This window comes from Lotus japonicus, chromosome 4, assembly GCF_012489685.1.
Source record: "Lotus japonicus ecotype B-129 chromosome 4, LjGifu_v1.2".
NCBI lineage: Eukaryota > Viridiplantae > Streptophyta > Magnoliopsida > Fabales > Fabaceae > Lotus > Lotus japonicus.
Window position 1 is genome coordinate 23,076,153 of NC_080044.1, and position 72,089 is coordinate 23,148,241.

Genomic DNA, 72,089 nt, shown 5'->3' on the forward strand with positions numbered 1-72,089 from the left:
CGGGCGGGAAGCTCGACTATGATTCGTTTAGGCGGGGAGCCTGTTATGAATTATTTGTCCAGGCGGGGAGCCTGCAATTGACTCTTCAGGCGGGGAGCCTTCTATGGATAATTTCAGGCGGGGAGTTTGCTATTGATTCTTTTAGGCGGGGAGCCTATGTCGACATGGTTAAAGATTCTGTTTACAAGTAGAGAGTTTGTTTTTGTTCTTTTATTTGAGTAATAGCTTTACTTAGATATGTATAATATGATTTGTATGCAATGATTTGGATGAGACCAAGAATATCATTCCTCCTAATATTCATTTAATTTTGGCTAAAAAGCATTTTTGGCCCCTGATGTTTCAAGTTTGTGCAAATTCCGCCCCTATCTATTTTTGTCGATGTTTCTACCCCTCATGTTTTCAAACAGTGCACCGTCTACCCCTCACGGAGGGGTAGACGGTGCACTGTTTGAAAACATGAGGGGTAGACGGTGCACTGTTTGAAAACATGAGGGGTAGAAACATCGACAAAAATAGAGTAGGGGCAGAATTTGCACAAACTTAAAACATCAGGGGCCAAAAGTGTTTTTTAGCCTTTAATTTTGCTTGTTTATTTTGTTCTCTAGTATTTACTCACTAAGTATGAGGTGACTTACCTTGTTTGTTGTTTTCTTTTATTAATTCAGGTAATCAGGCTCATGTTGAACCAACCACATCCTCTAAACAGCCGACTTAGGATCCTTCATGAGGTCCTTCTGCTAAAGGGCTACTAGTGTTGTTGTGTCTGACCCATGCTGTTTGAGTTGAAACTTGTTTTGTTATTGTTACTTTAACTTGTACGTTGTATCTACGTAGTGGCTCTAATATGTGGTCTACTAGAACCTTTATTATATAGCCTTGGTCCTGTATAGCTTTGGGAGGCTTTGTTTTGAACTTGCTGCTATTGTTTTGTTATTACAGACTCTTATAATATTTTGGATAGTTCATATTTTAGGGGAGACTCTCCCGAATTTTCTATAGAAAATTCTTTGAAGCATAAATATGTCATATATAGATATTATAAAGTCTTTCCATCTCTATGCGCAATTAGTTAAGGCTTGCTAGGTTAGGATGATTAACCTATGCGCCGGTCACCATCCAGGTTGGGTCGTTACAATAAGTTGCAATTGCGCATGAACCGCTCCATGTGTGCATGAGGATCTTCAAGAGAACCTCCACCATACTGATTTTGGCTCACCAAATTGATAAATGTCGGCCTCAGCTCAAAGTTTATCATGCCATCGGGGAAAACAATGTTGTCGGGATAGTCGTAACTCATGGAAGCCATGGTGAGGTCTCTCAAAAAGCGGTTGGCATTCTCTACCTCTTGCTCTATAAGTCTTTGAGCGAGGGCCCCTTGCATCCTCGTGTTTATGAGCGCTTGCATCTCCTCTTTCGTCATTTGGCATCTATGGCCTCAAACCTTTGCTAGGCTCGAAGGCGGTGGAGAGTACGTTCAGGCTTCGGATTGAACACCAATGACTCCGTGCCTAGCCTACCTTGCATAAACTGAAATCACAAAGCCAAAGAAAAGGTTAGTAGCACCTATTCAATGCAATGTTTAAGAAAACTACAAACTCTTAACTTAAACCGAAAACTACAAATAGTCCCCAGCAACGGCGCCAAAAACTTGTTGGTCAATCTGCAAGTGTACAGATATCTTCGGGTTTTAATATCGAATCCACATGGACCGTGAGTGATATTTATGGTTTAAGCTTGAAGCTTGTAAGTTTTAAAAGCAAGAAAATTCCAGAATTTGGTTTGATTGATTGTGACAAAAGGGTTTGCAAAATAAGCAAAAGTAAAAGAGTTGAAAATATCATTTGATGGAAATGCCTTGGGTTATTGATCATCCAATCCACTCTAATCCACCTATCCTATGCATATGAAACCTTGATTCATTCCTTGTTGTTCTAGCCTAGTTAATCACTTATTGATTCCTCACAAAAGCAATTCTCTAATACTAAAAGCTAAGCCCAATTCCTTGTGTACTTAGTCATTTATATGAGGTTTTAGAACATGCTAATTCAGGCCAACAAAACCCAACCCTTACTCTATTCCTAGTAGCAAGCATAGAAGGATCAATTTCAATTCAAGCCCCTAAATCACAACAATCTTCCGATATGATTATAGTCTAGCCTATAGCAAGTGTGCACTCAAGCTAATCATGCAATATAGAATTGAAAGACAAGACTAGATCAAGAACAAAAGCACAAGGATTCCCAAAGCAAAAAGTAAACTAGCCACTCATGGCTAGGACATCCATACAATGAAATGTAAATAAACCTGAGAAATTACAAGGTGGAAGCTTCCCACAAGCCCCAAAGCTCTTCCTCAGCTTCTAAACTTAGTAAAATTCTCAGGAAATGATCAAAAGTTCTGAATAAAATAACAAAAGCCTTATCTATAGGCAAAATGATCGAGCTAGGGCGCCTGGCGCTCAGGCGCCCTGGCCAAATCAGCAGCTCCAAAGCTATTGGAGTGCTGGCGCTTGAGCGCCAGTCATGGGTGCTTGAGCGCCAGCTGCTCGCTGAAATGGCTCCAAATCTTATTGTAACCCCCCTTTGAATGCTTCCATCAATTCTCCATGCTTTTTGGCCTTCCCTCTTCATGAGTTATCAATTGAAACACTTAAGGACCAAGCCAAGGAAAAATATCAAGAAATTCAAAGGGTTAAAAAGCACAATAGTCCTCACAATTAAGTAGAAGACACATGCAAGTCCTAAACTTTATAAATATGTAAGAAAGACACTTATAAAACCACATAATTACCAAAACTAAACAAAGACTCAAATAAAGATAAAAATGCATGAGAATGCATGAAACACTACATGAGACAAAGAGAAAAGACTCAAAACTCACAAAGAAATGACCCTAAAAACACTACTAAAATAGGGTCTGGTCTTCAATCACGCGGTTTTTCCACGGACGGTCTTTGCTCCTACAACCGCTGGCATAGAGGATAGACTCAAGGGACTTCTCGAAGTAAAGCCCACCGGCTCGACGAGCGACGTCAACGACGGATTCGTCAGTAGTATGTTCAGAGGGCTGGCGGATGGCCTGTTGAGTAGGGCTCTCGGAAACAGACTAGGGAAGGGTGGCGAATACTTTGAACCAGAAGGCCTTGGCCACCTCCTCGTCAAGGGGATGCCTCAGGGGGGGAGGGGGTCAACCAGAGACGCTGGTGTCGGGGTGGCGCTCCGGGAGGAGTTTCTAGCGTGACGCTTGGGAGACATTTTCGGAAAAGTGAATGGAAGAATGGGAATTTGAGTAGGGGAACTAACTGGAGGACAAACGCGAGCAGGGAAAATCCGAGGGAATGAAAATCAGTGGCGCTGGAGCGGCGGTTTTCTGAGAAGTTCTTGGGAGCAAAATAAGTATACAAAGAGTGGAGGTTTCGAAAGTGGCATATGGTAGAGGAACAGAGTTTTTATAGGAAGGGGGTGACTGTTGGAAGGAGACGCGTGTGAATTTCCTGTGGATGGTTGGTTGAGATCGTGGGGAAGTAGTGGAGAATCGTGCCCCATGATGACGAAAAGAAATGATTACTTTGGGGAAAGGCGCGGATTTTTGGGAAGAGCGAACGACGCATTAAATGGAAAGCTACAACGGTCGATTGGCTTAAATCTAGAGGGAGATGCTTTCTCATAATTTGAGGGGACGTTTCGAGAGCAGCGGTTGAGATTTTGGAGATTCGCTGACCTTTGCAATTCAACCAACACATCACGTGTGACCCCCACGTGCCAGGACACCAAACTAACGGGCGCTCGCCAACGCCACAAGGCGAGCGGGTTTATCTTCGTCACCACAAGTGCACCTGTGGACATGTGGACTTGAAGAAATTTGTAAAGGAAATTTGTATTCACTTCACGCCATGTTGGCGACCTACTATATTCCCCAGTAGACTTATCTTAGGCTAGCTTATGTTAATGTTTGTACCATCATTCTTAAAGAAACACTTAGCTCTCATGCTTCGAGCTCGGTGTCTTGTGGACTTTTGGAATGGGCGAGCCCCCAGAGGGCCTCGCTCAGGGTAGCCTGCCTTGTGGCAGTCACACAGGCTCAGAGTTGGGCCTCTTCCGCGAGGCCCAACTGGCCCAATAGGAGTAGTTAAACTCACAAGGCCCAGCCCCTAGCCCATAAATAGGGAGCGGTTACCACATGTAAGGGACTCTTAGCTCATTTTATCAATAACAAACTCTAAATTCAGTTATTTTCTCTCTCTAAGCGGTTACACACACACTCTCTCTCTAGGCAGTTACGCATTTCCCTCTTTAGATTCTCTCTCTTTTTGCAATCCATTCACTCTAGGTACTATACCCTATCTCTATGTTCTTGGCAGGAACATATTTTTTCTTTCAATCATCATATATACCTTCCATGCGTTCCATACTCACCGCCGGTGCGCTCGGATTTTTACCGAGTCGTCGTAGATATGAAAATCTAACTCAAAAACCCTTTTAACACCGAGTTTACTTTTTGGACCAAAAAGTCTCGACCTAACTTAGTCCCTTTAGGATTAGTTTCTAGAAAATGCATTGTTTACAACTCTATTGGTTTAATTGGAAAAAAAATTCGGAGGCTTAGGCCATTGTTAAACCTTGAGACTTATGTCTCGGTTTTCTGAGGCTTCGGCCATTGGTTATTGTTGAGGCTTCGGCCGTTGATATGATTTGTGTTGAGCTGAGTTATATGCTATTTTTCATGTTGAGTTTTATGATGTTTTGCATATGTTTTGTTGGATTGTGCTGACTTGATGACAGGGTTTTGAGAGGAATTCTAGGCAGACTCTAACAAGAGGTCTGAGCCACTGTCGTGTTAAGGTTCAAGACTTTTCCCTGGGATTACACTTGGTGGGATTTTGGGAATCTTTGAGTAGTTAGAATTTTAAAACTAGGAGATAAGTGGAACTCGGATTTTGACAATAAAATTCATAATGAACTAATCCAACTTATAACACTTTTAATAATCAATGAGACCCCTTTATGGAAACTTAGGAGTTACAAAGGATTTGAAAAAAGCGAAAAGTCGATGTTCCAAGAGTTGAGTAAACTTAAGTGCGGGTAGCACTTTCTTTTGCTCGTTGAGATATTTGTTTGGCCATTAAGAGGATTAGCCAATAAGACTAGAAAAGTCATTTAGTGCGGGTAGTACTCTCTTTCGCTCTTGAGTAGCTTGTGTGGACATCACGAAGATGAGCCATAGCTCCGCTCTTTGAGTAACTTGTTTGGACATCACGAGGATGAGCAATAGTGACGAGAAAAGTCACTGAGTGCGATCAGTACTCTTGCTTGTTGATGCTTCAGCCGTAGAGTCGACATTAACCTTCGGGTTTTCTTGGAGTCAATATTCTTAGCTAGACACTTTGCGTTGTGAGGACGATACGTTGTTTGACTAACCATAATGCATCATTCATACATTCGGGGTTGAGACGATCGGAGGATCGGGCCTCGGTTGTAAGGCCCAAGTTTTAAAACTTTGGATAAGTGAATAAAATAAAAGAGTTTATTTGATTAAGATAAATTTGTGAAGGAAAAAGGTTCAGGAAAAGTCCAAGAATTTATCGAAAAACCGATAAGAGTTATAGCACGACTAACATACGCATAATCCTAGGTCAAAGGTATTAGTGAATAGTTAATTTACGCTTTAGGACACGATGGAAACTAATTCCAAAAATCCTCAGAGAAATGTTAGAACTTCTCTTTTCCGTCCTTAAACAATTATTTCGATGCGAAATCCTGGAAAGTACGAACGTCAAATTCCAATTCTCGGAAGTTTGCCGAAACGGAATCCCTGATAGTTCGAGAAACCTAAGATCGACAGACGATGAAGACTTTTTCTATTCGGAGCTGCAAATGAAGATTCCACCCGCGTTCTCCTATTTCTCTCATCATTCCTAATCTTTCTTCAGAAGGAAGTTTTCTCATCCGACGATCACTGCAAAAAGTAGTTTTTCGGGATAATCCGACTTACACCGACTTATGCCGATTTTGGATCTTTTGGTTTAATTCCAAGAATCCTGTTTTGAGTTCTGGAATTCTGTCGCCAGAACCTATCTTAGAATGCGCAGAGGAACGCGCAGGAAAAATCGGAATCGCAAAAAAATCTTTTTTCCGCTTTTTCCAAAACCTATAAATAGCTTGAAAATTAGATTTTTTGCAAAAAAATACCCATTTCCCCTCCCCAAACCCGCGAGCACCTAGAGAGAGAGAGAGATCCGGATCTTCGTCGTTTCTTGCCCGTTTGCTTCACCGATCGTCACTAATCGAAGACCTCGAGGTAGGTAAACTATACTCTCCTTCGAATCGTCGTTTCTGTCCACTTCTCCTACGACTTTCTGAGTTCAAAATTTTGAGGTTTTTGAAAAACTGTTCAAATATGCTGATTTCAGTGTCTAAACTTCTTCCCTGCATGCTCCTGAGCGTGTTCTGCGGATTAGATTTTGTCGAATGTCGACGAAATGCCGCCGGGATCAATTTCTACCTTAAATACCCATTTTTCGGCAAAGTCGCAACCTTTACGCTCTAATCTATCGACTTGGCTTAATGCTAGTAGGATTTGTCGTCATAAACGTCGTTGTGGACGTCCCCATCCAATTTGTTTTTCAAAAATCCAATTTTGAAATTTTGAGCTAAAAATAATGACCAAACTACCCCTATATCAGTTTTCGATCCGAAAATTTTTCCGAGCCTAGAACCGTCTTAGTTACGGCTTATGTTAACCTAGGAACCAAGTTTGATCGAAGAAAAATCGACCCTCCCAATTAAAGGAAGTGGCCGAGAGCTATATCAAGGGGGGGGGGAGAATCCGATTTTTCGAAAACTTGTCTTAACGCGTTAGATTGTCGTACCACAGAGGTAGTAGTGTACCGTGTAACCCTAGGACTCTTTGATTGCTGAGTTTCTGACTCTTGGTGTTGATTTCTGTGATTTTTGCTTAAGGTTCGTTTGAGGAGATTCCCAGAGATCAAGGAGAAGAGCTTGAAGAACATTTTGAGGAAGAAGCTGGAAGACCCACCGGTGAGGGCTACTCTCTGAATTACTAGATAATGCTTTAGGTGTCGACAAGTTCGACTTGATTTATGTGTTATGCACTTAATTGCTAAATGTCTGAATTGTTTTCTGAGGCTTCGGCCGAACTTGTTGAGTACTTGATGCCATGATATTGTGTGCTAAATGATTCACATGCTATGTGCTACATGGTTAACTTAGGATGTGTTGGAATATGTTGTTTATGCCTATTGGTTGAGCTGTTTCATTGATGCTATTCCACTCGTGCCTATGTTTCTGGAAAGTGAGGATTACGGGCATGTCATGCCGAATTTTTATGAGATTTTGAGAGAGTTTGAAAGGACGAACGAAGTTCGGACCTTGTTATATTTTAATGGATCGAGACCTTCTCAGAATTTAATTGGAATTATGGGATCTTTGAAACTAATAGGATTAGAGACGAAACTTAAACAATTTCATAATGAATCTCCATAATGTATTAAACAACCTCAAAACCCTTAATATAATGATAAAAGACTCAGACAATAGTTTAGGGCTTGAACATAAGTGTTTTGAAAATGAGAAGTGTCGGCAAATCCAAGATTAGGAGAAACTCATAAGTTTCCAAGTACATTCGTACTCTTTCGCTCGATGAGCAGTTTATTGTTTGGCTATCTAAAGTTTAGCCGGAGACTATAAGTTTCCAAGTACTTCGGTACCTTTTCGCTCGATGAGCAGTTTATTGATTGGCTATCTAAAGTTTAGCCGGGAACCATGAGTTCCAAAGTATCTTCTTCTTCTTTTGATTAATTCATTTTGTCGCAGAATCGACATTTGCCTTAGGGTAGGCTTTTTAGAGACAATAAGTTAGCTAGAACACGTGATGACGTGTCGAGTGAGGTCGGAGACGTTGTTTGGCTAATCACTGCATTCATGCACTCATTTTGAGGTTAATACACGGCGGATTACCGGACCTCGGTGGATTCCAAAATGGTCATAAGACCCGGATTTCCATATTTAGGACACTACGGTGGTCCTCAGTAGCAGACGGAATGGCAGACCTACGGGTTCACTGCTGATCTGACTACTTTTGTGTGGTGTAAGAGACGCCCGAGCGGAATGGTCCCACTTTGGCCAGTGTTAGGGCTGACTCGATGGTGTCCATCCTTCTTCCGGAATGCATTTTGTTACCCAGCATTGCATTTCATGCAACATACATGCTGACTTAGTTGCTGAGTGTGATTGGTACCTGTTTATCCTACTTGAGGCATGCTAATTGTTATTATTATCTTTATATTCATTGTGATATATGCAACCCTAGGATGTTATCCCTAAACTCTAAGCCTGAGAGGCTAATAATTATTATCCCATATATATATATCTGGCTTTAATATTTATATAATTCTTTGGAGTTGACCCTCGCGTCTTCTGTGTGTGTTTGGGCGGACTACGCCTTTGTCAGATGTCCATGGCGGACCGGTTCACGATGGTTCACCCTTTAGGGGAAACTAGGTTGAAGAAGCTTGATCAGGAGGACTACGGTTCAGGGGTGGTCTACCCCGCTGGCCACCGAGCGACTTACTCGAGATGGGATTAGTGTAGGAGTAGAGTCTTAGCTCTGACCGTCATTGTTTCTTTGGGGACAGGGTAGTTTCCCGCCAATAGCTTTTTGTGTGGTTCCTCTACGGGGATCACAGAGAGTTGGTTGGGCTAAGAGGTCTTGTTTTAGGCCATCTGGGCTAACTCATTTTCATTTTGAGGGATAGTATTGCGGACACTTGACTTTTCTTTTGGTTTGTACTTTTGCCTACGGGCGTTACTCTCTTTTACTTTCCGTCACTGGAGGTTTACTTGTGACGTGGTTTACAACTTACAGTGGGGGCTGTAATCATATTGTATATTAGTTCTGTTATCTTCGTTTTAGAGTTTCATCTCTTTCTGTCTTTACTTACATTATCGAAAAAAAATAATTCACGTTTTTCCGTTTAAGTATTTCTTTTTGGTTACTAAAGTGACGCCACCGAAATCGGGGTGTTACTTTGTGGTATCAGAGCTTAGTCGAGTCTTTTGGGAGTCTTGGGGAATAGGTCTTCTGTGTTAGGTTGTGTGACTCTGCAAAGAGTAAAAATTGATTGTCTGCCAAGCGATTTTTCGCTTAGAATTGTTTGAAGTTATTGCTTAATCATATTGTATAGTTATATTAGATGCTATCTTATGATGAGCACTAACTGTTTGTTAATTTAGCAGAACATGGTGAACGCTAACCAACTAGCTGAGATGATGGCCACTATGGCCCAAGCTGTGACTGCACAGGCAAACGATAATGCTATGAGGCGTGCTGCTGAGGAGGCACGTGATCAGCACCAACGCCAGAGGGAAGTGACAATGGACCAGAACAGAGGCCTGAATGATTTCAGGAGACAGGATCAACCTAAGTTCTCGGGGGGTACTGACCCGGACAAAGCGGATCTCTGGATCCAGGAGATTGAAAAGATCTTCGGTGTATTACAGACTGCTGAGGGGGCCAAGGTGGGAATGGCAACCTTTCTACTGTTGGGTGATGCTGAGTACTGGTGGAGAGGCGCCAGAGGAATGATGGAAGCAAACAACTTGGAAGTGAATTGGGTTTCGTTTCGTGCTGCTTTTCTGGAGAAGTATTTTCCAGATAGTGCTCGGGACGAGCGTGAGTCGCAATTCCTGACACTTCGTCAGGGTAGCATGTCCATCCCGGAATATGCTGCCAAGCTGGAATCGTTGGCCAAGCACTTTCGATTCTTCCGCAATGGGGTCGATGAACCCTACATGTGTAAGCGCTTTGTGAATGGGCTGAGGCCCGATATTGAAGACTCGGTGAAACCGTTGGGAATCACTCGTTTTCAGACTTTGGTTGAGAAAGCCACTGAGGTGGAGATAATGAAGAACAGGAGACTGAACCGTGTTGGATCAGGAGGGCCGATGAGGTCGGGCTCTCAAAATTTTCAAGGCAGAGGGAGATTTCAGAGCAGGAGGCCGTATCAACGTCCTGCAGGTAGAGGAATTGCTTCAGGATCTTATAGGCCCATGGTGGGTACTGCTGGAGGTTCTGGAGGTCAGACTGTGAACAGGGGGATGACCTGTTACAGATGTGGGCAGCCTGGGCACTATGCCAATGCTTGTACTGACATGAGGCCCAAATGCTTTAACTGTAACAAGTTGGGGCATACTGCTGCTCAATGCAGAGCACCCAAGACAGAACCAGCTGTTAACACTGCTCGTGGGAAGCGTCCTGCTGCCAAGGCAAGAGTCTACACCATGGATGGTGAAGAAGCTGAAGGGGTTGATGGTCTGATCAGGGGAGACTGCGAGATTGACGGTAATCTCCTAACTGTACTTTTCGATTCCGGAGCAACGCACTCTTTTATCTCTAGGGAATGTGCTGCTAGATTAAAACTTCCCGTTACTACTTTGAGTTTCGATCTTATAGTTACCACACCTGCCAAAACTCTGCTTGCCAATACTGCATGCATGTATTGCCCAGTAACCTATAGGGATAAAGTTTACCATGCTAACCTAGTGTGCCTAACTCTCAAGAACCTAGATGTTATCCTAGGGATGGACTGGTTGTCCCACTATCATTGTCTTCTGGACTGCAGCCGAAAGAGAGTGGTATTTCCCGACTCGGATCTTTCCGAGTATTTATTCGCCAATCAGATCAGCGTCTCTCTGAATGAAGGATCTCAAGAGTATTCAGTTTTGTTAAATTTGGAGAGCAAAGGGAATCCGGAAGTGAGTAATATTCTAGTTGTGAGAGACTTCGCGGATGTTTTTCCTGGCGATGTACCTGGTTTGCCGCCTGTACGCGACATTGAATTTGCTATTGACATCGTACCGGGAACAGGACCGATTTCGATTGCACCATATCGGATGGCACCTGCGGAATTGGTGGAGTTGAAGTCTCAACTTGAGGATCTTCTGTCGAAGGGATTCATCCGACCAAGCGTTTCACCTTGGGGAGCACCCGTCTTATTGGTGAAAAAGAAGGATGGGAAATCTAGACTTTGTGTCGACTATCGACAACTGAACAAAGTGACCGTCAAGAATAGGTATCCGCTACCTAGAATTGATGATTTGATGGATCAACTATGAGGAGCTGCGATATTCTCAAAGATAGACCTGAAGTCGGGTTACCATCAGATCAGAGTAAAGACTGAGGATATCCAGAAGACGGCATTCCGGACTCGTTATGGACACTATGAGTATCTAGTGATGCCATTTGGGGTGACAAACGCACCTGCTATCTTCATGGATTACATGAACAGGACATTCCATCCGTTCTTGGATCGATTCGTCGTGGTGTTTATCGACGACATTCTGATCTACTCAAAGAACGCTGAAGATCATGAAGGGCACTTGCGTCAGGTTTTACAAGTGTTGAGAGAGACAAAGCTGTACGCCAACCCTTCTAAGTGTGAATTTTGGCTCGAAGAGGTAAAATTCTTGGGCCATGTGATCTCTAAAGAAGGTATAGCTGTGGATCCAGCAAAGGTAGAGACGGTGTTGTCATGGGAACGGCCAAAGACCGTGACTGAGATCAGGAGTTTTGTCGGTTTGGCGGGATACTATCGTCGCTTCATTGAGAATTTCGCCAAGATCGTTGGACCCTTGACTCAACTTACGAGAAAGGATCAACCTTTTGCATGGACCGAAGCGTGCGAAACTAGCTTTCAGACAATGAAGGAACGTTTGACGACGTCACCTGTACTCGTCTTACCGCAACCAGAGGAACCGTATGAAGTGTACTGTGATGCTTCGCATCAAGGTTTGGGATGTGTGCTGATGCAGCATCGGAAGGTGGTGGCTTATGCTTCACGACAACTGAAGACTCATGAGAAGAACTATCCGACTCATGACTTAGAACTTGCTGCCATTATGTTTTCGTTGAAGATCTGGAGACATCACTTATATGGATGCAATTTCACCATATTTAGTGATCACAAGAGCTTGAAGTACTTGTTCGACCAGAAGGAGTTGAACATGAGACAACGACGTTGGATGGAGTTTCTCAAGGATTACGATTTTACCTTACATTACCATCCTGGAAAAGCTAATGTTGTTGCTGATGCATTGAGCAGGAAGATGCATATCTCGTCAATGATGGTGAAGGAGCTGCAACTGCTGGAACAATTCCGAGATTTGAGTTTGGACGTAAGAGTATCCGAGGGAGAACTGAGGTTCGGGATGATCAGGATTACCAATGGATTGATGGAAGAAATCCGAGACCAATAGTTACAAGATGAATTTTTACTCGGAAAAAGGAATTTGATAATTCAGGGTAAGGACCCGGAATTCAAGGTAGGAAGTGACAATATCCTACGGTGTAAGGGTAGAGTTTGCGTACCTAACGACCCTGACTTAAGGAGGTTGATAATGGACGAAGGTCACAAAAGTAAGTTGAGCATTCACCCTGGAATGATAAAGATGCATCAGGACTTGAAGGTGAATTTTTGGTGGCCAGGAATGAAAAGACAAGTGGCAGAATATGTAGCTGCATGTTTAACCTGTCAAAAGGCGAAGGTGGTACATCAGAAATCTGCGGGTATGCTACAAAGCTTGGATGTACCTCAATGGAAATGGGATAGCATATCGATGGATTTTTTCGTGGCATTACCAAGAACTCAAAGAGGATATGATTCGATTTGGGTAGTCGTGGATCGATTGACTAAGTCGGCTCATTTCATACCTGTGAGAACTACGTACAACGTGGATAAGCTATCAGAGATTTATATAGCTGAGATTGTGCGACTTCATGGAGTGCCAACAAGTATCGTTTCCGATAGAGACCCGAAGTTTACTTCACATTTGTGGGGAGCTATTCATAATGCTTTGGGAACGAGGCTGAGATTAAGTTCTGCTTATCATCCACAGACTGATGGGCAAACTGAGAGAGAACTATCCAATCATTGGAGGATTTGCTACGAGCTTGCGTGTTAGGCAACAAGGGCAGTTGGGATACCCTAATGCCACTGATTGAGTTCACATACAACAACAGTTTTCATACGACCATAGGTATGGCACCGTATGAGGCTTTGTATGGCCGCAAGTGTAGAACACCTTTATGTTGGTATCAAGATGGAGAGAATTTGTTAGTAGGACCGGAACTTCTGCAACAGATGACTGAGAAGATTAAACAGATCAGAGAGAAGATGAAGGCTTCTCAGGGTAGACAGAAGAGCTATGCAGATCAAAGGCGCAGAACCCTGGAATTTGAAGAGGGAGATCATGTGTTTCTGCGAGTTACTCAGACTACAGGAGTTGGTCGAGCAATCAAATCAAGAAAGCTTACGCCAAAGTTCATTGGACCTTATCAGATTACTCGTCGTGTAGGACCGGTAGTTTATCAGATCGCACTACCGCCTTTTCTATCAAACATTCACGATGTATTCCATGCGACACAACTGAGGAAGTATATTGCTGATCCGACACATGTTATCGAGCTGGATGACATTGAGTTGAAGGATAACTTGTCTTTCGAGACACCGCCAATCAGCATTGGTGACACAAGGATAAAGCACTTTCTTTTGCTCGTTGAGATATTTGTTTGGCCATTAAGAGGATTAGCCAATAAGACTAGAAAAGTCATTTAGTGCGGGTAGTACTCTCTTTCGCTCTTGAGTAGCTTGTGTGGACATCACGAAGATGAGCCATAGCTTCGCTCTTTGAGTAACTTGTTTGGACATCACGAGGATGAGCAATAGTGACGAGAAAAGTCACTGAGTGCGATCAGTACTCTTGCTTGTTGATGCTTCAGCCGTAGAGTCGACATTAACCTTCGGGTTTTCTTGTAGTCAATATTCTTAGCTAGACACTTTGCGTTGTGAGGACGATACGTTGTTTGACTAACCATAATGCATCATTCATACATTCGGGGTTGAGACGATCGGAGGATCGGGCCTCGGTTGTAAGGCCCAAGTTTTAAAACTTTGGATAAGTGAATAAAATAAAAGAGTTTATTTGATTAAGATAAATTTGTGAAGGAAAAAGGTTCAGGAAAAGTCCTAGAATTTATCGAAAAACCGATAAGAGTTATAGCACGACTAACATACGCTTAATCCTAGGTCAAAGGTATTAGTGAATAGTTAATTTACGCTTTAGGACACGATGGAAACTAATTCCAAAAATCCTCAGAGAAATGTTAGAACTTCTCTTTTCCGTCCTTAAACAATTATTTCGATGCGAAATCCTGGAAAGTACGAACGTCAAATTCCAATTCTCGGAAGTTTGCCGAAACGGAATCCCTGATAGTTCGAGAAACCTAAGATCGACAGACGATGAAGACTTTTTCTATTCGGAGCTGCAAATGAAGATTCCACCCGCGTTCTCCTATTTCTCTCATCATTCCTAATCTTTCTTCAGAAGGAAGTTTTCTCATCCGACGATCACTGCAAAAAGTAGTTTTTCGGGATAATCCGACTTACACCGACTTATGCCGATTTTGGATCTTTTGGTTTAATTCCAAGAATCCTGTTTTGAGTTCTGGAATTCTGTCGCCAGAACCTATCTTAGAATGCGCAGAGGAACGCGCAGGAAAAATCGGAATCGCAAAAAAATCTTTTTTCCGCTTTTTCCAAAACCTATAAATAGCTTGAAAATTAGATTTTTTGCAAAAAAATACCCATTTCCCCTCCCCAAACCCGCGAGCACCTAGAGAGAGAGAGAGATCCGGATCTTCGTCGTTTCTTGCCCGTTTGCTTCACCGATCGTCACTAATCGAAGACCTCGAGGTAGGTAAACTATACTCTCCTTCGAATCGTCGTTTCTGTCCACTTCTCCTACGACTTTCTGAGTTCAAAATTTTGAGGTTTTTGAAAAACTGTTCAAATATGCTGATTTCAGTGTCTAAACTTCTTCCCTGCATGCTCCTGAGCGTGTTCTGCGGATTAGATTTTGTCGAATGTCGACGAAATGCCGCCGGGATCAATTTCTACCTTAAATACCCATTTTTCGGCAAAGTCGCAACCTTTACGCTCTAATCTATCGACTTGGCTTAGTGCTAGTAGGATTTTTCGTCATAAACGTCGTTGTGGACGTCCCCATCCAATTTGTTTTTCAAAAATCCAATTTTGAAATTTTGAGCTAAAAATAATGACCAAACTACCCCTATATCAGTTTTCGATCCGAAAATTTTTCCGAGCCTAGAACCATCTTAGTTACGGCTTATGTTAACCTAGGAACCAAGTTTGATCGAAGAAAAATCGACCCTCCCAATTAAAGGAAGTGGCCGAGAGCTATATCAAGGGGGGGGAGAATCCGATTTTTCGAAAACTTGTCTTAACGCGTTAGATTGTCGTACCACGGAGGTAGTAGTGTACCGTGTAACCCTAGGACTCTTTGATTGCTGAGTTTCTGACTCTTGGTGTTGATTTCTGTGATTTTTGCTTAAGGTTCGTTTGAGGAGATTCCCAGAGATCAAGGAGAAGAGCTTGAAGAACATTTTGAGGAAGAAGCTGGAAGACCCACCGGTGAGGGCTACTCTCTGAATTACTAGATAATGCTTTAGGTGTCGACAAGTTCGACTTGATTTATGTGTTATGCACTTAATTGCTTAATGTCTGAATTGTTTTCTGAGGCTTCGGCCGAACTTGTTGAGTACTTGATGCCATGATATTGTGTGCTAAATGATTCACATGCTATGTGCTACATGGTTAACTTAGGATGTGTTGGAATATGCTGTTTATGCCTATTGGTTGAGCTGTTTCATTGATGCTATTCCACTCGTGCCTATGTTTCTGGAAAGTGAGGATTACGGGCAAGTCATGCCGAATTTTTATGAGATTTTGAGAGAGTTTGAAAGGACGAACGAAGTTCGGACCTTGTTATATTTTAATGGATCGAGACCTTCTCAGAAATTAATTGGAATTATGGGATCTTTGAAACTAATAGGATTAGAGACGAAACTTAAACAATTTCATAATGAATCTCCATAATGTATTAAACAACCTCAAAACCCTTAATATAATGATAAAAGACTCAGACAATAGTTTAGGGCTTGAACATAAGTGTTTTGAAAATGAGAAGTGTCGGCAAATCCAAGATTAGGAGAAACTCATAAGTTTCCAAGTACATTCGTACTCTTTCGCTCGATGAGCAGTTTATTGTTTGGCTATCTAAAGTTTAGCCGGAGACTATAAGTTTCCAAGTACTTCGGTACCTTTTCGCTCGATGAGCAGTTTATTGATTGGCTATCTAAAGTTTAGCCGGGAACCATGAGTTCCAAAGTATCTTCTTCTTCTTTTGATTAATTCATTTTGTCGCAGAATCGACATTTGCCTTAGGGTAGGCTTTTTAGAGACAATAAGTTAGCTAGAACACGTGACGACGTGTCGAGTGAGGTCGGAGACGTTGTTTGGCTAATCACTGCATTCATGCACTCATTTTGAGGTTAATACACGGCGGATTACCGGACCTCGGTGGATTCCAAAATGGTCATAAGACCCGGATTTCCATATTTAGGACACTACGGTGGTCCTCAGTAGCAGACGGAATGGCAGACCTACGGGTTCACTGCTGATCTGACTACTTTTGTGTGGTGTAAGAGACGCCCGAGCGGAATGGTCCCACTTTGGCCAGTGTTAGGGCTGACTCGATGGTGTCCATCCTTCTTCCGGAATGCATTTTGTTACCCAGCATTGCATTTCATGCAACATACATGCTGACTTAGTTGCTGAGTGTGATTGGTACCTGTTTATCCTACTTGAGGCATGCTAATTGTTATTATTATCTTTATATTCATTGTGATATATGCAACCCTAGGATGTTATCCCTAAACTCTAAGCCTGAGAGGCTAATAATTATTATCCCATATATATATATATATCTGGCTTTAATATTTATATAATTCTTTGGAGTTGACCCTCGCGTCTTCTGTGTGTGTTTGGGCGGACTACGCCTTTGTCAGATGTCCATGGCGGACCGGTTCACGATGGTTCACCCTTCAGGGGAAACTAGGTTGAAGAAGCTTGATCAGGAGGACTACGGTTCAGGGGTGGTCGACCCCGCTGGCCACCGAGCGACTTACTCGAGATGGGATTAGTGTAGGAGTAGAGTCTTAGCTCTGACCGTCATTGTTTCTTTGGGGACAGGGTAGTTTCCCGCCTATAGCTTTTTGTGTGGTTCCTCTACGGGGATCACAGAGAGTTGGTTGGGCTAAGAGGTCTTGTTTTAGGCCATCTGGGCTAACTCATTCTCATTTTGAGGGATAGTGTTGCGGACACTTGACTTTTCTTTTGGTTTGTACTTTTTCCTACGGGCGTTACTCTCTTTTACTTTCCGTCACTGGAGGTTTACTCGTGACGTGGTTTACAACTTACAGTGGGGGCTGTAATCATATTGTATATTAGTTCTGTTATCTTCGTTTTAGAGTTTCATCTCTTTCTGTCTTTACTTACATTATCGAAAAAAAATAATTCACGTTTTTCCGTTTAAGTATTTCTTTTTGGTTACTAAAGTGACGCCACCGAAATCGGGGTGTTACATCGGTGAAGTTGAGACAGTCGAAAGATCGGGCTTCACAAAGGTTGAGACAGTCGGAGGATCGAGCCTTCATTGAAGAACACCAAGAGTGTTCTTTGGCATAGTGGGCGGAAAAGGTTAAACCTAGAGGAGTTAGGGCTGATCCGACTATGCCAAAGATTTGTAAGTGACACCCGAGCGGAAAAGGTAAAACACTAGGTCAGTGTTAGAACTGACTCGATGGTGCCCAGCCCATTTGTCCGGAACATTTTGAATACAACATTGCATGACATATCATGCACTCTACTATATTTGTTGATGTGTTGAAGATTGAATTGTTATTGGTGATTTGATAACATGCTATGTATATACACTAGGATATGCCATGAAGAACCTATATATGTATATACCCCCTATAATTACATGTTGGTTGTATTACCTACTCTATTATGTGAGTTGATCCTCGCGCTTTGCCTTGTTTGTCTGTTTGTGTTTGGGCGGGGCAAACTGTTAGATGTCGCTGGGAGATTGGTTCTCGAAGGTTCATCCTTCGGGGGGATTCGCTATGAGATGATTGATAGGATTGACCTCGCCGCCTGGGTGACTGACCCTGCCTGTCACCGAGCGACTTACATGGAGAGACTGATGGAGGATCAGATTGATGAGCATGGAGATTTGACGAAGGGAGTGTTACGACGATTGACACTAAGCTTTGACCTGCCACCTATGGTATTTTGCTAGTTGAAGGTTTAGCAGCCAACCTTATCAGTATAAGTAAGCTATGTGATTTGGATCACGATGTTACCTTTTGTAAAACTTGGTGCAAAGTGACTGATGAGAATGGTGAAGTTATAATGAGAGGTGCTAGGTTAAAGGACAATTGTTATATGCGAATCTCTCAGTATAAATCCATGTCTTTAAGATGCTTGGTAACCAAGGAAGACGAAGTTAAACTATGGCATCAAAAACATGGGCATCTGAATCACAAAAGCATGAAGAAGATCATCTTCAAAGAAGCTATCAGAGGACTACTGATGAGCAATATTTTACCCATTTTACATAGCCTTAATTTGTCATTATTAATGATTATTCGTAATTAATTGACCTTGCTTGACAGTGATTTCTATTATTTGGTCTAATTACGTTTATTCTTATTTTCAGGTCTTATTTGACATCAAGGGCATTTTGGAGAATTGCGGAATGAAGATTTAATTGTGCTGGAGTGAAGATTGTATTTTAGGAAATATTAGGATTTAGTTTCGGAATAAATTAAGTTTGTTATCTTTATGATTCAAACTTATTTAGGTTGTTATTTTAAAACTCTATCTTTATGATTTTTTAGGATTTATTGTTATCTTTTAGGATTTGATTTTGATTAGGATTTGTGATCTCAGCTCTTATTTAAGGGTTTGTGCTGAGAAAAACAATTACCTTAGACCTTCTGCTTATTATTCAATATAATTTCGTTTTTCAGTAATTATTAGAGCTCTGCTAGGGTTTATGCTTTTATTCCCTACTTCCTCCAATTTAATTGTTGAATTCGCCCCATTCATGGAAGGCTAATTCCCTTCAAACGAATTCCTTTGCAAAGTATATCGCGCTCTTGAGGTATAGTGCTTAATAGAATTTGCCTAATTAGTTTTCTTCATCTCTACTTCTGACTTATGATTAGAAATAGAAGATGATGCATGTTCGCTAAGTCATGTAAGGTCGTAACCGGTTCTTAATCGCTTAGTTTAGGTGTAAGACCTGGATTTACAGAACAAGTTTAATTTCCGACTCACGCGTAGAATCAGTGTAAGCGTGACAGGAGTTTGATGTTTGGGAAAGATTAATGAAGAAGAAAGTTCAGGAATTGCTTGAGGAATGTTTCATAGTTGTTTTAGGAGTTAGTGCGAGTCGTCTGCACACCTGCCTTATGGCGAGAGTGTCCAGAATAGGCTAATTTCGCTTTTAAAGCAGCGTTTAAGTGAGATTTCAAATCCTTGGAAAAATAAGAAGTTCTCTTTATTTTTCCTTCGACCAGTGTTTCATTTCGGAACCCTGGACTGTACGCACGATAGTATTCACTTCTCAGAAGTCCGACGACGCTAATTTCTTTGCTTCAAAACCCTAAATTCAATCACTGAATGAAGACTTTTTCTATTCAGAGCTTTTAACGAAGTTTCCGTTCGCGTTGCCAGATTTGTTTCGATGTTTCCAATCTTTCTTCAGAACGAAGTTTTGTCGTCTGACCTTCACAGCAAAAAGTAGTTTTTCGGGACAGATTAACTTACACCGCTTTTGGGGTTTTAGAGATCGTTTTTCCCTAATTATAGAGATTTGTTTTGAGTTCTGGAATTCTGTCGCCAGAATATCGCTTAGAATTCACCGATGAATGTGCTGCAAAAATCGTAATCGCGAAATTTTCATTTTCCCGCGATTTCACCTTCCTATAAATAGTTGAAGAATCAAAATATCTTCACATTTTCTTCCATTAGAGCCGCGAGTTGAGGAGAGAAAGGAGGAAGGAGATTTTCGCCGAAACTCGACCGATCTTCGAGCTGTTTGTCCCTACTTCAAGGTATCGAGGTAACTAGCTTGATTCTTACCTCTGATCATTGTTTCTACTGCGTTTCTATATCTCTTTCTGTGCTCAAAGTTTCGAGCTTTTCGTAAAACTATCCGTTTTTCTTGATTTTTCGCTTGGGATATCTTCTGTACTTGCCCAAGAGCCTAGAACACTCGCCGTTGTTCGCCGATTTTGATCGAGTTGTCAAGGATCTGAAAAACTGATTCAAAACCCTTTTTGTGCACATATCGAAACTTTAATGTCGAAAAGTCGCAATCCGACTTCGTGCCTTTAGGATTAGTTTCTACAAATGTCGTTAGGAACATCGCTATCAAATTTGTTTTCCGAAGTTTTAACTTTGAGGTTTTGAGCTTTTATTTTGGACCAAAACGCCCATGAATAGCCGTATTTCGATCCGATCGTCCGAAAATTTTTCCGACAGTTTATTTACCCTAGTTTTACCCTAAAACTACCTTGTAATCAGATTAGATCGAAGAAAAAGGGCCGGAGCTCTTTTCCTCTTTTGGCCGAGAGCATGTTTGTGTGGGGGGAGAGTTTTTCGTTTTCGAAAACTTGTTCTTTCGTACTCGATTTTTGTATTCTGAAGCTTTAATGCTTTGTCTATCGTTAATGAGTTGTATTGTGATCGAGCTAATCGATTTTGTTTGGATTTCTGCTTTGTTTTCTCCGAGGTTCAGTTGAAGGAACTTTGGGTTTCTCAGAGCAATTGTGTGAAGGAAACTTAGACCACGAGGCTGGAGCAACTCGAGGTTAGGGCCACTTACCTATTAGCTAAGACTGCATGATAGGCGTCGATAAATTTGACTTATGCTTTACTTTGATATTGATTATGATGATGAATTAATGTTATGATGTTTTCCATAACTTATGATATTGAGATGTTATTGAATTGTGCGTTTTGACGCGACTTCGAAGTGGAGAATCATTGAACTGGTTATCTTTGATATTTCGGGTTGGAGAAACGACCCTAGGCAAGTCCAAACAGGGGGTTTGAGACTTAGCCATTCGTTTGTATACTTAGACTTTCCCCGGGAATTTCTTTTGGTGGGTTTTTGGAAAATTTAGTAAGAAAATAGAATTTTGAAAACTAGAGACTTTGGGAAACTTAGACTTCGAGAAATAAACTCATAACTTGACTAACTCAATTCGAAACAATTTTTATTAACGAATAAAACATAGGAAAACTAAAGGGGAAAATAATTGCGAAAGACGGGGAAAAGTCGACTTTTGTTGTGGGTTCTGGAGAATTGCTGGACACCAGGGGGGGTGAGCCACGGTGATGATTGAAAGTCAACGAGTACTTTAGTACTCTTGTTGTTGGAGTTGTGTTGTATTGACCGACACTAAACTCTTGGGTTTCGAGATTGGGTTTTGAGCTAAACACTTGCGTTGGGAGGACGATTCGATGTTTGGCTAACCATATTGCATCATGCATCATTCGGGGTTTGTACGATCGAAAGATTGGGCCTCGGTGAAGAACGGGAATGCTTCACGAAGGTTGGGGATTGCCTTCATCGAAGAACACCTGGGTGTATCTTCGGCATAGCGGGAAGAGTGGCACGACCTAGGGTGGTTGGGGCTGATCCGACTATGCATGGGTTTGTAAGTGACACCCGAGCGGAAATGGTTAAACACTAGGCCGGTGTTAGGACTGACTCGATGGTGCCCATCCCACTTGAACTATCCGGATCATATTGAATTGCATTTCACGCATACATTCACTCTGACTGGAATTGTATGCTATTTGAATTACTGAAGCATTGTTAGAGCCAATAACATGCTAGGATTATTTTTATATATATATATATATATATATATATATATATATCAACATATATATCTATACCCTAATCACATGTTGAGTGTATAATTACTTTATTCCGTCACTTTCCTTTTACTCCGCCGCGCAGCTACCGTGTGGAACCCCTGGTTCGGGTGGTGGAGGAGGATGTTCTTACTGGAGAGGTGGATGTTGAGACGGGCTTGACTAGGACGGTGCACAGGACAGTTAGGAGGGAGGTCGTGGACCTGGACACCGAGATGATCACGGTGGATTCCGACTCGGACTCCGACAGCTACTCGCCGAGCGACGAGGAAGAGGAGGAGGAGCTATGAGCGGTACTGGGAGGGTAGGTTAGGCAGCGTCATTTTTTGTGTAGAGCTCTGATTCGTCTTACTTTTGGGACAGGGTAGGTTCCCGATGCATGGGTTTTTGTGTGGTTCGCTTGATGAGGAATCACAGAGAGTCTGTCGGACTATAGGGGTCTTTTGTTTAGGCCATTTTGGAGCCGACTTTCTCTTGGATGACTATACGTAAAACTTTACTTACATTACTGGTTCTGTACATATTTGCCTACGGGCACACTACTTGGGGTCACTGCGAGTGCGCGTGACGGTGACGTGCAGCTAAGGCTGTACATGTATATATGGTTGTATATCGGTTAGTTTAGATGCTGGGTTATGTCTTTATTTTCTATCGCTTTAATTTTAAGGAATCAAACGGAAAAAAAAAATACCTATTTTCCGCATAATGTTTATATATTTTTGTTACTTAAGTGACACCTGGAAATCGGGGTGTTACATTGTGGTATCAGAGCTTAGTTGAGTGTTTTGGGAGTCTTTGGGAAATAGGTCTTCTGTGCTAGGTTGTGTGACTCTGCAAGGAGTGAAAATTGATTGTCTGCAGAACGATTTTTCGTTCTAATTGATTGCATTGTTACGTAATCATATGGAATAGTTTTGGTGCTACTATTCGATTAGGACTAATAGTTTCCTTGGGGTAACAGACGATGGTGAACACGAATCAACTAGCGGAAATGATGGCCACTATGGCTCAGGCGATGACTAATCAAGCAAATGATGTAACACCCCGATTTCGGTGGCGTCACTTTAGTAACTCAAGAATAAAATAAAGCGGAAAAGCAGGTATTTTTTTTTGTTTCTTTTTTTAAATAAAATACTTGTCGAAATAAAGACTCAACCCAATCGCGATTAACAGCGATTAATATACATTACAAATACAGCCCTCGCTGCAACTAAAAACATCGTCACGAGTGTCCTCAAGTGACGTTAAGTAACATCAGATAACTAGAAGTATTGCCCAACGGCAAACAAGTGTGACTCGTAGATAGAGTCGTAAGTTTTATAAATACGGTCCTCCGAAAAGTAAGTTAGCCCATAATGGCTTCCAAAAGATCTCCTACGTCCGACAACTCCCTGTGATCCTCATGGAAGGGAATCACACAAAAAAAGCTAATAGTCGGGGACCTACCCTACCCCAAAATAAGAAATGAAAATCAGAGCTATGACAACGAATCCCCATATGCTACACCCCTAACATCGACCCTCATCCGATCCAGCAAGAAATCCGGGTCCACTTCGAAGGCTCAATAGTAGTCATTTCGCTCCGGGTCCTCCCCGAACGACGAACCATCTTGAATCAGCTGTTGAACGTCTGGCAGCAGGCCGACCGCCCAAACACAAACATACAACCAAAGCCAAGGCGCTAGGGTCAACTCACAGAATATAATAAATAGTACAAGCAACATGTGAAGAATAAGGGGGGTATATATATATGTTGTATATATACTTATATGTTCTGTATTGCCTACCCTAAGGTATATACATGGCATGTTATCAATGCTCCAATAAACAATTCAATATCTACTATCTCAACAGTTCAATAAGCAATATCTCGACAATTCAATAAGCAATATCTCAACAATTCCAAATTGGTGCGCATGTATGCATGCAATGTCAATTCAAACGTCGACCCCAATAAATATGCATGTCGAGTCGATCTAACCCATTGGGTTGAACATAAGGACTCGCACACGCAGCAAATGACAACGCCAAGTCGGTTCGCTAAATGGAGTCGAACATACGGACGTTGCGCGCGTCTAACGACTATCGCCGAATCGATCCAATCCATCCGATTGAACATACGGATCCGCGCGTGTCGAAAGGTTATCGCTGAATCGATCCAATCCATCGGATTGAATATACGGACTCACACGAGTTTAAATGGAAATCGTTGAATCGATCCAATCCATCGGATTGAATGTACGGACTCACGCGTGCCTGAGTGACTACCGCCGAATCGATCCAATCCATCGGATTGAATATAAGGATTCACGCGTGTCAAACGGTTATTGCCGAATCGGTCCAACCCGTCGGGTTGAACATAAGGATTCGCGCCCGCTATGCCGAAGATACACTCTTGGTGTTCTTCATGAAGGCTAGTATATCGACCGTCCCAACCCCAAGTATATGCATGATGCAATAATAATATGGTGCGGAAATCATAAGACAGAAACCAGTAAACGGCCGAAGCCTCTCAGAAAACGGAGACACACGTCTCATATAAGTTTACTCGGCCGAAGCCTCCAGAAAATATTTCGCAGTTCAAAGCGATAAACAATATCCAAGCAATATTCAATAACAAGCAATATTCTATATCAAGCAATATTCAAGTCGAATTTATCGACGCCTATAAATCAATAGCTAGTAAGTAAGTTGCCCTAACCTCGAGTTGTTCTAGTCTCGCGGTGCAGGTCTCCCTCACAAGCTTGTTCAGTCAATCCCAAGGTTTCCACAATTGAACCTTTGAGCAAACAAAGTAATAATGAATCAACACAAGTCGATACAGTCGAAACAATCCTAACTAATGTTCGACAAAGCTCGAGAAGCTTCAGAGTACAACATTTAGGCACGAATGGAAGGGCTTCCCCCGAATGGATGAGTTTTGACTCGATTCAAGTTTTGTACAAAAACACCTTATTCGCTAAAACGTGCATAACTCGAGCTACGGAACTTGGAATGACACGAAACAGGCGCCAAAATTTCGACAATTGAAAGAGCTACGCAATGGCTCAGGTCATAGAGACCCAAAAATTATTTTTGGACACGGTACCCAAGCCAATAGGTTTCGGCCACTATGGAAAATAGGGTTTTTGAACTTTTTCTTCGGTCTAAATCAATTCCTAGGTATTCTTAGGCGATATCTAGGCCAGGGAAACTCTCAGAAAAATTATCGAGTCGAAAACTGTCGCAGGGGTATTTTGGTCATTATTTTTAGCTCGGAAACTCAAAATCAAGATTTCGAAAAACAAATTAGATGAGCTCGATCCTAACGACATTTATAACAACTAATCCTACTAAAGCTAAGCTAAGTCGAGAGTTCTAAGCTAAAAGATTGAGGCTTTGCCCCAAAAATGGGTATTTGAGGTAAAAATTGATTCCGGCGACATTACGGAAAAACTAATCCGATAGAAGTGCTCTTGTGCACGCAGAGAAGATGTTTAGACAGAGAAATCAAGCTATTTGGACAATTTCACAAAAAGCTCCAAACTTTGAGCTCAGAAAAGTCTAGAGAAAATTGACGGAAATGACGATCGAAAGTGAGGGATAGTAACTATACCTCGTAGTCTTCGATTAGCAACGAACTGTGAAGCAAACGGGCAAGAATCGGTGAAAATCTTTTTCCTCTCCTCTCCTCCTTGTGCTCGCGGGTTTGGGGCTGAATGGGTAAAGATTTTTGCAAAATTTTCATTTTCTAGCTACAACCTATATATAGTGAAGGAAATGGAAGATATTTTGCAAAGTTTAGATAAGGATGACTTGGTGGATGGATAAGGATGGATAGATATTTTTGAGAAGATATTTTTGTAAAGATATTTTGTAAAGATATTTTGTAAAGATTAGATAAGGATGACTTGGTGGAGGGATAAGGATGGATAGATATTTTGAGAATATCAGATAAGGATGAATAGATATTTATCAAAGATCGGATAAGGATGAATAGATATTTATCAAAGATATTTTGAGAAGATATTTTGTGAAGATATTTTGTAAACCGGTACAGATTAGTTTAGATATCGGAGGATTTAACTCATAGAGTTAAGATAAAAATATAAGAGTGATTCCGATATTTTTCCTGCGCATTCCTCTGTGAATTCTAAGATAGGTTTTGGCGACAGAATTCCAAAACTCAAAAGAGATTTTCTTGGAATTAAGGTAAACAATCAAAAGTCGGTGTAAATCTATTTTACCCGAAAAGTTACTTTTTGCAGTGAATGTCGGATGAGAAAACTTCTCTCTGAAGAAAGATGAGAAACATCAAGAGAAATAGGTGTACGCGTGTGGAATCTTCGTTTGAAGCTCCGAATAGAAAAAGTCTTCATCATCGGTTGATTTTAGGTTTCTTGAACTATCAGGGTTTTAGTTTCGGCAAACTTCCGAGGATTGGAATCGGACGTTCGTACATCCTAGAGTTTTGCCTTGAAACGATTGTCATATAAGGATTAAGAGAAGTTCTAACATTTCTCTGAAGATTTTTGGAATTAGTTTCCATCGTGTCTTTAAGTGTAAACTAGCTATTTACTAGTGTTTTTGCCCTAGGTTTAAGCGTATATCGATCGTGCTATAACTTTTATCGATTTTGATGAAATCCTTAGACTTAAAAACTTGGGCCTTACAAATGACAATGCTCAGAGGCGTGCTGCGGAGGAAGCGCGTGAACAACACCAGCGTTAGAGGGAGGTGACTCTGGATCAGAACAAGGGGTTGAATGATTTCAGGAGACAGGATCCACCTAAGTTTTTGGGAGGTACTGACCCGGACAAAGCGGATCTCTGGATTGAGGAAATAGAGAAGATCTTTGGTGTGTTACAGACTGCTGAGCGAGCCAAGGTGGGGAAGGCAACCTTTCTGCTGTTGGGTGATGCTGAGTACTGGTGGAGAGGCGCCAGAGGGATTGTGGAAGCAAACCATGTTGAGGTGAACTGAAATTCTTTTCGTACTGCTTTTCTCGAGAAGTATTTTCCTGACAGTGCTCGTGACGAGCGTGAATCACAGTTTCTGACTCTTCGACAAGGGAGCATGACCATTCCGGAGTATGCTGCTAAGTTGGAGTCTTTGGCAAAACATTTTCGATTTTTCTGTGACCAAGTTGATGAGCCCTATATGTGCAAGCGCTTTGTGAGGGGATTGAGAGCTGATATTGAGGACTCAGTGAGACCGTTAGGGATCATGAGATTTCAGGCATTGGTTGAGAAAGCAACAGAGGTTGAGTTGATGAAGAATAGGAGATTGAACAGGGCTGGAGTATGAGGACCAGTGAGGTCAACACCACAGAATTTTCAAGGAAGAGGAAGATTTCAGACGAAGAAGCCGTATCAACGTCCTGCGGGGAGAGGGTTTACCCCAGGATCTTACAAGCCGATGGCTGCTGCTGCTACTTCTGGAGGGTCGGGAAACCGTACCCCAAACCGTGATGTGACCTGTTTCAGATGTGGAGCGGTCGGGCACTATGCAAACAGCTGCACGATGCCACCAAGATGCTACAACTGCAATCGACCCGGGCATCTGGCTGTGGATTGCAAGGCACCGAAGGCTGAACCGTCTGTGAATGCTGTTAGTGGAAAGCGCCCAGCTGCGAGGGGAAGAGTGTATACAATGGATGGTGAAGAGGCTGAAGGAGTGGATGGCTAGATCAGAGGGGAATGTGAAATCGACGGTAATCTTCTAACTGTACTCTTTGATTCTGGTGCAACTCATTCTTTTGTCTCTAAGGATTGCGTATCAAGACTGAATCTGCCTATTACTGCTTTGAGTTTTGATCTTATGGTAACTACACCTGCTAGGACCCTAATTGCTAATACCGCATGCATGCACTGTTCAGTAGTATATAGAGATAGAACTTTTCATGCCAATCTAGTATGTTTACCCCTTAAAAACTTAGATGTAATCCTAGGGATGGATTGGTTATCCCACTACCATTGTCTTTTGGACTGTAGTCGAAAGAAAGTGGTGTTCCCAGACTCGGATCTCTTCGAGTATCTTTCTACTAACCACATTAGTGCATCGCTGAGCGAGGGCACTCAGAAGTACTTTTCATTACTAAGTCTGGAGGGGAGGAAGAATTCGGATGTTCATGGCATTCCGGTGGTTCGAGACTTTGCTGATGTTTTTCCTGGAGATGTACCTGGACTACCGCCAGTACGCGATGTAGAGTTTGTGATCGACATTGTACCCGGAACCGGACCGATTTTGATTGCACCTTACCGTATGGCACCTGCAGAGTTAGTAGAGTTGAAATCTCAGTTGGAGGATCTTTCGGCAAAAGGATTCATTCGACCAAGTGTTTCACCGTGGGGAGCGCCAGTGCTTTTAGTCAAGAAGAAAGACGGGAAGTCGAGATTATGTGTGGACTATCGACAACTAAACAAGGCGACGATCAAGAATAGATACCCGTTACCGAGGATAGATGATTTGATGGATCAATTACGAGGGGCTGCCGTATTTTCCAAGATAGACTTGAAGTCAGGCTATCATCAAATCAGAGTGAAGACTGAGGATATACCGAAGACTGCTTTCAGAACACGTTACGAACACTACGAGTACCTAGTGATGCCGTTTGGAGTGACGAATGCACCTGCTGTTTTCATGGATTACATGAACCGCATCTTTCATGAATTCTTAGATCGGTTTGTGGTGGTGTTTATTGATGACATACTGATATATTCGAGAAACGCGAAGGAACATGAAGGACATTTGTGCCAAGTTTTACAAGTGTTGAGAGAGAAAAAGTTGTTTGCGAACCCTTCCAAGTGTGAATTCTGGCTGGAGGAAGTCAATTTCTTAGGCCATGTTATCTCAAAGGAAGGCATAGTTGTGGATCCAGCGAAAGTGGAGACTGTTTTGGCTTGGGAACAACCGAAGACAGTGACAGAGATCAGAAGTTTTGTGGGTTTAGCCGGATATTATAGACGCTTCATTGAGGGATTTGCCAAGATTGTTGGACCTTTGACTCAACTAACGATGAAGGATCAACCTTTTGCATGGACTGAGGCGTGTGAATCAAGTTTTCAGACACTGAAGGAACGTTTGACGACGTCACCTGTGCTTATTTTGCCACAACCGGAGGAACCTTATGAGGTATATTGTGATGCTTCACATCAAGGCTTGGGATGTGTACTGATGCAACATCGGAAAGTGGTGTCTTATGCTTCGAGACAGTTGAAGACTCACGAGAAGAACTACCCGACTCACGATTTGGAGTTAGCTGCCATTGTGTTTTCGCTTAAAATCTGGAGGCATTATCTCTATGGTTGTACTTTCACGATATTTAGCGATCACAAGAGTCTTAAATACTTGTTCGATCAGAAGGAGCTGAACATGAGGCAACGAAGATGGATGGAGTTTATCAAGGACTACGAGTTTACGCTGCAATATCACCCTGGGAAGGCAAATGTAGTTGCTGACGCTTTGAGTAGGAAGATGCATATCTCGTCAATGATGGTTAAAGAGCTAGAGTTGTTGGAACAATTTCGAGATATGAGTTTAAGTGTGACACCGTCTGAGGGAAAGTTGAAGTTCGGAATGATCAGAATCGCCAGTGGACTGATGGGAGATATTAGAGAGCAACAACTGCAAGATGCGTTTCTGCTAGAGAAGAGGAACTTAGTAATTCAAGGGAAAGACCCGGAGTTCAAGATAGGAACTGACAATATCCTACGATGCAAGGACAGAGTTTGTGTACCCAACAATCCAGAATTGAGAAGGCTAATCATGGATGAAGGACACAAGAGCAAATGGAGCATTCATCCTGGAATGACAAAGATGTATCAAGATTTGAAACTGAATTTTTGGTGGCCGGGAATGAAGAAACAAGTGGCCGAGTATGTAGCTGCATGTTTGACTTGTCAGAAGGCTAAGGTAGAGCATCAGAGACCTGCTGGTATGTTACAGAGTTTAGACGTGCCAGAATGGAAATGGGATAGCATATCCATGGATTTTGTGGTAGCTTTGCCAAGAACACAGAAGAAACACGATTCGATTTGGGTAATTGTGGATCGTTTAACCAGGTCAGCGCATTTTCTACCAGTGAGAACTACCTACAACGTGGAAAAGTTAGCTGAGATTTATGTGTCTGAGATTGTGAAACTACACGGAGTTCCGACGAGTATTGTGTCTGATCGGGATCCAAAGTTTACTTCGCACTTTTGGGGAGCTCTTCATGATGCGTTAGGAACCAAGTTGAGTTTAAGTTCGGCGTATCATCCACAAACTGATGGGCAAACAGAGAGAACTATTCAGTCGTTAGAGGATCTACTACGTGCTTGTGTCTTAGACAACAGGGGAAGCTGGGATGATCTTCTGCCATTGACCGAATTTACATACAACAATAGTTTTCATGCGAGCATTGGGATGGCACCGTATGAGGCTTTGTATGGTCGAAAGTGTAGGACACCGTTGTGTTGGTATCAAGATGGGGAGAGTTTGTTGATTGGGCCAGAATTGCTGCAACAGACGACTGAGAAGGTTAAGCAGATCAGAGAAAAGATGAGAGCTTCACAGAGCAGACAGAAGAGTTATGCTGATCAGCGGCGCAGAACCCTAGAGTTTGAAGAGGGCGACCATGTGTTTCTACGAGTAACTCAGACTTTGGGAGTTAGACGAGCTATTAAGTCAAGGAAGCTCACGCCAAAGTTTATTGGACCTTACCAAATCACTCGACGTGTTGGACCAGTTGCGTATCAGATTGCGCTTCCACCGTTTCTTTCCAACATTCACGATGTATTTCATGTGTCGCAGTTGAGGAAGTACATTTCAGACCCGACTCATGTAATCGAGCCAGACAATGTTGAACTGAAGGATGATTTGACCTTTGAGGCACCGCCAGTGAGTATTGGGGATAGAAGAGTGAAACAGCTGAGAGGGAAGCAGATTGCATTAGTGAAAGTGATATGGAACAACGATACGGGAGACGCTACATGGGAATTGGAAGACAAGATCAAGGAACTGTATCCCGGACTTTTGCAAGAACTCTAAGTTTCGAGGACGAAACTTTCTTGTTGGAGGGGAGTATTGTAAGACCTGGATTTACAGAACAAGTTTAATTTCCGACTCACGCGTAGAATCAGTGTAAGCGTGACAGGAGTTTGATGTTTGGGAAAGATTAATGAAGAAGAAAGTTCAGGAATTGCTTGAGGAATGTTTCATAGTTGTTTTAGGAGTTAGTGCGAGTCGTCTGCACACCTGCCTTATGGCGAGAGTATCCAGAATAGGCTAATTTCGCTTTTAAAGCAACGTTTAAGTGAGATTTCAAATCCTTGGAAAAATAAGAAGTTCTCTTTATTTTTCCTTCGACCAGTGTTTCATTTCGGAACCCTGGACTGTACGCACGATAGTATTCACTTCTCGGAAGTCCGACGACGCTAATTTCTTTGCTTCAAAACCCTAAATTCAATCACTGAATGAAGACTTTTTCTATTCGGAGCTTTTAACGAAGTTTCCGTTCGCGTTGCCAGATTTGTTTCGATGTTTCCAATCTTTCTTCAGAACGAAGTTTTGTCGTCTGACCTTCACAGCAAAAAGTAGTTTTTCGGGACAGATTAACTTACACCGCTTTCGGGGTTTTAGAGATCGTTTTTCCCTAATTATAGAGATTTGTTTTGAGTTCTGGAATTCTGTCGCCAGAATCTCGCTTAGAATTCACCGATGAACGAGCTGCAAAAATCAAAATCGCGAAATTTTCATTTTCCCGCGATTTCACCTTCCTATAAATAGTTGAAAAATCAAAATATCTTCACATTTTCTTCCATTAGAGCCGCGAGTTTGAGGAGAGAAAGGAGGAAGGAGATTTTCGCCGAAACTCGACCGATCTTCGAGCTGTTTGTCCCTACTTCAAGGTATCGAGGTAACTAGCTTGATTCTTACCTCTGATCATTGTTTCTACTGCGTTTCTATATCTCTTTCTGTGCTCAAAGTTTCGAGCTTTTCGTAAAACTACCCGTTTTTCTTGATTTTTTGCTTGGGATATCTTCTGTACTTGCCCAAGAGCCTAGAACACTCGTCGTTGTTCGCCGATTTTGATCGAGTTGTCAAGGATCCGAAAAACTGATTCAAAACCCTTTTTGTGCACATATCGAAACTTTAATGTTGAAAAGTCGCAATCCGACTTCGTGCCTTTAGGATTAGTTGCTACAAATGTTGTTAGGAACATCGCTATCAAATTTTTTTTCCGAAGTTTTAACTTTGAGGTTTTGAGCTTTTATTTTGGACCAAAACGCCCCTGAATAGCCGTATTTCGATCCGATCGTCCGAAAATTTCTCCGACAGTTTCTTTACCCTAGTTTTACCCTAAAATTACCTTGTAATCAGATTAGATCGAAGAAAAAGGGCCGGAGCTCTTTTCCTCTTTTGGCCGAGAGCATGTTTGTGTGGGGGGGGGGAGTTTTTCGTTTTCGAAAACTTGTTCTTTCGTACTCGATTGTTGTATTCTGAAGCTTTAATGCTTTGTCTATCGATAATGAGTTGTATTGTGATCGAGCTAATCGATTTTGTTTGGATTTCTGCTTTGTTTTCTCTGAGGTTCAGTTGAAGGAACTTTGGGTTTCTCAGAGCAATTGTGTGAAGGAAACTTAGACCACGAGGCTGGAGCAACTCGAGGTTAGGGCAACTTACCTATTAGCTAAGACTGCATGATAGGCGTCGATAAATTCGACTTATGCTTTACTTTGATATTGATTATGATGATGAATTAATGTTATGATGTTTTCCATAACTTATGATATTGAGATGTTATTGAATTGTGCGTTTTGACTCGACTTCGGAGTGGAGAATCATTGAACTGGTTATCTTTGATATTTCGGGTTGGAGAAACGACCCTAGGCAAGTCCAAACAGGGGGTTTGAGACTTAGCCATTCGTTTGTATACTTAGACTTTCCCCGGGAATTTCTTTTGGTGGGTTTTTGGAAAATTTAGTAAGAAAATAGAATTTTGAAAACTAGAGACTTTGGGAAACTTAGACTTCGAGAAATAAACTCATAACTTGACTAACTCAATTCGAAACAATTTTTATTAACGAATAAAACATAGGAAAACTAAAGGGGAAAATAATTGCGAAAGACGGGGAAAAGTCGACTTTTGTTGTGGGTTCTGGAGAATTGCTGGACACCAGGGGGGGTGAGCCACGGTGATGATTGAAAGTCAACGAGTACTTTAGTACTCTTGTTGTTGGAGTTGTGTTGTATTGACCGACACTAAACTCTTGGGTTTCGAGATTGGGTTTTGAGCTAAACACTTGCGTTGGGAGGACGATTCGATGTTTGGCTAACCATATTGCATCATGCATCATTCGGGGTTTGTACGATCGAAAGATTGGGCCTCGGTGAAGAACGGGAATGCTTCACGAAGGTTGGGGATTGCCTTCATCGAAGAACACCTGGGTGTATCTTCGGCATAGCGGGCAGAGTGGCACGACCTAGGGTGGTTGGGGCTGATCCGACTATGCATGGGTTTGTAAGTGACACCCGAGCGGAAATGGTTAAACACTAGGCCGGTGTTAGGGTTGACTCGATGGTGCCCATCCCACTTGAACTATCCGGATCATATTGGATTGCATTTCACGCATACATTCACTCTGACTGGAATTGTATGCTATTTGAATTACTGAAGCATTGTTAGAGCCAATAACATGATAGGATTATTTATTTATATATATATATATATATATATATCAACAAATATATCTATACCCTAATCACATGTTGAGTGTATAATTACTTTATTCCGTGAGTTGACCCTAGAGCTTTGGCTTTGGTTTCATGTTTGTGTTTGGGCGGTCAGCCTGCTGCCAGATGTCGATGGCGAACTGGTTTTCGATGGTCTCTCCCTCGGGGGGGATCAGGTATGAGTTGGTGGACCGTCATGCCCCCACCGCTTGGGTGATCGATGTTGTGGGTCACCGAGCGACGTACCGGGGAAGGGTCATGGAGGACCGGACAGACAAGCGTGGACGTTTGACGAAGGAAGTGCTACGACGCATGGAGCTGAGCTTTGACTTGCCGCCTTCAGTTCGCTGTGGACCAGGTACTGGTCGAGGACCACCTGCACCACCTCCGACTTCATCTTCTTCCGACGACGAGGACCCAGCCGAGATCGAGGTTGATGTTGCTACACCTGTTGCGCCACCTCCTGCTACTGCTATCGATCCTACGACGTGGCGTCGTCCTCGAGGCTCGTGGAGCCGAAGAGGGAGTCTGTTGTTCCATCTGCCTCACGTCGCTTTCCTTTTACTCCACCGCGCGGCTACCGTGTGGAACCCCTGGTTCGGGTGCTGGAGGAGGATGTTCTTACTGGAGAGGTGGATGTTGAGACGGGCTTGACTAGGACGGTGCGCAGGACAGTTAGGAGGGAGGTCGTGGACCTGGACACCGAGATGATCACGGTGGATTCCGACTTGGACTCCGACAGCAGTGGGGACAGCTACTCGCCGAGCGACGAGGGAGAGGAGGAGGAGCTATGAGCGGTACTGGGAGGGTAGGTTAGGCAGCGTCATTTTTTGTGTAGACCTCTGATTCGTCTTACTTTTGGGATAGAGTATGTTCCCGATGCATGGCTTTTTGTGTGGTTCGCTTGATGAGGAATCACAGAGAGTCTGTCGGACTATAGGGGTCTTTTGTTTAGGCCATTTTGGAGCCGACTTTCTCTTGGATGACTATACGTAAAACTTTACTTACATTACTGGTTCTGTACATATTTGCCTACGGGCACACTACTTGGGGTCACTGCGAGTGCGCTTGACGGTGACGTGCAGCTAAGGTTGTACATGTATATATGGTTGTATATCGGTTAGTTTAGATGCTGGGTTATGTCTTTATTTTCTATCGCTTTAATTTTAAGGAATCAAACGGAAAAAAAAATACCTGTTTTCCGCGTAAAGTTTATATTTTTTTGTTACTTAAGTGACACCTGGAAATCGGGGTGTTACATTAGGAATCTGTGAATTAGTTATCGCTTAGTTAATTAATTCTCACGAACTAGGAAACTAATAACAAGAATTGATCTTTAGATACCCATGATTGAGCAGCGATATACTGAACAAAGGGATTCGTCCGTCTTTACTTGATTATATTAATCTGTTTTTACTTTCTGCTAGTCTTTGAAACTGAATCACAAAACCCCCCTTTGAGTGTGTGTGCGTTTGTGCGTTTTTAGTATTGAATCTGTGTCAAAACGATAATCCTTGGGAAATGACCTAGGAGTCACTTCCTAGTTACTACAGTTTTCTTAATTAATTATTTGTATCGGGTACGGCCTCGATCAACTACCCCAACTGAAGATAGAGGAAGGGAGAATATGTGGAGAATGACAGGTTGGAAAGAAAACCAAGGTTCCACATAAGAAGTTACAACATGTTGCTACAACTAGGACATTGGAACTTCTTCATATGGATCTCATGGGACCAATGCAGGTAGAAAGCATTGGAGGAAAAAGGTATGCTTTTGTTTGTGTAGATGATTTTTCAAGATATACCTGGGTAAATTTTATTGCAGAAAAATCAGACACATTTGATGTGTTCAAGGAACTAAGTCAGTAAATTTAGAGGCAGAAGGGATATGGAATTGTGAGGATTCGAAGTGATCATGGCAAAGAGTTTGAAAACATAATGTTTTCAGATTATTGTGCTAGTGAATGTATTAGTCATGAGTTCTCAACTCCGATTACACCTCAACAAAATGGACTGGTAGAAATGAAGAATATAACTCTGCAAAAATTAGTAAGGGTTATGATGCATGCTAAAAGACTTCCATATCACTTTTGGGCTGAAGCTATGAACACAGCTTGCTATATTCACAATCGTGTGACTATCCGATTTGGAACCGCCTCAACTCTGTATGAGTATGAAAAGGAAGAAAGCCAATTGTTAAACACTTCCATGTCTTTGCTAGTAAATGCTACATTCTAGCTTATCGTGAGCAGAGAAAGAAAATGGATCCAAGGAGTGATGAAGGCATTTTTCTGGGGTATTCTACAAACAGCAAAGCTTATAGAGTGTCGATGACAACTTGGAAGACATGAAGATCAGAGAGGAGGTTGTAGATGATCCTTTACCTCAGCTAGCTGTTGACATACCAAATGTCTCAGACATTCGGTCAGACAGTGAATCTGAAGAAGAGAATGAAAGTTTTACCCCTCAGAATAAAGGACCCTCTATTAGAATACATAAGATTCATCCTAAGGAAAACATCATAGGGGATCTTAATGAAGGTGTTATTACTAGATCCAGAGAAGTCATTTCCAATGGTTGTTTCATCTCCAAAATTGAACTTAAAAACATCAAGGAGGCTTTAACAGATGAATATTGGATCAATGCTATGCAAGAGGAACTAGCTCAGTTCAAGAGGAATGAGGTATGGAACTTAGTTCCCAGGCCTGATGGAGTAAATGTCATAGGTACCAAGTGGATTTTCAGGAACAAGTTTGATGAGAATGGTACTGTTACCAGAAACAAGGCCAAATTGGTAGCTCAAGGATACACCCAGATTGAAGGAGTAGATTTTGATGAAACTTTCGCTCTAGTTTCTAGATTGGAATCAATCAAACTTTTGCTAGGAGTGGCATGTCTATTGAAGTTCAGACTGTATCAAATGGATGTTAAAAGTGCTTTCTTAAATGGATATCTGAATGAAGAAGTTTATGTTGAACAACCAAAAGGGTTCATTGATTAATCCTATCTAGAACATGTGTACATGTTAAAAAAGACACTTTATGGGTTGAAGCAAGCACCAAGAGCTTGGTCTGAAAGACTCACTGAATTTATGACAAATAATGGGTATAGCAAACGTGAACTTGACAAGACTATGTTTGTGAAGAATGCCAAGGGAAAGCTGATGATTGCTCAAATATATGTTGATGACATTGTTTTAGAGGGATGTCAGACCAGATGGTAGAACATTTTGTCAATCAGATGAAATATGAGTTTGAAATGAGTATGGTTGGTGAACTGAATTACTTCTTGGGGCTACAAGTAAAGCAAATGGAAGATTCAACTTTTATCTCTCAAAGCATGTATGCTAAGGAGCTAGTCAAAAAGTTTGATCTTGAAAATGTTGAACATAAAAGAACTCCTGCAACCACTCATATCAAACTGACAAAGGATGATAGAGGAATTGATGTTGATCAAAGCTTATATAGAAGCATGACTGGAAGCCTATTATATCTCACTGCAAGTAGACCGGATATTGCCTTTGCAACTGGTGTGTGTGCCAGGTATCAAGCTGCACCTAAAGAGAGTCATCTCACTCAAGTCAAAAGGATCATCAAGTATATTAGTGGAACTATTGACTATGGTATATCTTATGCTCACAACACTAATTCAAAGTTGATAGGGTATTGTGATGCAGATTGGGCAGGAAATGCGGATGACAGAAAAAGCACTTATGCAGGATGTTTCCTTTTGGGGAATAATCTTATATCTTGGTTCAGCAAGAAGCAAAATTGTGTCTCTTTATCAACTGCTGAAGCTGAATATATAGCAGCTGGAAGTGGATGTACTCAACTGTTATGGATGAAGCAGATGTTGAAAGAATACAATGTCGTACAAGATGTTATGACATTGTACTGTGACAACCTAAGTGCTATCAATATCTCTAAAAATCCAATACAACATAGCAGAACTAAGCACATTGATATTCGTCATCATTTTATTAGAGAATTAGTAGAAGAGAAAGTTATTGTACTTGAGCATGTGGAAACTGAATTGCAGTTGGCAGATATTTTTACAAAGGCATTGGATGCGGCTCAATTTGAAAAGTTAAGAGGGAAATTAGGAATTTGTGTAATAACTGACTTATAGCAGTTATTGACACATGTCAAGGGCAACGACTACTTTTTCCCTTATTTAACTGGCCTTGATTGCTGTTTGGAAGTCATCTGATGACCTGAGGTTTATTCTATGTTTATCGAGTCCTTCTTGTTTCTTTCTTTTCCTTTTTGAGTCCTTTATTGAGTTTTAAGTCAAGTTGAGTCCCTTTTTATTTCATAATTGCATCTGCATTAGTTTAGGTGTTTTTAATCAATTTATTTAGTCTTTTTATTAGTTTAGTTAGAGAGTAATTCCTATGGTCAGTTTTGAGCTGAAGTTCTTTGAATTCATGAGTGTTGATGAGATTTTGGGGGTTTTTGTTTGCTGGATTGAATGTGGGATTGAGGAAATATCCATTAATGAGAAGTTTTCAGGAGTTACATGGTTGTTATCATAGAGTTTTTGAGATGCTATTCAGGTTTGATAGACTCTTGATGGCTAATGATGATGGTTGAAGGCAAAATAATGAGCAATGATGATTGTTGAACAGGAGGTTACAAAGCTGCTGAAAAACTGCTGAAGACCACGCATGTGCGCCCCTCAGGCCACGCACATGCGTGGTGGTTCTGTATGAGGAAGGGGCTGGAACGTGAAGACCACGCATGTGCGCCGTTATGGCCACGCACATGCGTGGTAAACAGACTTAAAAGCTGAAAATTGACAGATTGGCCACGCATGTGCGTGGTGGAGACCCCGCACATGCGTGGTGGCAAAATTTGATGCTGCGAATTGTGCGATTTTGAGCGTCTTGCCCACGCATGTGCGTGGTGGAGACCCCGCACATGCGTGGATTACCGCTGGAAACTCTATAAATAGGGATTTTGTTATTTCTTTTGGGTATCTTGTAACTTTTTGAACAAAACTTAGAGGTTTAGGTTCTGGGAGCTTGTGGGAGGCTTCTTGGCCCTCTTCTTTCAGGTTTTTATTCCTTAAGTTTGCATTATGAATTCCCTAGCCTTGCTTGGCTAGTTTCTCTTTGTACTTTGGGTGAAGTGAACCTTTGTTCTGATTATGGTTTAAACTTTTATTTTCTTATATGAATAAAGTTTCTTTTCCATGTATCTTTTCTCTGAATCAATATTCTCTTGAGTGCACACAAGTGTTTTGCTTTCTTCTTGCACAACGGAAGTTGGTGAGGATTAAGGGACTTGGGATTAGATTGATTTGTTTGCTATCACTTAGGAATAAGGGTAGAAACTTATTGTGTTGGCCTGAACTTATAAACTTCATTCTTCAATTGAATTGACTAGGCACTAAGGAATTAGGTTTGGCAAATGAAATTGAATGATTTACTTGATTAAGGAATTAACAAGTAGAGGTAGCGGCTACATCACCATGGATAAGGATTCTAAACTTCATATAAGAACTTGATTTGAGAACCATAATTGGACTAGGTGGAGCTTTGCCCAGGGTACTTCTTTATCTGAATTATAATTCTTTCTCTTCATCACAAGTGTGTTAAACACAACAAACCCTCAAACTTATATTGCTTTCTTTTTCACATTCTGAACACAAAACTCTTAGAAGCAATTGATGAACAACTATCCCTGTGGTTCGACAATCTTTTGTATTACTTCGAACAATCCGTACACTTGCGGAATTGCTATCAAGTTTTTGGCGCCGTTGCCGGGGATAGTTTTGTTTTGTTGATTGATTCTTGAGTTTTATTGTTTGGAATTTTTTTTTACCATTGCTTCATTGAATCGGTGCTACTAACCTGTCTGTGTGAAAGTGATTTTTACAAGGTTCAATGGATGCTTTTGATTTGAGTGGATTCCATGGATATGTCCAATGCCAATACTATGACCAAGGATGGGAAGGACAACCCGATATCTTTTGGGAAGGTGATGACAATTCCAATCCATGGGATCTACCAAGTCATCAATACTATGGAGATTTTGAACATCAACCATTTGATCAAGAACAACCTCATCAATATCATGGGAGTGGCAAGAAGAGCTTAGAAGAGATGGTGGCTTATTTGGTACTTACCAATCAGAGTTTCATGAATGAAACCAGGGCCAGCTTAAGGAATCAAGAAGCCTCCATCAAGAATTTGGAGACTCAGTTGGAACATATAGCCAAAACCATAGCTGAAGGGATACCAGAATATTTCTGCCCTCAAGCTTTGGAGGAGGGAGAGCAATCACATATTATCCATGAAAGTGACATTGTGGATAAAAGTGAGGAGCCACGGAGTGAAGAATCCTCAAAAGGAGACTTCACCAATGTTCTTGAGACAGAAAGTGAAAATACAATGGGTGAACAAATGAAAAATGTGATTGAATGTGATGATGTTCATGATTTATCCATAGAGGATTTTGTCTTTGGAGACAAAATGCAGAAAGATGAGGAAAAAACTCCAAATCTTAGCATCAATCTCAAGGACATGTGGATCAATGGAAAGCATGGCAATGAACAAACAAGAGGATGGAATCTTCACAACACACCATGGAAGAAAATTAGTGAGAATTTTCTTAATTTGATTTATGTTGCCATGATATATGGAAATGCAGGTAATATGATGATGCAGTTGTGTCAAAATTTGCATGATCTAAAGGATCTAATGCAATTTGCTATAAACCCCGGCTAGAACTTTGAGTCCGGGGTAGTCTATCAAAGACTTAAAAATTGAGCTTCTTGGGAGGCAACCCAAGTCCAGGTTTGTTTTTCTTTAATTTGAGTTTGCTTTAATTTTGTGTTCTTCTATAAAAAAAAAATCATTTACATTTTCTTTTTAGGTAGTTAGTGCATCGAGTCTTTTGCATGTTTTGCTTTTTACATTCGAGTCGGTATGAATATCCTTGGGTTTCTTGCTGCTATGCTGAACTTGCTTAAGTGGTTTCACCCTTGACTTAGCTGCTTCTTATTGAAAGTTGATGATACTCCCATGTTTTAATCTTGTGGTCTTTGTACATACTATTGTGATTGGAAGGTGAGGTAGCTTGATCTTACTTGCTTGAGTTCATAAGAAAGGGTGTTTCACTTCAACACCCCATTGTTTTTGTTGAGTGCTGAGAGTCTCAATGTTTATTCCTAACATGCTTATACATGCTTAGCTCTGCTTTGAAATGCATATTGGTTGTTGCACAATACTTGTTCTTTGAAGAGACTTGGTAGTAGTTCTTTGTTGGCCTCAGACTTTGGATTGTTATCATATTCCCTTAGTTGCCCAAGTTGAGCCTTAAGAATAAATATCTTTCTTGGTCCCTGAATTATGGTGAATTGAGCTTTGGTGAGTGATTTGTGGTTGTTATTGAGCACGGAAAATATCAAAAGGACTTCATTCCTAAAAGTAAAAAAAATAAAAAGAGCATGCTTAATTGTCAAAAGAAAGGCAAGTGCCTTGACAATTGAAAAAGAGAAATGAAAAAAGTTGAAAAGAAAAAAGAAGAAGGAATGAGTCACAAAGTCTTAAAAATTCTGCTCAAGTCTTGTTGAATAGAAGAATCACTCACCCCAAAATCTGTTTTGAGCCCTTGTGTTCCCTTTTTCTTGGCATCCCTACCTACACTTTACCTTAGCCAAAGTTATAACCTTTCGAAGTCTCTCTTGTTCTTGTTATTGTTGCAACTAACTTTGAATTGATTGATTATCAGGGCTGAAGTATTGTGTTTGATGTTAGAGCACCCAAAATGTGAGGAGAGTGCTTGATATGTCAGGAAGTTGATGAGCTCTTCCTTGGAAGTCTTGCTTACTTTTGCTGACCTCTCATCTTTAGTTGTGTGCATTTGACCTTTCTTTTGTTTTGTGAAGTATCTTGTTTTGAAAAGCTTAAGCAACTGAAGAAGGGGTGATTTATTCTGTGCTTGAGGACAAGCTACCTTGAGTTTACGCTTGAGGACAAGCTGCCGTTGAGTATAGTGGTGTGATGACCCGAGGTTTATTCTATGTTTATCGAGTCCTTCTTGTTTCTTTCTTTTCCTTTTTGAGTCCTTTATTGAGTTTTAAGTCAAGTTGAGTCCCTTTTTATTTCATAATTGCATCTGCATTAGTTTAGGTGTTTTTAATCAATTTATTTAGTCTTTTTATTAGTTTAGTTAGAGAGTAATTCCTATGGTCAGTTTTGAGCTGAAGTCCTTTGAATTCATGAGTGTTGATGAGCTTTTGGGGGTTTTTGTTTGCTGGATTGAATATGGGATTGAGGAAATATCCATTAATGAGAAGTTTTCAGGAGTTACATGGTTGTTATCATAGAGTTTTTGAGATGCTTTTTAGGTTTGATAGACTCTTGATGGCTAATGATGATGGTTGAAGGCAAAATAATGAGCAATGATGATTGTTGAAAAGGAGGTTACAAAGCTGCTGAAAAACTGCTGAAGACCACGCATGTGCGCCCCTCAGGCCACGCACATGCGTGGTGGTTCTGTATGAGGAAGGGGCTGGAACGTGAAGACCACGCATGTGCGCCGTTATGGCCACGCACATGCGTGGTAAACAGACTTAAAAGCTGAAAATTGACAGATTGGCCACGCATGTGCGTGGTGGAGACCCCGCACATGCGTGGTGGCAAAATCTGATGCTGCGAATTGTGCGATTTTGAGCGTCTTGCCCACGCATGTGCGTGGTGGAGACCCCGCACATGCGTGGATTACCGCTGGAAACTCTATAAATAGGGATTTTGTTATTTCTTTTGGGTATCTTGTAACTTTTTGAACAAAACTTAGAGGTTTAGGTTCTGGGAGCTTGTGGGAGGCTTCTTGGCCCTCTTCTTTCAGGTTTTTATTCCTTAAGTTTGCATTATGAATTCCCTAGCCTTGCTTGGCTAGTTTCTCTTTGTACTTTGGGTGAAGTGAACCTTAGTTCTGATTATGGTTTAAACTTTTATTTTCTTATATGAATAAAGTTTCTTTTCCATGTATCTTTTCTCTGAATCAATATTCTCTTGAGTGCACACAAGTGTTTTGCTTTCTTCTTGCACAACGGAAGTTGGTGAGGATTAAGGGACTTGGGATTAGATTGATTTGTTTGCTATCACTTAGGAATAAGGGTAGAAACTTATTGTGTTGGCCTGAACTTATAAACTTCATTCTTCAATTGAATTGACTAGGCACTAAGGAATTAGGTTTGGCAAATGAAATTGAATGATTTACTTGATTAAGGAATTAACAAGTAGAGGTAGAGGCTACATCACCATGGATAAGGATTCTAAACTTCATATAAGAACTTGATTTGAGAACCATAATTGGACTAGGTGGAGCTTTGCCCAGGGTACTTCTTTATCTGAATTATAATTCTTGCTCTTCATCACAAGTGTGTTAAACACAACAAACCCTCAAACTTATATTGCTTTCTTTTTCACATTCTGAACACAAAACTCTTAGAAGCAATTGATGAACAACTATCCCTGTGGTTCGACAATCTTTTGTATTACTTCGAACAATCCGTACACTTGCGGAATTGCTATCATCATCATTTCATACTTCCTTGATCTCGAAAAATCTGATTGCTCTCGCTCTCTCAATTGCATAACTTCTAACGGTTATTTTTCAGTTTCTCTTCAATTTCCCATCATCATGTCTCATGATTCTGGAAAGAAGAAGGTTGCAGGCCCAAAATTTTTCACCAATTAACATGGTGTGAAGCTTCTCGGTGTGAAACCCACTTCCTCAACGCCCTCTAGGGTTACTCGTGCCATTACTGCAAGTGCTGCTCCAGAATCCTCTGGCCTAGCCAAAAGAACTCGAAGCATGAGAATCAAGCATGTTGCTAAAAAGAAGGGAACAGGTAAGGCTACTAATGCTCAGGATATCTCTGATGATTCTTTTCCTGATAAAGATGTTGGTGGTGGTCAATCACCTGATGTACATCATGCTGAAGTGAATCAAGAAAGTGATAATGCTCTTGAAAACCTTGCAAATGTTGCCACTGGCCCATACGTTGAGCAAAATGTCAAACCCCGAGAAGATTATTTTTCTGCCTCTAGTTCTGAAGACAAGTCTCAAGCATCTGATGATGAGAAGAAAGATGGCACTGATGCAGATAAGACTGAATCTACCAGTGAGAAGACTCCCTCTGTGGAGGTCCCATTCAGAAGACTCCTGGACCCTCTTCTAAGAAGGGTAAGGAGAAAATGGTGATTGTTTATGAAGAAGAGGATTCTGATAATGAAGTGCTGATCAAGAAGGTTGCAAGCAAGAAGGCTGTTGTTTCTGCAACCAAGAACATTGCAGATGAGAAGAACAAGAAGAAAGTGGGATCTTCTGCCAAGACCCCCAAGACTTACAGAGGCTCTCTGGTTCAAGTTCTTGAGAAGAAGAAAAAGAAAGAAAAGATGGAGGAGAAGGTTGATGCCTCCACTGGAAAGAAAAGAAAACATGTTTCTGACACTCACTCTGAACCTGATGTCGAGTAAGATGTCCCAGACATCTCTTCCACTACCAGAAAGAGAGTCAAGGGGAAGAGAATTCGTTTGAACATTCCTGATGCTCCAATGGACAATGTGTCCTTCCACTCTGCAGAATTTGCTCAGAGGTGTAAATTTGTATTTCAAAGGAGGATTGATGTTGAAAGAAAGTTGAGTGAAGAGGTCTTGAGTTATAAGGAGATCCTTGATCTTCTTGAACATGCTGGCTTGATGAAGACTGTCAAAGGGTTGAGTAAGTGTTTTATTCAGTTGATTAGGGAGTTCATTGTGAACATTACCTCTGATTGTGATAATGAGGACAGTGTTGAGTACAAAAAGGTGTTTGTGAGGGGGAAGTGTGTAGACTTTTCTCCTGAAGTAATTAATAACTATTTGGGCAAAAGCCCTGATGCGGTGGCTGAGAGGGAGCCTGATTTGGACAGGGTTGCTAACACCCTAACTGGAAGATTGATCAAGAAGTGGCCAAAGAAAGGGTTGTTACCCTCTGGAAAGTTGACTGCTAAGTATGATGTATTGTACAAAATAGGCACTGCAAATTGGATGGCTACCCAACATATGTCTGGAGTGACTCCTCCATTGGCCAGAATGCTCTATTTGATTGGAACAAGAGGTGATTTTGATTTTGGAAATCTTGTCTATGAGCAAACTCTCAAGCATGCTGGATCTTTTGCTGTGAAGCTGCCTATTCTGTTTCCTTGTCTCTTGTCTGGGCTGATTGTGCATCAACATCCTAACATTGTGAAGGTTGATGAACCTCTAGGTAAGAAACCTCTGCCTCTCAAGTTTGATTACCGCTTGTTTGCAGGGACACATGTTCCAGACATTATGTTGTCTGCTGCAAAAGGGACTTCTAGTGCCAGTGGCACTAAGGTACTTGGGTCGAGCAAGGAGGATATTGTGGCTGAGTTACAAAAGATTTCCAAGATCTTGCAAGACACATTTAGACATGCAAGGTGAGGAAGCATAACGTGGATCAACTCATCAAGGCTTGGACATATGTTCCTGCTTCTGAGGAAGAAGAGGCTGAAGAGGAAGCTGAGGAGGTTGAAGGTGCAGAAGAAAATTCTGAGAATGAGGAAGCTGCAGAAGAAGATGAGGAAGACAATGAAGATGAAGAAGAAGAAGAAGATGTGACTGGCATTGAGAGATGTGCTACTTATAGTGCATCTCTTTAATTTGCTCTTTTTCCTTTGGATGTATTTGATGAAGCCCAGTAGGCTCTATGACTTTTACTTCTCTATGGTCTGTAATAATTCATACTCTGTACACACTGGCTGTCTCCAATGGAAGTCTATGGTAAGCATTTGTGGAAATGATCTCTGCCTATTTTCTGGTTCCATCTAATATGTACACTAGTAGAAATTGTTTCTGTTGCTGCTAGTGTGTTTGTGGTTTGGTAGCATCTTGTTAATGTTGAGAAGTTAGCTATGTTTGGCTCATAGCAACATCTTGTTACTTATGGTGTGCCAATATGTGGTCTGCTCTGCTGAACTTTGATCTGGTTTTTGTTAACTGCATTTGGATGCTTTAGTGCAGTATGTGTTTTCTGCGATTGGTTGTGTACATAGCTGCTGATAATGGCTATGATGGTGGTTTGAGTGTAAGCTACCTTGATATATTCTGTTTGCTCTGATCTAATGTTTCAAGCTGCTGCTTTCTATTTTTCTGAAGAGCTTTATGGTAGTGGATTGTATTAGCTAAAATTCGACAAAGGGGGAGATTGTTGTTCCTTTGTTATGTTGTCTACATTATAGCTAATGTGAATTGTGTGCCAAGATGTTGTAACATCATACTGTGACATTTGTCCCTGGGAAACGTACTGTGTACTTGGCTGTTTATTGTGAAGCTTTGAATTGATTACGTGGTAATAAAGTTAGGGTTGTTATGGAAGTTTCGGTGCGCCGTCAAGGAATATATCAAGTGTAATCAAATCCGGTTCAAGAGGATTTGATAAGTTATTTGTGGAAGTTTTTATCTGCAACTTAAAACACGGGTTCAAGCCCATAGAAGACAATGCCTGAAAGACTGCTACTTATGAAGACCCAATACCTAGTTGCTAAGTGTGCTTCGTGGGTGTTACTAGGGTTTATACTGAGTTCATATTGCGTGTTCTCTCAGTAGCTTTATGCCTTTGTGTTAAGCTGAGAGTTGTTTTTGTTGATTGATCATGAGATCTGTCTTTACTCTCTTGTAAAAGTTCAATCACTGTGGCAGTGATTGTGAGTGAGAAAGTGAGAGGGGCTCTCATACTTAGGGGGAGGACTAAGTAATAAGCCACAGGTAGAGAAAGGTAGAAAAGGTAGTGAACTGGGGCAGTTCAGTTAAGACCTTTGTGTACTTGACTCTCTATAATAGTGGATTATCTTTCTCGGGTGAAAACCCTTCAGACGTAGGTGATATTGCACCGAACTGGGTTAACCATTTCATGTGTCTGTGTTGTTATTTTGTTCTTTAATTTGCTTAACTGAACAATATTGTTGTAACATGTTTTACAAGATGTCATAGACATCTTGGTAGAACATCTGTCCGAAGGTTGCCAGAATTTCAATATTCTCAAAGTCAAATCTCACATCAAATAATATATAGTTCCTGAGCTTGAAAGCCTATACTATCCCTCTTGTGAGAAGAGAACCTTGTAAAACCAAATGATCTTGAAAAAGATCTTAGGAGAAGTTTTGAACAATACTTGGTTGGGAGAATTTCTGTCTAATACTTGGAATGAAAAGTCTTGGATAATACTTGTTGGCAGAAGTCCCGGTGAATACTTGTAGGAGAAATTCTTGATACTTGAATAGTGAAATCTTGGTTTAGCCAAGGATTGGACGTAGCTCCTTCGTTTGTGGGTGAACCAGGATATATTGTCGTGTTTCTATCGTTTACTATCTTACTCATTTATCCGCTGCACTAAAGTTTGTGAAAAGCTTTCTAAAACTGATAATCTTTTGAAAAATCAAAGTTTTAGAACAACACAATTCAAACTCTCATTCCTTGTGTTCTATTTTTACATTTCACTCATTGGAGGGGCGGAGCTCCAATGAGGGTACTAAGTGGCAGATGAGAGCTGAAGTGACACACCAATATCATTTTAAAGTAATATTTATATTCCACGTGTATAATTAACAATTAAATTCTTATTAATTAAAAAATAAAATAAAAGTACATAATTCTATTTGTTAATCTCACTAAAAATGTCATGTGACTTTTTAGAGTTAGGATTTATGGTCACGATTACAAAGTCACATGAATTTCATATTTTAATTTTGACCATTAGTTATCAAATCTAACGGTACAATTTATTCTCATATGAAAATATCATTATCGTAAGATACATAATCTATTACCCCACATGTTGTAATTTCAGGATGTGCCGCTAAAAGTTTGAACAACTTATATGCAACCCCATTTATCCTAAACAAACAAAAAAACTTAAATGCAACCTTTTTTATAGGAAAATGTTAGTTCTAAACTGTTAGTAAATTAGTTCCTTCATTAGGGTTTGAACCCTAGTCCTTCACCCTTTAATACCCTTCATTTTCTTAGCTCACCAAGTGAGCTACCAATCGCCCTTAGTTGTAAATTGTTAATAAATTATTTTCTTCACTAGGATTTGAACCCTAGTCCTTCACCCTTTAATATGTTTCATTTCCTTAGCTCACCAAATGAGCTGCCCATCCCTCACTTAAATGCAACCCTTAATATATTCTTCTATCTTTTCCTCCTCTTATATTGATTTGAAAGGGGAAATATTGTTCACCCATTGCACATCAAATTTGATAGAAGAAGAGAGTTATATAAAGTAAAAGTGCATGAAAATGAGATACAAAATATTGTGGAGAAATTGGAAATCATAGCTAAAACAAACTTTTTCACTCACCGTATTGCAATTATAGTTGTCTTAAATTTTAATTCCTCCTTCGGGTTTGAAAGAAATTGAATGTGAAAAATGAAGTGAAGCGTGAATGAATGATACATTTTTAAGGTGCCCACTATGGTGCACAACTTATATTCTGGTCCACCGGTGGATCAAAGGGAAATTTTGACTCTCCCTCTTCCCTTTACCTTTCCCTTCTCATCTTCCTCCCACTTCTTCCCAACCAGCCACCAGTCCACCGCCAACAACAACCATCTCTTGCGTCCTGTCACCCTTCCCATCACCGTGTCCGGCCACCTTTGAAGATAACATGGATCTGAATATTTCTACGATGAAGAAGGCTGAGATGGATCTAATGAAAATTTCGATCAGAGCTTGTCGTTGCGTCCACGGAATAGATAAGAACAACAGAGAACGACATGCCAGCTACACCCAGATCGAAGTCGTCGTCGACGCGGTCAGATCGGATCCGTCGTTCGATCGTCGTTGACGTCGTCAAATCAAAGGTTGCATCTGTAAGACCCCGAATTAAATAATTAGATTATTTATTTACTTTCGTCGTGTTGATTAATTAAGTAATTATATTTTATTGTTTTATGTTATTTTCATGACTCGAATCCTATTACGAGTCACGAAAACTATTTATATAATAATTAAGTTCAAATTATGTTTAAGGTTGACACTGTAGTCAGCTTAAGTAATAGCACAAGCCATATTCACACCCGACTATGGTTGAGAATGTCCGAAAAAGGCTATATCCGCTCCTAGAGCACTGGTTAAGAGAATTTTAGAATTAAAGAGAGAATAAGAACCTCTGAGTATTTTTCCCATGACCAGCTTTCCGATACGAAACCCTGGACTCTACGCTTGTTAGGTTTCGCTTCCCGAAAGTCCGCCGAAGCTAGACTTTAACTCCTCTGAAACTTTAACTAAGACCCTGAATGAAGAGTTTTTCTATTCGGAGCTTCTAACGAAGTTTCCATCCGCGTTGTCAAAATTCTTTCAGCAATTGCAACATTTCTTCATAAGGAAGTTTCTCCATCCGACGTCGACTGCAAAAAGTAGTTTTTCGGCGTAAATCGACTCACATCGTCTTCGAGACGTTTTACTCAATTAAAAGAACCTTGATTTGAGTTTCGACATTCTGTCGCCGAATACTCAATTTTTATCAGCAGATGAAAGTACCAAAACGACCGGAACCGCGAGATATCGCTTTTTCGGATTTTCGCCTCAACTATAAAAAGGAAAAAAAAATGAAAAATCATTCATTTTCCTCCCATTTGGCCGAGAGTCAATTTAGAGAGAGAGAGAGTGGATCTTTTCTTCAATCCTTGCCCGATCGTCCTGATTTCGGAAGCTACGCGTAGCCACAGAGGTAGGGATGCTTAATCTTACTTTTATTTCTGCTTTTTGTCGGCTTATTCTATCTCTTTCGGTGCTCAAAGTTTTGAGCTTTTTATAAAAATGTCTGATTACCTTGATTTTTCTTTCCAACTATCTTCTATTGCAACCCAACATGCTATAATCACTGTCGGATCGTTCGGATTTTCACCGAGTCGCCGTAGATCTGAAAAACTGACTAAAAACCCATTTTCTTCACATGTGCTTACTTTATTATCAAAAAGTCGCAACCAAGCTTAGTGCCCTTCAGATTAAGTGCTATAAACGTCGTTGTGAACAAACCCATCAATTTTGTTTTTCAGAATTTCAACTTTGAGTTTTTGGTCATTAATTCTGGACCAAAATACCCCTAAGTCGTATTTTCAGTCGTTAAATATTTCTGAGAGTTTCCCTGGCCTAGATATCACCTAAGAATACCTAGGAATTAAATTAGATCGAAGAAAAAGTTCGGAAACCCTATTTTGTAAAGTGGCCGCAACTTAGTGTTATGGTGCCTTGTCCAAAAATAACTTTTGGGTCAGTATGGCCTGAGCTATAGCGTAGCTCTTTCAATTGTCTAAATTTTTGGCTTTGGTTTGATTGAAATATTTGCATGTTTTGCAATGTTGTATGTTTGCTTATGTTGAATGTTTTCTGAGGCTTGTGTTAAACGTTTTCTGAAGGCTTTGGCCGAGTGAACTTATTGAGACGTGTGTCTCCGTTTTCTGAGAGGCTTCGACCGTTTACTGATTTCTGTCATTACTGCTTTCTACTGGATAAGACATGGTTATTGTTGATACCTTGATTGTTGTTATGTTGAAATAGTGAGCTGAGTTTGTATGCATTTTGATGAGACGTATGTTTCTTGATAATATGAATAACATGTGATTTTGTTGATTTGATTATTGAATTTGAGATTGTTGTTTGAGGGACCACTGAGTTGGATGAGATGTTTTGGTTTGCTTGAACTGGCGATAAGGTGGGTTTGTCCCACGAGATTGTCCCGTCTTTCGAGGCGTTATAAAGTGACATTCAGGGGAGTCTATTCTCCGTCTGTCCCGTCTTTCATGGGCGTTATTAAGTGGCATTCAGGGGAGTCCGTTCTCCGTCTGTCCCGTCTTTCATGGGCGCTATTTGGTGATAGTTTAGGGGAGTTCGTTCCTCGCTCTGTCCCGTCTTGCGAGACATTATTGATCGATCCATTTTGGTTTGCAGCATATAGTTGCATTATAGGGCAATAATATTTGCTTCTGATGTTTTGGTTGATAGCTGATTTGATGTTATATTGTTAAGGTTGTTGATATCTGATTTGATGTTATGTTGTTTAGGATTGTTGATATCTGATTTGATGTATATTGTTGAAGTTGTTGATATCTGATTTGATGTTATATTTTTAAGGTTGTTGATATCTGGATTGAGGTTATTGTCATATGATTTGATTCTATATTGTTGAGGTTGTTTATATCTGGTTTAATTCTATGTTGTTGCTTCTATTGATATCTGTCTTGGATTATATTGTTAGCTTATCTAATTGTGGTTATATGTTGTGAAGTCATTGATATATGTTATAAATCCCTATTGTCGATTTCGTTTATAGGTAATTTGATTTCATATTGTTGGATGAGTCTTCATCTAATTTGAATTAAGTTGCTAGTTATTTATCATGTTATGCAAATAAATTTGAATAACATGTTTTTCTCTTTTATACGTGGTAGTTGTATGGAGTTAACCCTTTCTATTTGCTACTTGTTGTTTGGGCTCTTAACGCTATTAGGCGATGGAGAATCTTCGATGGAGCTTGACCTTCGTACGAGTCAGAGTGAAGAACTTGAATAACTATGAATGATTCGAAGAATAAAGTCGGGTGTAGGGCTAGAGCCTTGGGTTAGAGAGCTTACAGTTATTGGTTTAAGCTTGCATAATGTTTTTTTGAAATTTATATTTGGGGTTTCAGATACTCGCCTTGTTCAAGTTTTGATGTAAATTTATTTACAGTTGGGAGTATGCATGACATGTTTTGGAAATACTTCGAAAAGAAAAAAAATATACTCGTGTTTATATATCCTTTTGGAAAACATTGCATATTTATTTTATCAGATTGTTACCGTAACCCCTGAAATTCGGGGCGTTACATTGTGGTTGTAAGACCCAAGTTTTTAAGCTTAGAATAAGTCGAAGAGATTTCCATTTACGATTAGGCTTGATGTATCGTGAAAGGAAACCTGAACAAGAGTTTACCAAATGAAATAAATTTATGAAGGAGAAAGTTCAGGAAAAGTCAAAGGATCGTATCGAAGTCGATAAAAGTTATAGCACGATCGTTTTACGCTTAAACCTAGGTCAGAAACCCTAGTATATAGCTAATTTTCACTTTTAGGCATGACGGAAGTTAATTCCAAAAATCTTCAGACAAATGTTAGAACTTCTCTTTTTCCATATATCACAATCGTTTCGAGGCGAAACTCTAGGATCTACGAACGTCCGATTCCAATCATCGGAAGTTTGCCGAAACCGAATCCCTGGTATTTCAAAACCCTAGAATTTCTCGACGATGAAGACTTTTTCTATTCAGAGCTTCAAATGAATATTCTACACGCGTACACCCATTTCTCTTGATGATTTCAATCTTTCTTCCGAAGGAAGTTTTCCATTCCGACATTCGATGCAAAAAGCAACTTATCGGGTAAAATAGTTTTATACCGACTATGCTTTAGTTGCCAAAAATACAAAGAGACCTCATTTTAGTTTTGGAATTCTTTCGCCAAAACATATCTATTAATTCACGGAGTATGACGCCGGAAAAATCAGATTCGCGAAACTTTCATTTTCCCGCGAATTTCCAACCTTTATATATAGCAAAGAAAGGAAGAAAAACTCAAATTTTCCTCCATTTTCTTCATCAAGGCCGCGAGTTCTACAAGGGAGGGAGAAGAGAAGATTTTCTTCATCGTTTGCTTGATCGTCGATCAATCAGTTGCTATTTCAAGGCTTCGAGGTATAGTCGCTAATCCTTACCTCCGATCGCTTTTTCCATAGCTTTTCTGTAGAGTTTTCTGAGCGGATAGTTTATGGGTTTTTGCAAAACTATCCTGAATCTTTCATTTCTGATTCTAAACCTCTTCCTTATGCGCCCAAGATCACTTCTGCCGGGTTAGATTTTCCGTTATGTCGCCGGAATTCCGCCGGAATCAATTTGAACCTAAAATACCCATTTTTGGAGTTTTTGGTGTTAAGCTTCAACCTTTAGGCTGAAAACTATCGCCTTAGCTTAGTGCTAGTAGGATTAGTTGTCATAAACGTCGTTGGTGACGTCCCTGCAAAATTTGGTTTTTGGGATTTCAGTTTTGAAATTTCTAAGTTAAAAATCATGACCAAAATACCCCTGCGACAGTTTTTGATCCGATAATTTTTCCGAGTTCAGAATACCCTTAGTTACGGCTAATGAAAGCATAGGAACCAAGTTTGATCGAAGAAAAATTGAGTCCTCTAATTACCTAAAGTGGCCGAACCTATTAAGGGGGGGAGAGGAAATTTCCTTTTCCGAAAACTTGTCCTTTCGCGCTAGATTATCGTACCTTAGAGTATAGATTACTTTGAGTAACCTTAGTAAGTATTGATAGTTTAGTTTTCGATAGATTCTGATAGTATTTCTGTGGTTTTGCTTTAAAGGAACTTTTGAGGAATTTCCTGAGGAGCAACGCTTTGCTTGTGAGGAAGAGTTTGAAGTTCACCCTGGAGAATCTACAGGTGAGGGCTACTCTCTGAATTACTAGATAATGTTTTAGGTGTCGACGAATTCGACTTGATTTATGTGTTATGCACTTAATTGCTAAATGTATGAAATGATTTCTGAGGCTTCGGCCGAGCTTGTTGATTTCATGATGCCTTGATATTATGTGCTAAATGATTCACATGTTAAGTGCTAATTGGGTAATTTAGGATGTGTGGTGCATGCTTTATATGCTAAGTGCTATGTGTTTATTCTGAGATGTATTGTTATATGACATGTTGTTGACTGTGATGAGTTAATCATGCTTTTGTAATGAAATCTGAGATTCTGATTAGTGAGGATTGCGGGCAGGTCATGCCGATTTTATTTTGAGAGTTTTGAGAAAGTTTGATAGGACGAATGAGATTCGGGTCTTGTTATGATGTGTATGGATCGAGACATTCTCTGGAGTTATTTGGGGATTAGGAGATCCCGAGAACTGATAGGATTTGCGATAAGACTAAAAGGATACTATTTTGTAAAGAAAACTCATAAGACATTAAACAACCTCTAAATCTTTAAGTAATGATAACAAACTCGAAAGGAAGCTTCGGTTGCAAATCTTAGTTTTGGAAAACGAGAAGTGTCGTCGGATCCGAGTGTTGAGAAAATTGAGAGGCGTTGAGTATGTGTTGTTGTTGTGCTGTTGGAGCAGCGGTTGTTGTTGTGCTGTTGGAGCAGCTATGTTGTTGGGCTATCCTGGGGATAAGTCCGGGAAACCGTTAATTTCCGAGAGTGTGATACTCTGTGCTCGTTGAGCAGTTGTGACCATCGGATTGAGATGAGTCGGATGATTTGGAGATCATCATGAGAGAATGTGTGTTGTGGAAAGAAGTGTCTTTTGTCGCAGAATCGACTTTACCTTAGGGTAAGCTTTTAGAGACTTTAATTTAGCTAGAACACGTGGCGACGTGTCGAGTGAGATTCGGAGACGTTGTTTGACTAATCATCCTGCATTCATGCAACATTAATGGGGTATTAACACAGGACGTACTCTGGACCTCGTCGGATTCCAAAATGGTCATAAGACCCGGATTTCCGTGTAAGAGCGTCTGTAGACGTCTCTTGTAGCAGACCGAAATGGCAGACCTACGGGTTACGGCTGATCTGACTACCGCTGATGTTGGAGTAAGAGGCACGCGGGCCGAAATGGTCCCACAGTGGCTGGTGCTAGGGCTGATCCGTTGATGTCCATCCGTTCCGGATTGCATATTGGTTGACTGGGTTAACCTGCATACATATCATGCAACATGCATACTAATTTAGTTGTTGAGTGTGATTGGTAATTGTTAAACCTATTTGGAACATGCTATCTGCTATTATTGCGTTTATGTTATTATGGAACATGCAACCCTAGGAATAATATCCCTAGCTATAAGCCTAAGTGGCTATTCTATTATCTGTATCTATCGATGTTATTATTTACATAATTCTTTGGAGTTGACCCTCGCGTCTTCTGTGAGTGCTTTGGCGGACAAACGCCCTTTGTCAGATGTCCACGACGGTCTAGATCATGATGGTTCACCCTTCGGGGGGAACTAGAGTTGAGATGCTGGAACAGGAGCGCATCGCGGTAGCGAGAGGAGGACGGATGGTGTACTTAGACTAGGTCGTTCTGAATTCAGATTCGGGCGACGATCATGCTAGCATGTAGGTTTTAGTGCTGGTGTGAGCTCCTCGAGATGGGATTAGTGTAGGAGTAGAGTCTTAGCTCTGAACATCATTTGTTTTCTTTGGGGACAGGGTAGTTTCCCACCTATAGCTTTTTGTGTGGTTTCTTTACGGGAATCACAGAGAGTTGGTTGGACTTAGGAGGTCTTGCTTCAGGCCGATGGGCCAGCTTATTCTCAGTTTTGAGGGATGGTGTTGCGGACACTTGACCTTTCTTGTGGATTGTACCTTTTGCCTTCGGGCGTTACACTTTTCTTTCCGTCACTGGAGGTTTACTCGTGACAAGGTTACTACTACAGCGGGGGCTGTTTATATATTGTATATTAGTTCTGATTATTGTTATTGTTGGGTTTTATTTAATTCAGTTTTGTCTTAGTTATTATCAAAAAAAAAATATTCACGTTTTTCCGCATTAAGTTTATTTTTGGTTACTAAAGTGACGCCACCGAAATCGGGGTGTTACATTGTGGTATCAGAGCACGGTCGAGTCTTTCGGGAGTTGTTGGGGAATAGGTCTTCTGTGCTAGGTTGTGTGACTCTGCAAAGAGTGAAAATTGATTGTCTGCAAGCGATTTTTCGCTTAGAATTGATTGAAGTTATTGCTTAATCATATTGTATAGTTATGGAAAAGCTATCTTATGATTAGTACTAACTGTTGGTTTAACTAAACCGAACGATGATAACCTTCTAACCATTCTTTCTCATTTCAGTATAATATATTCCATTACTCTCGTAGCGTGTGCAAGCACACCTATCTTACTTATATTGTCTAAGCTTTGACCTTATAGTTATTACGCCTATTAATACCTTATTTGACCGTAGCTCGTATTTTAGCTATAGAAGTTATACGAGGTTTAGAATGACACGCTAAGCCTAGAAAGTAGTCTTCTACCGATGCGTTTAAAAGGAAGCTAGAAGCTGAAGAATGAATTTCATAGAGATTCATTATGGATAGTATACGTATGATGTCGAGGGTGTGTAGTTCCGTAGCGACATCATTGAAGATTTAACGTCAGGGTATTTGCGACCACTGGATGATAGGAACTCATTGACTGTTCCAGTGGGCTTTTTCTAGATTTTCACCTTCGATGTATTAGGCTTGATCAACTTAATATTGAGGGGGTGATATTCGGAATCAGAGCTGGCTATGGACTTTGATAGAAGGATTGGTAAGATTAACTTGATTGGATCGAGGATTAGTCGAGCTGGGAGGAAAAAGTTCGCATTAAGTATAAGTTCTCTTGCGAAGGAGATATAGTTTGAAGAAATGGATATTCATTTAGGAAGCATTGAAGAATTAACGGACATTAGAGGTCCAAACTTGGTGAAGGTTCAGGTTTTAAGTCTATGAATTGTTGTCTTAAGTTTCTAGGACTCGAAGTTGGTTAGAATTTGATAGAGAGATTAAGAAGTTGATTGACGAGATGGTGATCAAGTTACAGAAAAGGGAAGTGTTAGTATTAAGATGAACACTTGAGGTTGTCATATTTGGACAAGTTGCTTAAAGTCTAAGAGTGAATGAAACTTGTTATGGATTTCGGTGATACAAGCTAGAGATTAGCGAGTGAATTTTGCTAAGTGGAATGAGAATCTTAGGGTAAAGATTGACTTCAGAAGCTGGAGATCATATTCGAGTAAGAGTTTTAGTGGTGTTATCATTGATGATTGTAGTTAAACCTCGGCAAGTTGAAAGATGATATGTCTGTTGAGACGCTGTTGGTCAACATTGGGACTAGAAGAGTGAAACAATCGAAGGGAAAGCAGAGTGCTTTAGTAAGAGTTATTTGGAACAAAGACACAGACGATGCCATATGGGAGTTAGAGGAAAAGATCAAGAACAATAGTCAGAGCTTTTACTGAACCCTAAGTTTCGAGGACGAAACTTTCTTTTTGGAGGGTAGTAATGTAAGACCAAGTTTTTAAGCTTAGAATAAGTGGAAGAGATTTCCATTTACGATTAGGCTTGATGTATCGTGAAAGGAAACCTGAACAAGAGTTTACCAAATGAAATAAATTTATGAAGGAGAAAGTTCAGGAAAAGTCAAAGGATCGTATCGAAGTCGATAAAAGTTATAGCACGATCGTTTTACGCTTAAACCTAGGTCAGAAACCCTAGTATATAGCTAATTTTCACTTTTAGGCACGACGGAAGTTAATTCCAAAAATCTTCAGAGAAATGTTAGAACTTCTCTTTTTCCATATATCACAATCGTTTCGAGGCGAAACTCTAGGATCTACGAACGTCCGATTCCAATCATCGGAAGTTTGCCGAAACCGAATCCCTGGTATTTCAAAACCCTATAATTTCTCGACGATGAAGACTTTTTCTATTTAGAGCTTCAAATGAATATTCTACACGCGTACACCCATTTCTCTTGATGATTTCAATCTTTCTTCCGAAGGAAGTTTTCCATTCCGACATTCGATGCAAAAAGCAACTTATCGGGTAAAATAGTTTTATACCGACTATGCTTTAGTTGCCAAAAATACAAAGAGACCTCATTTTAGTTTTGGAATTCTTTCGCCAAAACATATCTATTAATTCACGGAGTATGACGCCGGAAAAAACAGATTCGCGAAACTTTCATTTTCCCGCGAATTTCCAACCTTTATATATAGCAAAGAAAGGAAGAAAAACTCAAATTTTCCTCCATTTTCTTCATCAAGGCCGCGAGTTCTACAAGGGAGGGAGAAGAGAAGATTTTCTTCATCGTTTGCTTGATCGTCGATCAATCAGTTGCTATTTCAAGGCTTCGAGGTATAGTCGCTAATCCTTACCTCCGATCGCTTTTTCCATAGCTTTTCTGTAGAGTTTTCTGAGCGGATAGTTTATGGGTTTTTGCAAAACTATCCTGAATCTTTCATTTCTGATTCTAAACCTCTTCCTTATGCGCCCAAGATCACTTCTGCCGGGTTAGATTTTCCGTTATGTCGCCGGAATTCCGCCGGAATCAATTTGAACCTAAAATACCCATTTTTGGAGTTTTTGGTGTTAAGCTTCAACCTTTAGGCTGAAAACTATCGCCTTAGCTTAGTGCTAGTAGGATTAGTTGTCATAAACGTCGTTGGTGACGTCCCTGCAAAATTTGGTTTTTGGGATTTCAGTTTTGAAATTTCTAAGTTAAAAATCATGACCAAAATACCCCTGCGACAGTTTTTGATCCGATAATTTTTCCGAGTTCAGAATACCCTTAGTTACGGCTAATGAAAGCATAGGAACCAAGTTTGATCGAAGAAAAATCGAGTCCTCTAATTACCTAAAGTGGCCGAACCTATTAAGGGGGGGAGAGGAAATTTCCTTTTCCGAAAACTTGTCCTTTCGCGCTAGATTATCGTACCTTAGAGTATAGATTACTTCGAGTAACCTTAGTAAGTATTGATAGTTTAGTTTTCGATAGATTCTGATAGTATTTCTGTGGTTTTGCTTTAAAGGAACTTTTGAGGAATTTCCTGAGGAGCAACGCTTTGCTTGTGAGGAAGAGTTTGAAGTTCACCCTGGAGAATCTACAGGTGAGGGCTACTCTCTGAATTACTAGATAATGTTTTAGGTGTCGACGAATTCGACTTGATTTATGTGTTATGCACTTAATTGCTAAATGTATGAAATGATTTCTGAGGCTTCGGCCGAGCTTGTTGATTTCATGATGCCTTGATATTGTGTGCTAAATGATTCACATGTTAAGTGCTAATTGGGTAATTTAGGATGTGTGGTGCATGCTTTATATGCTAAGTGCTATGTGTTTATTCTGAGATGTATTGTTATATGACATGTTGTTGACTGTGATGAGTTAATCATGCTTTTGTAATGAAATCTGAGATTCTGATTAGTGAGGATTGCGGGCAGGTCATGCCGATTTTATTTTGAGAGTTTTGAGAAAGTTTGATAGGACGAATGAGATTCGGGCCTTGTTATGATGTGTATGGATCGAGACATTCTCTGGAGTCATTTGGGGATTAGGAGATCCCGAGAACTGATAGGATTTGCGATAAGACTAAAAGGATACTATTTTGTAAAGAAAACTCATAAGACATTAAACAACCTCTAAATCTTTAAGTAATGATAACAAACTCGAAAGGAAGCTTCGGTTGCAAATCTTAGTTTTGGAAAACGAGAAGTGTCGTCGGATCCGAGTGTTGAGAAAATTGAGAGGCGTTGAGTATGTGTTGTTGTTGTGCTGTTGGAGCAGCGGTTGTTGTTGTGCTGTTGGAGCAGCTATGTTGTTGGGCTATCCTGGGGATAAGTCCGGGAAACCGTTAGTTTCCGAGAGTGTGATACTCTGTGCTCGTTGAGCAGTTGTGACCATCGGATTGAGATGAGTCGGATGATTTGGAGATCATCATGAGAGAATGTGTGTTGTGGAAAGAAGTGTCTTTTGTCGCAGAATCGACTTTACCTTAGGGTAAGCTTTTAGAGACTTTAATTTAGCTAGAACACGTGGCGACGTGTCGAGTGAGATTCGGAGACGTTGTTTGACTAATCATCCTGCATTCATGCAACATTAATGGGGTATTAACACAGGACGTACTCTGGACCTCGTCGGATTCCAAAATGGTCATAAGACCCGGATTTCCGTGTAAGAGCGTCTGTAGACGTCTCTTGTAGCAGACCGAAATGGCAGACCTACGGGTTACGGCTGATCTGACTACCGCTGATGTTGGAGTAAGAGGCACGCGGGCCGAAATGGTCCCACAGTGGCTGGTGCTAGGGCTGATCCGTTGATGTCCATCCGTTCCGGATTGCATATTGGTTGACTGGGTTAACCTGCATACATATCATGCAACATGCATACTAATTTAGTTGTTGAGTGTGATTGGTAATTGTTAAACCTATTTGGAACATGCTATCTGCTATTATTGCGTTTATGTTATTATGGAACATGCAACCCTAGGAATAATATCCCTAGCTATAAGCCTAAGTGGCTATTCTATTATCTGTATCTATCGATGTTATTATTTACATAATTCTTTGGAGTTGACCCTCGCGTCTTCTGTGAGTGCTTTGGCGGACAAACGCCCTTTGTCAGATGTCCACGACGGTCTAGATCATGATGGTTCACCCTTCGGGGGGAACTAGAGTTGAGATGCTGGAACAGGAGCGCATCGCGGTAGCGAGAGGAGGACGGATGGTGTACTTAGACTAGGTCGTTCTGAATTCAGATTCGGGCGACGATCATGCTAGCATGTAGGTTTTAGTGCTGGTGTGAGCTCCTCGAGATGGGATTAGTGTAGGAGTAGAGTCTTAGCTCTGAACATCATTTGTTTTCTTTGGGGACAGGGTAGTTTCCCACCTATAGCTTTTTGTGTGGTTTCTTTACGGGAATCACAGAGAGTTGGTTGGACTTAGGAGGTCTTGCTTCAGGCCGATGGGCCAGCTTATTCTCAGTTTTGAGGGATGGTGTTGCGGACACTTGACCTTTCTTGTGGATTGTACCTTTTGCCTTCGGGCGTTACACTTTTCTTTCCGTCACTGGAGGTTTACTCGTGACGAGGTTACTACTACAGCGGGGGCTGTTTATATATTGTATATTAGTTCTGATTATTGTTATTGTTGGGTTTTATTTAATTCAGTCTTGTCTTAGTTATTATCAAAAAAAAAAAAATTCACGTTTTTCCGCATTAAGTTTATTTGTTGTTACTAAAGTGACGCCACCGAAATCGGGGTGTTACATTGTGGTATCAGAGCACGGTCGAGTCTTTCGGGAGTTGTTGGGGAATAGGTCTTCTGTGCTAGGTTGTGTGACTCTGCAAAGAGTGAAAATTGATTGTCTGCAAGCGATTTTTCGCTTAGAATTGATTGAAGTTATTGCTTAATCATATTGTATAGTTATGGAAAAGCTATCTTATGATTAGTACTAACTGTTGGTTTAACTAAACCGAACGATGATAACCTTCTAACCATTCTTTCTCATTTCAGTATAATATATTCCATTACTCTCGTAGCGTGTGCAAGCACACCTATCTTACTTATACTGTCTAAGCTTTGACCTTATAGTTATTACGCCTATTAATACCTTATTTGACCGTAGCTCGTATTTTAGCTATAGAAGTTATACGAGGTTTAGAATGACACGCTAAGCCTAGAAAGTAGTCTTCTACCGATGCGTTTAAAAGGAAGCTAGAAGCTGAAGAATGAATTTCATAGAGATTCATTATGGATAGTATACGTATGATGTCGAGGGTGTGTAGTTCCGTAGAGACATCATTGAAGATTTAACGTCAGGGTATTTGCGACCACTGGATGATAGGAACTCATTGACTGTTCCAGTGGGCTTTTTCTAGATTTTCACCTTCGATGTATTAGGCTTGATCAACTTAATATTGAGGGGGTGATATTCGGAATCAGAGCTGGCTATGGACTTTGATAGAAGGATTGGTAAGATTAACTTGATTGGATCGAGGATTAGTCGAGCTGGGAGGAAAAAGTTCGCATTAAGTATAAGTTCTCTTGCGAAGGAGATATAGTTTGAAGAAATGGATATTCATTTAGGAAGCATTGAAGAATTAACGGACATTAGAGGTCCAAACTTGGTGAAGGTTCAGGTTTTAAGTCTATGAATTGTTGTCTTAAGTTTCTAGGACTCGAAGTTGGTTAGAATTTGATAGAGAGATTAAGAAGTTGATTGACGAGATGGTGATCAAGTTACAGAAAAGGGAAGTGTTAGTATTAAGATGAACACTTGAGGTTGTCATATTTGGACAAGTTGCTTAAAGTCTAAGAGTGAATGAAACTTGTTATGGATTTCGGTGATACAAGCTAGAGATTAGCGAGTGAATTTTGCTAAGTGGAATGAGAATATTAGGGTAAAGATTGACTTCAGAAGCTGGAGATCATATTCGAGTAAGAGTTTTAGTGGTGTTATCATTGATGATTGTAGTTAAACCTTGGCAAGTTGAAAGATGATATGTCTGTTGAGACGCTGTTGGTCAACATTGGGACTAGAAGAGTGAAACAATCGAAGGGAAAGCAGAGTGCTTTAGTAAGAGTTATTTGGAACAAAGACACAGACGATGCCATATGGGAGTTAGAGGAAAAGATCAAGAACAATAGTCAGAGCTTTTACTGAACCCTAAGTTTCGAGGACGAAACTTTCTTTTTGGAGGGTAGTAATGTAAGACCCAAGTTTTTAAGCTTAGAATAAGTGGAAGAGATTTCCATTTACGATTAGGCTTGATGTATCGTGAAAGGAAACCTGAACAAGAGTTTACCAAATGAAATAAATTTATGAAGGAGAAAGTTCAGGAAAAGTCAAAGGATCGTATCGAAGTCGATAAAAGTTATAGCACGATCGTTTTACGCTTAAACCTAGGTCAGAAACCCTAGTATATAGCTAATTTTCACTTTTAGGCACGACGGAAGTTAATTCCAAAAATCTTCAGAGAAATGTTAGAACTTCTCTTTTTCCATATATCACAATCGTTTCGAGGCGAAACTCTAGGATCTACGAACGTCCGATTCCAATCATCGGAAGTTTGCCGAAACCGAATCCCTGGTATTTCAAAACCCTAGAATTTCTCGACGATGAAGACTTTTTCTATTCAGAGCTTCAAATGAATATTCTACACGCGTACACCCATTTCTCTTGATGATTTCAATCTTTCTTCCGAAGGAAGTTTTCCATTCCGACATTCGATGCAAAAAGCAACTTATCGGGTAAAATAGTTTTATACCGACTATGCTTTAGTTGCCAAAAATACAAAGAGACCTCATTTTAGTTTTGGAATTCTTTCGCCAAAACATATCTATTAATTCACGGAGTATGACGCCGGAAAAATCAGATTCGCGAAACTTTCATTTTCCCGCGAATTTCCAACCTTTATATATAGCAAAGAAAGGAAGAAAAACTCAAATTTTCCTCCATTTTCTTCATCAAGGCCGCGAGTTCTACAAGGGAGGGAGAAGAGAAGATTTTCTTCATCGTTTGCTTGATCGTCGATCAATCAGTTGCTATTTCAAGGCTTCGAGGTATAGTCGCTAATCCTTACCTCCGATCGCTTTTTCCATAGCTTTTCTGTAGAGTTTTCTGAGCGGATAGTTTATGGGTTTTTGCAAAACTATCCTGAATCTTTCATTTCTGATTCTAAACCTCTTCCTTATGCGCCCAAGATCACTTCTGCCGGGTTAGATTTTCCGTTATGTCGCCGGAATTCCGCCGGAATCAATTTGAACCTAAAATACCCATTTTTGGAGTTTTTGGTGTTAAGCTTCAACCTTTAGGCTGAAAACTATCGCCTTAGCTTAGTGCTAGTAGGATTAGTTGTCATAAACGTCGTTGGTGACGTCCCTGCAAAATTTGGTTTTTGGGATTTCAGTTTTGAAATTTCTAAGTTAAAAATCATGACCAAAATACCCCTGCGACAGTTTTTGATCCGATAATTTTTCCGAGTTCAGAATACCCTTAGTTACGGCTAATGAAAGCATAGGAACCAAGTTTGATCGAAGAAAAATTGAGTCCTCTAATTACCTAAAGTGGCCGAACCTATTAAGGGGGGGAGAGGAAATTTCCTTTTCCGAAAACTTGTCCTTTCGCGCTAGATTATCGTACCTTAGAGTATAGATTACTTCGAGTAACCTTAGTAAGTATTGATAGTTTAGTTTTCGATAGATTCTGATAGTATTTCTGTGGTTTTGCTTTAAAGGAACTTTTGAGGAATTTCCTGAGGAGCAACGCTTTGCTTGTGAGGAAGAGTTTGAAGTTCACCCTGGAGAATCTACAGGTGAGGGCTACTCTCTGAATTACTAGATAATGTTTTAGGTGTCGACGAATTCGACTTGATTTATGTGTTATGCACTTAATTGCTAAATGTATGAAATGATTTCTGAGGCTTCGGCCGAGCTTGTTGATTTCATGATGCCTTGATATTGTGTGCTAAATGATTCACATGTTAAGTGCTAATTGGGTAATTTAGGATGTGTGGTGCATGCTTTATATGCTAAGTGCTATGTGTTTATTCTGAGATGTATTGTTATATGACATGTTGTTGACTGTGATGAGTTAATCATGCTTTTGTAATGAAATCTGAGATTCTGATTAGTGAGGATTGCGGGCAGGTCATGCCGATTTTATTTTGAGAGTTTTGAGAAAGTTTGATAGGACGAATGAGATTCGGGCCTTGTTATGATGTGTATGGATCGAGACATTCTCTGGAGTCATTTGGGGATTAGGAGATCCCGAGAACTGATAGGATTTGCGATAAGACTAAAAGGATACTATTTTGTAAAGAAAACTCATAAGACATTAAACAACCTCTAAATCTTTAAGTAATGATAACAAACTCGAAAGGAAGCTTCGGTTGCAAATCTTAGTTTTGGAAAACGAGAAGTGTCGTCGGATCCGAGTGTTGAGAAAATTGAGAGGCGTTGAGTATGTGTTGTTGTTGTGCTGTTGGAGCAGCGGTTGTTGTTGTGCTGTTGGAGCAGCTATGTTGTTGGGCTATCCTGGGGCTAAGTCCGGGAAACCGTTAGTTTCCGAGAGTGTGATACTCTGTGCTCGTTGAGCAGTTGTGACCATCGGATTGAGATGAGTCGGATGATTTGGAGATCATCATGAGAGAATGTGTGTTGTGGAAAGAAGTGTCTTTTGTCGCAGAATCGACTTTACCTTAGGGTAAGCTTTTAGAGACTTTAATTTAGCTAGAACACGTGGCGACGTGTCGAGTGAGATTCGGAGACGTTGTTTGACTAATCATCCTGCATTCATGCAACATTAATGGGGTATTAACACAGGACGTACTCTGGACCTCGTCGGATTCCAAAATGGTCATAAGACCCGGATTTCCGTGTAAGAGCGTCTGTAGACGTCTCTTGTAGCAGACCGAAATGGCAGACCTACGGGTTACGGCTGATTTGACTACCGCTGATGTTGGAGTAAGAGGCACGCGGGCCGAAATGGTCCCACAGTGGCTGGTGCTAGGGCTGATCCGTTGATGTCCATCCGTTCCGGATTGCATATTGGTTGACTGGGTTAACCTGCATACATATCATGCAACATGCATACTAATTTAGTTGTTGAGTGTGATTGGTAATTGTTAAACCTATTTGGAACATGCTATCTGCTATTATTGCGTTTATGTTATTATGGAACATGCAACCCTAGGAATAATATCCCTAGCTATAAGCCTAAGTGGCTATTCTATTATCTGTATCTATCGATGTTATTATTTACATAATTCTTTGGAGTTGACCCTCGCGTCTTCTGTGAGTGCTTTGGCGGACAAACGCCCTTTGTCAGATGTCCACGACGGTCTAGATCATGATGGTTCACCCTTCGGGGGGAACTAGAGTTGAGATGCTGGAACAGGAGCGCATCGCGGTAGCGAGAGGAGGACGGATGGTGTACTTAGACTAGGTCGTTCTGAATTCAGATTCGGGCGACGATCATGCTAGCATGTAGGTTTTAGTGCTGGTGTGAGCTCCTCGAGATGGGATTAGTGTAGGAGTAGAGTCTTAGCTCTGAACATCATTTGTTTTCTTTGGGGACAGGGTAGTTTCCCACCTATAGCTTTTTGTGTGGTTTCTTTACGGGAATCACAGAGAGTTGGTTGGACTTAGGAGGTCTTGCTTCAGGCCGATGGGCCAGCTTATTCTCAGTTTTGAGGGATGGTGTTGCGGACACTTGACCTTTCTTGTGGATTGTACCTTTTGCCTTCGGGCGTTACACTTTTCTTTCCGTCACTGGAGGTTTACTCGTGACGAGGTTACTACTACAGCGGGGGCTGTTTATATATTGTATATTAGTTCTGATTATTGTTATTGTTGGGTTTTATTTAATTCAGTCTTGTCTTAGTTATTATCAAAAAAAAAATATTCACGTTTTTCCGCATTAAGTTTATTTTTGGTTACTAAAGTGACGCCACCGAAATCGGGGTGTTACAGTGGTATCAGAGCTTTGGTTGAAAAACCAGAGCTTGTTGGGGAATAGGTCTTCTGTGCTAGGTTGTTTGAACTCTGTAATTGATCGGCTGGGTGTTGATTGATTGACAGAGTGTTACCATATAGATTATATGATTAATTGTTTATTTTGTCTTCTAGTTGTTTCTTGTTGTTGTTGTTTTCTTGAACACTAACCCCTTAACTTCTGACTAGATGGTTAGTACCCCCACCAAAATATTAATTGTACTTGTTGTTCGCCTACTTTGTCATACGGTATTCCAGGTAGAAACTACATGTTGTTGAACGGGGAAAGGAGTATGCATTAGGCACATTCCTTTGACCGTTGTTTGTGTTCTGATTAGGACAGTTGTATATGGTTTAGAGAAGTGCTAAACCTAGAAGTTGTTTTGTACGGATAGGTTAGTAAGGAGAGATAAAAGCTAAGAATGAATCCTAATGGGATGTGGTATGAATTCCAGGAATTAAGGTTGTACTTCTTCTAGATGAAGTTGTTAGAGAGTAGATTAAGAGATGATCTTAATTTAGATGTGACCATTTGATGAGATAGACTCATTGGCTTTACTAGTGAGTTTTTCTGAATTTTAATCCGCAAGATATTGAGCCTGATCAACTTAATATTGAGGGGTTGATATTTGGAATCACGGCTGGCATGGACTATGATAAGAGGATTGATTGGAGTGATCGTTGGTTAGTCGATTTTGAAAGATAAGTTTGTGTTAAGTACTTAATCATCCTTGCTGATAAGTTGTAGTTTAAGAAGTGGTTTTTCACTTGAGGAGTGTAGGAGAGAGTGAAAGGACAATAGAGGTCCAAACTTGGTGAACGTTTAGACTTTAAGTCTAGGAATTCTTGTCTTAAGTGTCTGAGACTTAGAGATATTCCGACTTTGGGGAGGAACCTAAGAATTTGATTGATGTAGGAGTAACAAGACTAAGGAAGGAAGTTCTAGTATTGAGTTGAAGGCTTGATGTTGTTATAAGTGGATAGGTCACCAAGAGCCTAAGTGTGAACCAAACCTTGAGGATGGTTTGATTCGAGTAAGTTAGGTTATGTCAGAAGTCTGACGTTGGAAATGTACCTTAGGGCTGAATCGTGAGTTTTGAGGAGTTTAAGGATTCTATCATAAGCACTTGATGGTAGAGGGTTAAGATTTCAATCTTTGGAAGTTGATGACTTTAATGTAGTTAAACGATTAATTGATGACTAGAACTTATGTCCTTAAGGTTGATTAAGGAGAGAAGGAATGTTGGAATCTCTTTCGTCTGAGCCCAAGCCCTAGTGTTGAATCCTTGTGGTATGAATTAAGGAGAATCACGGAGTCTCGTTTAGTGTTACAAGCTTTGTCTTTGGTCGTCTTTAATGATAGCGCATCAGTATGGAAGTTTTTGATTGTCGGGTACTCATTAAGTAGTTGGTTCACGTGATTACTCTAAGTAGAGATAGACTAAGTCAAGAGATTCAATGTTGAAGCGTCTTAAGTATTCTTTTGAAAGTTATGAAACCATAGGTTATGTGACTTCGTGCTAATTGCACTAAGAGGCTAGACTTAATGGATTACCGCCTAGTTAGACTCTAAAGGAATAAGTGTTGATCAAACAAAGATTTTGAATTTCAGAGAAACATGCTAAGATTAACAACTGAGATTTGCTAAGTTGAATTAGAATCTTTGGGTCAAGATTGATTTTGTAAGTTGAGAATCATGGATGAATACGAAGGTTAGTGATTTTAGTTGTGATTTGATATGTGACTAAGTGGGAGGTTGACTTTGAAATTCTAGATTCCTTAGAACAAATGTCCTGCACGATGCTGGGAAAATCGATTAGAACATCATATGACTGAAAAGCATGAACACAAAAACAACTAAAAGAAACAAGACACAGAAAGTTGTTAACCCAGTTCGGTGAAACTACACCTACGTCTGGTTAGCTTTCGCCCAATGAAAAGGAATTCCACTATCTCAAGATCTAGGTATTACAGACACACATGAACACATCAAGTTCATTGTTCTTAACCTAATCTACCCAGTGGTCTTCTACTTAGAACCACAGCCTAAGTATGAGAGCCCCTCTCACTTTTCCTCAATCACTGCCACAGTGATTGGTAACAACAATAACACAAGGTTTGTTTGACACTCAAACACAACACAGAACTCAGTCTCACTTTATAGAATCAGTGAGCAAGACTAGTTCACAACTAACAAAGACAAAGAACAACTTACACTCTTAAGAACACTTGATCTTCAAGGTAATTCTCTCGATCACTTCAAGCTTCAGGTCTTTGTTTATATATCCTTCAGCAGAGGCGGCTAGGGTTTATTTTGGGCTGAAGAACACTTTGATCCAACTAATATCAGTAGAGAATCTTCCAAGATCTGATATAAGTGATCAACAAATAAAATAGAAACAAAACTTTTAATCACAAATTTGTTCCAACAATAAACAACTCGCAATTGGCTCCCAACAATCAGTTACTTGACCTACAAGTAAGCACAAAACATACCATAAAACATAACCATAAGGGACCCACTTGCATGCCAGCAGGGGCGGATGTCCTGGCATTCACCAAGGCAGATGTCACAACATCGGCTAGGACATCAGGTTGTTTTTTTAACAAAATTGATGACAACAAGGAACAACAGACTTTATGGTTTGAATGAGGGTAGTTTGGAAAGGAGATTACGTTGATGGATTGTTAGATTCTAAGACAATAATTTTCTTGTGAGATGTTGGTCAATAGATATTGAGTGAGACTTTTGGTAGAAGAAACTTGTGACAAGATTAGAATAGTATTAGCATGACGTTATGGTTGTAAGTAGTATGGTTGAGTTGTTAGTGTGAGAGCATGAAGATACTTGTGAGGTCGGTCATATAGGCAATTGATGTAGGTGCTTAGAACACTAGCATGACCATGTTATCTAGGTCTATTTGAGGATGATTGATAGATACCTAAGTATTGCTTTTGTCTTATATGTCACCTTTGAAGTGAATTGGGATGCGTTCTGACGCTACTTGTAGGGTGGAAGGAAATGTGAGGGAATGTTATTCCTGAGCTTTTCTCTGACGCCAAGTTTCGAGGACGAAACTTTTTTTTTGGGGGGTAGTATTGTAAGACCCCGAATTAAATAATTAGATTATTTGTTTACTTTCGTCGTGTTGATTAATTAAGTAATTATATTTTATTGTTTTATGTTATTTTCATGACTCGAGTCCTATTACGAGTCACGAAAACTATTTATATAATAATTAAGTTCAAATTATGTTTAAGGTTGACACTGTAGTCAACTTAAGTAATAGCACGAGCCATATTCGCACCCGACTATGGTCGAGAATGTCCTAAAAAGGCTATATCCGCTCCTAGAGCATTGGTTAAGAGAATTTTAGAATTAAAGAGAGAATAAGAACCTCTGAGTATTTTTCCCATGACCAGCTTTCCGATACGAAACCCTGGATTGTACGCTTGTTAGGTTTCGCTTCCCGGAAGTCCGCCGAAGCTAGACTTTAACTCCTCTGAAACTTTAACTAAGACCCTGAATGAAAAGTTTTTCTATTCGGAGCTTCTAACGAAGTTTCCATCCGCGTAATCACAATTCTTTCAGCAATTGCGACATTTCTTCAGAAGGAAGTTTCTCCATCCGACGTCGACTGCAAAAAGTAGTTTTTCGGCGTAAATCGACTCACATCGTCTTTGAGACGTTTTCCTCAATTAAAAGAACCTTGATTTGAGTTTCGACATTCTGTCGCGGAATACTCAATTTTTATCAGCAGATGAAAGTACCAAAACGACCGGAACCGCGAGATATCGATTTTTCGGATTTTCGCCTCAACTATAAAAAGGAAAAAAAATGAGAAATCTCTCATTTTCCTCCCATTTGGCCGAGAGTGAGTTTAGAGAGAGAGGGAGTGGAGCTTTTCTTCGATCCTTGCCCGATCGTCTTGATTTCGGAAGCTACGCGTAGCCACAGAGGTAGGGATGCTTAATCTTACTTTTATTTCTGCTTTCTGTCGGCTTATTCTATCTCTTTCTGTGCTCAAAGTTTTGAGCTTTTTGTAAAAATGTCTTATTAGCTCGATTTTTCTTTCCAACTATCTTCTATTGCAACCCAACATGCTATAATCACTGTCGGATCGTTCGGATTTTCACCGAGTCACCGTAGATCTGAAAAACTGACAAAAACCCCATTTTCTTCACATGTGCTTACTTTATTATCAAAAAGTCGCAACCAAGCTTAGTACCCTTAAGATTAAGTGCTATAAACGTCGTTGTGAACAAACCCATCAATTTTGTTTTTCAGAATTTCAACTTTGAGTTTTTGGTCATTAATTCTGGACCAAAATACCCCTAAGTCGTATTTTCAATCGTTAAATATTTCTGAGAGTTTCTCTGGCCTAGTTATCACCTAGGAATACCTAGGAATTAAATTAGATCGAAGAAAAAGTTCGGAAACCCTATTTTGTAAAGTGGCCGAAACTTAGTGTTATGGTGCCTTGTCCAAAAATAATTTTTGGGTCAGTATGGCCTGAGCTATAGCGTAGCTCTTTCAATTGTCTAAATTTTGGCTCTGGTTTCGGGTCATTCCGAGTTCTGTAGCTCGAGTTATGCGCGTTTTAGCGAACGAAGTCTCCGTTGTCCGTTCGTGCCTAAATGTCGAACTCTAGAGCTTCGAAAGCTTCTTTTCGGGTTTTGATAGTGTTATTAGTTGTATTGTTTCTTAGCGACTAAGCAATGATACTTTGCTTAAGGTTTGAAACGAGTTGAGCTGAGGAAAGAGACTTTGGAGCAATTGGTGAGGTTTCACAACTGAGGAGGACGCCCGGGGAACATGCTGAGTTCGGGAGCTTTATTTGGGATTGGATTGGGATGTTGAGCTTGGATGGAGAAATTGGCTAAGGTAAGGGTAACTCAGTTTTAGCGCGTCTTTGAGTCTTGCATGCTTTTATCGCACTGCATGCGTTTGAGATGAAGGTGTTTAATTTGATTCACAATTGATTGAAATATTTGCATGTTTTGCAATATTGTATGTTTGCTTATGTTGAATGTTTTCTGAGGCTTGTGCTAAACGTTTTCTGAAGGCTTTGGCCGAGTGAACTTATTGAGACGTGTGTCTCCGTTTTCTGAGAGGCTTCGGCCGTTTACTGGTTTCTGTCATTACTGCTTTCTAGTGGATAAGACATGGTTATTGTTGATACCTTGATTGTTGTTATGTTGAAATAGTGAGCTGAGTTTGTATGCATTTTGATGAGACGTATGCTTGTTGATAATATGAATAACATGTGATTTTGTTGATTTGATTATTGAATTTGAGACTGTTGTTTGAGTGACGACTGAGTTGGATGAGATGTTTTGGTTTGCTTGAACTGGCGATGAGGTGGGTTTGTCCCATGAGATTGTCCCGTCTTTCGAGGCGTTATAAAGTGACATTCAGGGGAGTCTGTTCTCTGTCTTTCATGGGCGTTATTAAGTGGCATTCAGGGGAGTCCGTTCTCCGTCCGTCCCGTCTTTCATGGGCGCTATTTGGTGATAGTTCAGGGGAGTCCGTTCATCGCTCTGTCCCGTCTTGCGAGACATTATTGATCGATCCATTTTAGTTTGCAGCATATAGTTGCATTATAGGACAATAATATTTGCTTTTGATGTTTTGGTTGATAGCTGATTTGATGTTATATTGTTAAGGTTGTTGATATTTCATTTGATGTTATGTTGTTGAGGATTGTTGATATCTGATTTGATTTATATTGTTGAAGTTGTTGATATCTGATTTGATTTTATATTTTTAAGGTTGTTGATATCTGGATTGAGGTTATTGTCATATGATTTGATTCTATATTGTTGAGGTTGTTTATATCTGGTTTAATTCTATGTTGTTGCTTCTATTGATATCTGTCTTGGATTATATTGTTAGCTTATCTAATTGTGGTTATATGTTGTGAAGTCATTGATATATGTTATAAATCCCTATTGTCGATTTTGTTGATCGGTAATTTGATTTCATATTGTTGGATGAGTTGTCATCTAATTTGAATTAAGTTGCTAGTTATTTATCATGTTATGCAAATAAATTTTAATAACATGTTTTTCTCTTTTATACGTGGTAGTTGTGTGGAGTTAACCCTTTCTATTTGCTACTTGTTGTTTGGGCGCTTAACGCTATTAGGCGATGGAGAATCTTCGATGGAGCTTGACCTTCGTACGAGTCAGAGTGAAGAACTTGAAGAACTATGAATGCTTCGAAGAATAGAGTCGGGTGTAGGGCTAGAGCCTTGGGTTAGAGAGCTTACTGTTATTGGTTTAAGCTTGCATAATGTTTTTTTGAAATTTATATTTGGGGTTTCGGATACTCGCCTTGTTCAAGGTTTGATGTAAATTTATTTACAGTTGGGAGTATGCATGACATGTTTTGGAAATACTTCGAAAATAAA

General features: G+C 40.4%; 1 protein-coding gene across 1 annotated transcript; it reads left to right on the forward strand.

The window, feature by feature from the left end:
- The first annotated feature begins 44,157 nt into the window (after window positions 1–44,157).
- LOC130712496 (uncharacterized) lies at window positions 44,158–45,724 on the forward strand. Its single transcript, XM_057562328.1, has 3 exons — window positions 44,158–45,044; window positions 45,301–45,387; window positions 45,628–45,724. The coding sequence occupies exons 1-3, from the start codon at window positions 44,158–44,160 to the stop codon at window positions 45,722–45,724; spliced, it is 1,071 nt and encodes a 356-aa protein (XP_057418311.1).
- The last annotated feature ends 26,365 nt before the right edge of the window (window positions 45,725–72,089 follow it).

What these genes read in the sequence shown, in the direction of transcription:
- LOC130712496 (XM_057562328.1), top strand. Translation starts at nt 44,158, where the DNA reads ATGGACAATGTGTCCTTCCACTCTGCAGAATTTGCTCAGAGGTGTAAA. An exon ending in GACACATTTAGACATGCAAG is followed by an intron (nt 45,045 to 45,300) that starts GTGAGGAAGCAT and finishes TATTTGATGAAG; the next exon opens with CCCAGTAGGCTCTATGACTT. An exon ending in GTCTCCAATGGAAGTCTATG is followed by an intron (nt 45,388 to 45,627) that starts GTAAGCATTTGT and finishes GCTTTAGTGCAG; the next exon opens with TATGTGTTTTCTGCGATTGG.